We start from the raw sequence: 68,613 nt of genomic DNA on the forward strand, positions 1-68,613 counted from the left end.
GGCCAGCTCAGTCTCCTGACCTCAATATCATTGAGCCACTCTGGGGAGATCTCAAGCGCACAGTTTATGCAAAAAAGCCCAGGAATTGGCTTCTCGCCAAGAGGAATGGGCAGCTTTACCATCTGAGAACATAAAGAGTCTTATCCACAACTACCACAAAGACTCCAAGCTGTCAATGATGTTAGAGGGGGCAATACACCGTATTAACAACTGGGCGATGTAAACTTTTGATCAGGGTCATTTGGATGTTTTCAGTTGTCATTCTGATTTAAACGAGAAAACACAGTAGTGAATAGGGAAAAAAAAGTTTTCGTGTTATCATTCATAGCACAAGAAAGAAAAAATTCTGCTGGTGTATGTAAACTTTTGAGCACCACTCTATATATCTCTATCTGTGGACTGTGCTCCTACCCTGTATGGGTACTATGTAAGTTTGGAGGGATCAGCAGATCAGTGTATACATGACACACTGTGGAGCATCAGCTCCGCTCACACTGCTGCCCATTCTAGCACTGTGCGTCTGTGGAGATCAGCAATGCACACTATGCACAGAGTGTGACAGGCGGCCACGTGACATTGTCGCTACAGTCAGGGCTAAGGGGGCGGGGTCGTCTAAGGTATCAAAACATCTAGTAGAGGAGGGGGCGTGTCCTGGCGGGGCGTGGTTTCCCGCTCTGTATGTTGTTGGAGGAAGCCGAGAACTCCCGGGAGTTAGGAAGCAGGAAAGGCCGCGGCTCCTGGACGAGCTAGGCCGCAGACATGATGAAGACGGAGCGGGTCCTGCACCTGAAGACGCAGCGGGGCCGGACAGTGCGGGCGGTGCGGGAGCATTACCTGAGGGAGGACGTCAGCTGCGGGAGTGCACTGTGCCAAGCCTGTGCCAGGGGTGAGAGCAGCGGGAACGTGGGCACGGTGGCTGTGTGATGCCATGTATAGAAATACAGGGGCTGTGCTCCTCACATCCCCACCATAGACTGTATGGTAGTGTCCCCAACCTGTGCTGTAACTACAACCCCCATCGTGCTATGACAACCAGTGGCTGCCCGGGCAGGATGGGAGTTGTAGTTCTGCCACAGCTGGAGGGCCGCAGGTCGGACATAATCTCCACTATATCTTTCCTATTTGTGTATCAGGGAAAGCTGGCTGACTCATAGTACTGCAGTCATTGTAGCACCCAGCTTTCCTGGTGCCCTGAATAGCAGATCTGTCCCCTGTGCACCTATCACTAGGCAGAACGGCCATCTGAGGGTCCCCCTGTGCACCTATCACTAGGCAGAACGGCCATCTGAGGGTCCCCCTGTGCACGTATCACTAGGCAGAACGGCCATCTGGGGGTCCCCCTGTGCACCTATCACTAGGCAGAACGGCCATCTGAGGGTCCCCCTGTGTAAGTATCACTAGGCAGAACGGCCATCTGAGGGTCCCCCTGTGCACCTATCACTAGGCAGAACGGCCATCTGGGGGTCCCACTGTGTACGTATCACTAGGCAGAACGGCCATCTGAGGGTCCCCCTGTGTAAGTATCACTAGGCAGAACGGCCATCTGGGGGTCCCCCTGTGCAGGTATCACTAGGCAGAACGGCCATCTGAGGGTCCCCCTGTGTACGTATCACTAGGCAGAACGGCCATCTGGGGGTCCCCCTGTGCACGTATCACTAGGCAGAACGGCCATCTGAGGGTCCCCCTGTGCAGGTATCACTAGGCAGAACGGCCATCTGGGGGTCCCCCTGTGCACGTATCACTAGGCAGAACGGCCATCTGAGGGTCCCCCTGTGCACCTATCACTAGGCAGAACGGCCATCTGGGGGTCCCCCTGTGTACGTATCACTAGGCAGAACGGCCATCTGAGGGTCCCCCTGTGCACCTATCACTAGGCAGAACGGCCATCTGGGGGTCCCCCTGTGTACGTATCACTAGGCAGAACGGCCATCTGAGGGTCCCCCTGTGCAGGTATCACTAGGCAGAACGGCCATCTGGGGGTCCCCCTGTGCACGTATCACTAGGCAGAACGGCCATCTGAGGGTCCCCCTGTGCACGTATCACTAGGCAGAACGGCCATCTGAGGGTCCCCCTGTGCACCTATCACTAGGCAGAACGGCCATCTGGGGTTCCCCCTGTGTACGTATCACTAGGCAGAACGGCCATCTGAGGGTCCCCCTGTGCACGTATCACTAGGCAGAACGGCCATCTGGGGGTCCCCCTGTGCACGTATCACTAGGCAGAACGGCCATCTGAGGGTCCCCCTGTGCACCTATCACTATGCAGAACGGCCATCTGGGGGTCCCCCTGTGTACGTATCACTAGGCAGAACGGCCATCTGAGGGTCCCCCTGTGCACGTATCACTAGGTAGAACGGCCATCTGATGGTCCCCCTGTGCACGTATCGTTAGGCAGAACCGCCATCTGAGGGTCCCCCTGTGCACGTATCACTAGGCAGAACGGCCATCGGAGGGTCCCCCTTTGCACGTATCACTAGGCAGAACGGCCATCTGCGGGTCCCCTTGTGCACCTATCACTAGGCAGAACGGCCATCTGGGGGTCCCCCTATGTACGTATCACTATGCAGAACGGACATCAGAGGGTCCCCCTGTGCACGTATCATTAGGCAGAACGGCCATCCGAGGGTCCCCATGTATATGTACCACTAGGCAGAACCGCCTTCAGAGGGTCCCCCTGTGCACGGATCATTAGGCAGAACGGCCATCCGACTGGTCCCCCTGTGCAGGCATCACTAGGAAGAACGGCCATCTGGGGGTCCCAGACCTATGCTGCAAGTCCAGATCACAGACTTGCTAGTCATTGGGGCCCATGTAAGCACAAATGTGATGTGAAAGGTGGAAATTTATCAAGGTCTGCGCCAAGGGGTTACCAGATGTGTGTTTGGCGAACCCCAGAACATAAGCTGATGGTGGGGCCAGCATTACAAGGAATGTTCTTGTGGCGTTACTGATGGCCAGACGATCATTTAGCTGTCAATTATTGAAGTTGTATGGCCGCCTTAAAGGGAATCTGTCAGCACCCGCACCAGACCTGAGGTGCTCACAGTGTAGTATAGGTTTGTGTCTCCTGGTGTGCATGGTCCCTGTCTTCAAAGCCTCTGTGCAGTAGATTTTTTACACTCTTTACAATTGCACCCTATTCAAGTGTCAAAGAGGAGTAGTGGCTTGTCCTCACCACTACTACACGCCTCCCCGTTATTCTACATATTTACCCATTGGCCTGCCTCCTGCTCCCCCATTCTTATCATGTTGTTGCGTGCAATCCTGGTACAATCTTTTTTCCTTCTCCATTAAGAACACATGCACACTCAGCTAAGCATTCATGTGTGTCAGAAGATCACATAAGATAGCTGGGGGTGGATCAGGGAAGTAGCTAGGATTAATGGGGCCCCATAGCAAAAAAACTGCATGGCCCCCCCCCCAACTTCTGGCAGCGCAGAGCGCAAAGAAGAAGCGGCAGCTGAAGCGTGGGCACGGGGGAGTGACTGGGGCAGGGTGGCGGCAGCTGGTGGTGACTGAGGCGGTGTGGCTTCTCCTCCCCTTGCCTCCCTGCTCAGTCTGGATACACACGCTCCTCTCCCGGCCACTTGCTGACGAAGGTCCCCGGTCTCTGGAGAAGGTTGCAGGGACCGCAGGATCGGGTGATGGCGTCGCTTCGGGTTGCTCGCACTGCCTTGTCATTTCACTGTGCTGACGATTCCCTCACACACACGTGTTGAACATTCCAAATAAAGCCAATGCCCTTAGCATGCATGTGACGATCTTCCGCCCTACGACTCATGCACAAATTCCTTTACCAGGAGTACGCTGCCGAGGGAATTGTCAGCACGAGGCCCGAACTATTGAGTTGGCGTGCATGGCCCTTTTTAGCATTGGCACATGCACGCAACAACATGATGACAATGCAGAGAAGGAGGCAGGCCAGTGGGTAAATATGCAGGATAACAGGGAGGCATGAAATAGTGGTGAGGCGTGCTGAGGTGGGGCACAAATGCCAAGCCGAATGATCGACTGTCCATCATTTATGTTTCCCGCCCGCCTCCCCACACAGGAATGTTTGGCACGGCCAACCGCTCCTGTGTTCTCTGTGGGCAGCATTAATGGTTCATAAAGAATAAGGAGGAGGAAGGGGGGGGGGGGGGTGAGGTGTGCCAGAGTGCGGCACAAACGCTGAGCCACAACTCCTCTTTGACCTGAGATTGTGCATAATCCACTCGACAGACAAATTGCCAAGAGGTAACATGCTCTACAGCACACTATCAGCACCTCAGGTAGGACCTAGGAGCTGACAGATTCCCTTTAAATCTTGCATTACCACCTTTATGTTTGTACACTCATTGCATTAAAATCTGGTTAAATTCAGGCATCATACATTTTCTTCTAGATGGGAAACTCTTGTCTGAAGATCTTACACACTATGTTGTGCCCGACTGTCAAGTGCTGCAAGATTATCAGGAGGTGCTGGAGTTTACAGAGTTGAGAGGAATCATCTTTATGCAGACAGCGTGCCAAGCCGTTCAGCATCAGCGAGGACGCAGGTAAATGATAACATCAAATACTTCTTGGTTTTCATGTAAATGGGCAGTATGCATAGGTGGCAGATATAAAGATAGACCAAGTGTCAGCTTTACACTGGGAAGTGTTAGAGAATGGTTATAGGACAGCACCTCAAAACCTTGCCAAGACGAGAGAGGGTGGGTACCATGTCCCGATCATTGTGTGTGGGTGAATTCACACCTACATGTGATGTCCAATCGCTGAACGATGTCACCATAACATCAATAACATTTAGCAGCTGTTGGACATTACATGTAGATGTGGTTTTGTCTGCATGAAATGATTGCTATTTGCTTTATTTTCGAGATGTGCGGAGGGGGAAAGGAAAGCACCAGGAGCAGAACTGGTAGGACCTTTAGGGTACAACCACACAGGGCGGATCCACATTGCCTGTAGTTTCTATACTCGCTGCAGCGCACTGATTGGCTGAGCAGGACGTCTAGACACCAGGAGACCCCGAAGCAAGCCGGAGCGTGGATCAGGTACAGTATGCTTGGGCCGGTGAGGGGTTAACGGGGCGGTCTCCTTATGTACTCCCAGTGGGGATGTTAGAGAGGAGTAATATATTGAAAATAGGGACATATTTTTACTTCAAAATTAGAGTTTTATTTTACGGTTTATGAACCTAGCTTTAATTTTATTGGCAGATTTATTCTTGGATATACAATTGCAGTCACAAGATCAGCTCTCCATACATGTCAAGCAAAAGGCATTTTGGTACTTTTAGGCTCCGTTCACACGGAGCAAAACTGGTGGAATTCTCCTCTGTGTCACAATGACAGTCTATGGAAGGCTCATGCGCCTCCTCTCCGCGTCTCTTCATGCTGAAGAATGGACAGGTCCATTCTTCAGCACGGAGAGAGGAGGCACGCGAGCCTCCCATAAACTGTCATTATGACACAGAGGCTGGCGGGATTCTGCGGAGGAGAATTCCACCAGTCCTCTTAGTCCTCTTACCAAGTGTCCCTTCACCTTGAAATTTTGGGGTATTGCATCGCTATCAGAATCCTTAGGAAAAACACCCTGCTAGTTTCATTTGTGGAAATTAACAAGCGAATCTGATGAAAGCTAAAGGCGCACTAGAGCGTCACAACCCCTTTGTCCTTGCAATTGTCATGCCACGCTACTTTCAGACCTCAATGATAAAATCCTGTAAGGTGTCTCAGTGACATGTCAGAAGAAGTTAAAGGTGCACATAACCTTTATAGGCTTCAGCTTGGATCCTTTTGTTAGTGTGGAATTAAATGCATTCAGTGATTGGTTTCTCTGACTAATTTCTATGTAATAAGCCTAATGCAGTTTATATCTGATGTGGAAGGAAAGTCAGACTGACTTAAATAAAGCACCGATCAATAAAAACATGGACACTTGTTGCACGTTAATGAAGTTTAGAAATAATAGAACATTATTCACATCTTGAATGCCGAGTCCGTGACCCAGATCTTTCTTCCTCACCTTGGACATGCACGTGCAGAGCTTGACTAGAGGTGCCCTTCTTTCCTATATAGAATATCCCATGGCATGAACCCTCATGAGGTCTACAAATAGGCATTACAAGTGATACAGAATCCAATAAGCTATAGTTAGGGCACCCTCTGCATACATGTTCCCACATATGTGTTCCGAGCGCATTCCGCATTTCTTATCCAATAGCAGCGTAATGTTTCTAATGCTAATCCCAGCAACATTACACAGCTATTGGGGAGTAAACGGGGTCATGTTTTCAACATATATAGAAACACCTTAGAAAGTCTGGGCACAGGCATACAAAGGAGTTCAGCCCGTCTGGTTATTCCTCCAATCAATCAGAACAGAAGAAATCAATACTGGAATCAAATGCATGACCATCTGTGTAGGAAACAAGCCACCTCCGAGGAAGGAAGGAGATAAGTAATGGAGGCATTTAACGTGGCTTTAGTGCAGATAAGAGACTGGAGATATTAAAATGAAAGAAAATGAGGGTGACCATTTAGATGTGTGAAATGGATCCTATATCCTCCCAGGGGGCATATCCATTTGTTAGTGGTCTGGGGAGAACCTTAGAGAGAGGAGCAGAATTTCCTTTAAAAAAAAAAAAAAAATCAATTGCTTTTTGTGTTGATAAACGGGAGGTAGTTAAAAGTCAATCAGCGAAGGAACGTTTACCTGGGAACCCAGAAACCATTTATTCCAGAAACCGGTGGAATACAAATGTGGGTGGGTCAGTCTAGTTTTTATTTTTGTTTTGTATAGAACACTAGTAATAAATCATGGTTAGGGCCCTGATTACATCAGATTAATGGCCTCCATATAACGGATATGCCAGGGGACACTTCCCATGTATATGTACATAGTGTCAGTCCCATTGTCCAGCTAGATGGAGGCTAGACAGAACTTTTAGCCTACCGTCTTGCAATAGAAAGCTATGAATGCGTTTAGCGTTTATGCTGGGAACATGGTGTGAACAGAGCTTTTGATCTCTGATGCCTGTACTACTGTGTTTACCATTGTCCTTATGATAACATTGGGGCTTCCTCTAAGGGAGTAGTAGAATTGGACATTTTCAGAACAACTTCTTCCAGTCTTTATTTATTTATTTTTTTTGCAACCAGGATGTAAATTTATGAACATGAATTGCCCTCCTGTAAGGTTCTGGTTTGCTAGAAAATAAAATCCGACATTGACAAATGTGATAAAATATTCCAGTATCCACCTCTCCAGGATTTATCCCAGATTCTGCATGACTCTAAAACAAGGTTATGTATGTCAAGACATAAGCATACACACTCTGTAGTGTTTGCTGCTGTGAAATAGCAAGGGTGAAGAGAGTGCAGGTTTGGTATCGATAATCTTGTCTATGTCGGCCTATATAAGTATAATTGTAAGCAGCCTCCTTCCCAATAGACCTTAGACGGCTAGATTTCTGCCTGACCATCTTATGTTTATGATGTTCTGTTCTTATGTATATATGCCAATGTTCATTCTGTGTATGTTTAGGTAGAAAAATGCTCAAGCTGAGCGTTCATGTGTATGAAGAGTTCCTGAAGTATAACTATCAGCCTATACTTGCAGGGTTTAGAGCTGTCAGTGAGGACATGGCAGTAGACACAAATGTGGGCGATTTATACAAAATAAGTTATGGTCTGTGTAAAATTGGCAGCGATAAGCCAGGGAGGGAAAATTGCTCATATAGAATTACATTGTTACTTATCCTGTAGGTTGTATCCACATTTTTCCCTTACGTAACAGTGGAAGCCAAAAAGGCACTCTCATGATGTATACAGTCAGTATGTGCAGCAGAAGATTTTGTCTGTGTATATGCCGAATGTAAGCAAAGGGCAAAATATGACCACAGCCTAAGGTTATGTTCACACGTCGTAAGAGATGGCCGTTCCATCACCCGGACGGGTCACGGAACGGCAGGTCTCTGAAAAGATCATCTCAGCCGATACAGCAGTACCGGCCAGATGATCTTTAGGGCCACAGATTTCTTATGTGTGCACACCCGCATCAGAACTCCCCATTGCACACTATGGAGTGAGCGGCCGGAGCCAAGATGACATGTCAGTTGTTTGCGGCGCCGCTAGGGATCCCATAGACAGCAATGCAACGTATATTCTTGCAATAATCACGGCCCTTGTACAACGGCTGTGATTTTACGAAAGTATACGTTGTGTGAACATAGCCTAAAGGCCCATTTACACAGGGTGAGTATAGTCAAGATAACCCCATTTATGCCTATTGCAAAAGGCATGGCAGTCAGCCTACAAATTAGCTCTTGCTGAACGCATCAGTTGTGCAGACCTGAAAATCCTCATTTGTCTGTAGCACGTCTAATTGTGTAAACGGGATGGACTGCCGACAGTAATTAAAGGGCAATCCAGCGATTGTCCTCATGGTTATTCACTCCAAATAATTGGCCGGTCCAAATGATCCTTTCGGTGAGTGCCGATCGATTTGTACATATATCAGTAGATGTTTGTATCAGGCCATTATTTGCCAATATAAAAGGACCCCGAGATTATGGTGAACCTGAGTGTGGTGCCATGTGCTGTTTGCCATAGGTTCACTTTCTAGTGCAAGGCAAATGAGTTTCTCCAGCATTGCACCCACTTAAAAATTCCCCCTGCCGGGCCAGAAACGTAGAAAGGCAATTAACATCCATTATATATTCCTCCGACAGGGTTTTATCCAGAGTGGCCATAGAAATGATAAATCTGCACTTTATCTCGGCACCAAATTTGATTTGTGTAACGATTTCCGTCCTGATCCGGCTATCAGTGAACCTCACAGCTATCCCATTTTATGAAGTTTAATGGACAGCATCCAGTGTGAGAGACGTGCTTGGAGAAACTTAACTGCTTAGCGGGTATTGAGCTGTGGTTCCTCTTACCCATTTTTAATATTTTTAGCGCATTTTTAATTGATTTAAAACCAAGTAAAACACTTTTTACACAGGCGATAATATCAGATTATGAGGAAGGTGAAACCTCATTGACTTCCATGTTTTCAGTTTTCTTGGAGAATTCAGATGCTGTTGCATAAAGACGGGGCAGCCTTTCCTTACAAGATGAGTAGTAAGACGGGCTTTAGCAATGTTACTTCTTGGTAGCCATACAAATGTAATGTGCAGTGCAGATTTAAAGGGGTTTACCCATCTGGACCTGGGGACAGAGCATAACTAAAAGATCATAGGGTTTCTGACTATTGCCATATATTCTCTATGGAGCCACTGGAGACAAACAACTGCAGCTTGCAGCTACCTTTGGCGGCTCTCTTCAGAATGAATAGAGTGATGTTGCGCATACGCGGCCCATTGATTGGTCCCCATTCTCAATATAATGGAGCCTTAGCGATCAGGCCCCCCTGCGATGTCCTAGCTATGCCCAGTCCCATGGATACTTTGGATAGGGTATCACTTGTAAAGATGGAAGTCTTCATCCTGTATCAGATGAGTACATGTTAAGATACAATAAATGCAATATTGTACCATCTTGTGTTTTCAGGCAGTATAAGAAGCTGCGTTCCATGCTGCGTGATGCTCGACATGACTGCATCTTTTTCCCAAATGAGTTTCAGCATTACGCCTATCTTCCTCGGGAAATGGGCGAGTCTATTGAAGACTGGCAGACAAGGTACTGTGCCTCTGATGTCATCTTGTTTTTTTTTGTACTGTATTACATGTAGTTTATTTTCTTTGTATATCTTTATAAACAAATAAAAAAAGTTTTAATAAAAATAAAAAAATTGACTCAGGTGCAGTCTAGTAGTCAGTCTAGTATGGACGGCTTGATTGTTAAATTACCCCTTTAACCCTTTTTTTTTCTCTCTTGTATCTTCTGCAGATGTATTTACAACTCATGTGTTTGGTACTATCAGCACTTCCATGCTGCGGTTCCTGTCATCATGGTGACAGAGAGGAAAGAAGTCATCAAGAAATACAGCAATGAAACCGAGGGGGTTTATGTCTTATCATTTAAGGTCAGTGCACGCGGCACAAAAAATGTAGAGAGCAATGTGTAGACCACAATGTCCGCAAAGGGCAGGATACACATAGGTTCTCAAGACTGCTGTGATGTAGCCATGAAGGCTATACTTGTGTTAGGTTCATGTTGTTTTACATGAACCTTCCAATTTTGTCTGTATATTGTGGCTCTAGATTTAAATAATATATTAAACATGTATACTTTTTTTTTCTATGTTTTATGTAACTAACTTATTTTGTATGGGAAATAAAATTATATTTTATTATTTGTGGGGGGGGGGGGAAGATAAAGGGATTTTTATTGCACTCCACCCCCCTAATTTTACACTAGTGTATATTTACTAGTATTCTTCTGATCACTGATACAGTAGACTGCGCTACCAGTGTAGCCCAGTGTATTGTATATGGCTGTGGCGAGTCATATCCATGGCAGGCCCTGGGGCCTTCAGAAGACCCCCAGGACTGCCAAGGAAACAGATCAAAAGCCAGACCTCTGCACTGGACTTCTGATCGGTAACTGTAACATGCCACTGTTATTATTTGACAGTGGCATGTAACTGGTTAAACTACTGTAGGTAGTTACAGTTGGAGATCAGCTGTCAGACCGACAGCTGACAACCCGCATGCCAGCACAGAAGCGCGGCATATAAGGCCCATTAGTGATCCCCAGTACACTTCAGTATATCAGCCAAATGAACTATTAGAAGATGTCCAGTTTCAATTTGATGCCCAGTTATTTCATATCATCTCTATTTTAATATTTTTGCTTTGCTATTTGAATGTCCCAACGTTATCATTTGACATTTTCATACGGCTCCAGTTTATAAAAATTTGGGCTGATACTTATGTAATCTGGCATGCAATGGATATGCCATGTTTTTCTTCTGGCAGATTTATATTCAAATAACCATATAAAATTGAAGATAACAGAGGTACATACAGTAGGGCCCTCTAAACGTATGGAGCTGTAATATGTGCGCATGAGTACATAGTCTGTCAGTTCCTGACCTTTATACACAGTGTGCCCGAATACATCTGTATTACTAATATGTCTCTTGTATTGGACAAAGGTCACCTCAATAAAACTACTGACCATCGTCTTTTATTTGCTTGAATGGTCCCCCCCCTCACACACCCACACATTACATAGCAGACAAAATATGCAGTACATTGGGTATGTCTTTCAAAAGTTCAAGCCTACAGAATTGAGGGACAAGGCTGTGGGGAGGTGCCTGGGCAAAAAAAATATATATACACACACACACACACAATTATAGGCCAATCAGTGTTATTGCTGAAGTTCACCACTCAAATATTTTGCCTCCAACACAATTTTACTATTTTAAACATCATGCAACCAGTGGTTTTGCTTGCATGCAGTGATTGCGACTGGCACCCATCCCCTCTTGTTTCGGAAGGTATGGCCTTCTCTGTTTCCCAGCGAAAATCTTTTTCTTTCAAATCAACTGGTGTCAGAAAGTTATATAGATTTGTAATTTACTTCTATTAAAAAAATCTCAAGTCTTTCCATACTTATTAGCTACTGTATGTCCTGCAGAAAATGTTGTTTTACTTCCAGTCTGACACAGTGCTCTCTGCTGACATCTCTGGCCGAGACAGGAACTGTCCAGAGCAGGAGAGGTTTTCTATGGGGATTTATAGAAAACCAAGATAGAGTTCCTGTCTCGGCCAGAGATGTCAGCAGAGAGCACTGTGTCAGACTGATAATAAAACATTTCCTGCATGACATACAACAGCTAATAAGTATGTGAAAACTAAAGTTGTTTTTTTTAATCTCCCTTTCAATGTAATTTAAATATAATTACCCAGAGTAGCTGAGCCTTCAAGGTGACCTGTTGCCCCCACAGGAATTTCCCACCCAGTCAATCACAGACACAACATGACAGGAAATAGAAAGCGACTGGGAGTTCTTGGAATGGCAGTATTTGGGGGATCAGGGTAGTTGAGTATAGTGTTTTGCCAAAGTACACCTTTTCAGTCTGTCCCTTACAACAAATATTTTACTACTTTCTGACTTACATAACAGGATTACTTGGAAACCTTCTGGCCAGATCTGAAAGCAGCCCAGGAACTCCATGAGTCTCTTCGGCAGGCCCTCAATGAACGTGACATTGATAGTCGGGACAGTAATGGTAAGGAGTACCAGGAACATCTCCCTCTGGAAGTTCTGGAAGCAGGCATTAAGTCTGGAAGATATAAGCAGGTGAGTTAGACCCCTCTGGTCAGAGAGGGCAGTATAAGCTGCTGATACATTACAGTGAGCTTACTTACTTCTCTCTGCAGGGTGTGCTCAGTGTGAACAAGCATCGCTCCCAGCTGGAAGCATTTGTACGACTTCAAAGCTTGGCTGGAAAGGATACAGGTAGCTGTTATAGGAGACTGAAACGTAGCGTGTAGCAGCCCAGTGTATTGATCCAACATCACAATATAACTGTATTGTCACAGACTCGCAGAGTGATGTTCTGATCCATGGTAATAAGGCCCGAAACAGAGCAATCCATGGAGATGTGGTGGCTGTGGAAATTCTTCCTAAATCTGACTGGAAGGGGAGAATTGGAGCGTTGTGTGAGAACGAGGCAGATGAGAAAGCTGTAGATACACCAAGCGAGGTTATGATGACTGGTGAGTATTTGGGTAGAACAGCACTAAGCCTATGCATTTTTTGTACACAGAGTATTAGCCATTGATCTTTGCTCAGAGCACATGATGGTACACGTTTGTCTCATGTTTTTTAGGTCGTGTTGTAGGAGTTCTGCAGAGGAATTGGAGGGATTACGTGGTTACTTTTCCCTCTAAGGAAGAAACACAGACTCAAGGCAAAAATGCCCAGAAGGTTCTTGTGACTCCTTGGGACTACAGAATCCCCAAAATCAGGATTAGCACCCAGCAAGCAGAAGCTTTGCAGGTACATTAAACAGACATTGAATAATTTCATCCCTTTGTCCACATTATAATTGGTTTTTGTAATTGTTGTGTGTGTTCTTTTCATTTTGATCAGGATTATAGGGTTGTGGTGAGGATAGATTCCTGGGAATCCTCCTCTCTTTATCCTAATGGACATTTTGTGCGAGTTCTAGGACGTATTGGTGACCTGGAAGCAGAGATCGCAACTATTTTAGTGGAAAACAGTATAAGCATGAACCCTTTCTCAGAAGCACAGGTCAGTTTTGCCTTTTATTGCACTATACGGCTCTGTTAATATTAATATTGTATGAAAATATGTCATTTGCATTGTCTTATTGAGAATGGGCTTATCATTGTTGTTTATTAGCTAGCAGAAATGCCAACTAACAGTCCAGAGAACCCATGGCGGGTAGCCACAGATGAAAATGATCGACGGGACTTGCGAGAGACTCACTTAGTATTTAGCATTGACCCAAAGGGCTGTGAGGATGTGGATGATACCCTGTCAATTCGTGCTCTAAAGAGTGGGCATTTAGAGCTTGGTGTTCACATTGCGGATGTCACACACTTTGTAAAGCCAAACTCTTACACTGACATGGAAGCAAAAGCCAGGTTAGTGAGATCCTAGTATTGTATAGTATATCCCAGCACATAAGGTAACGCCATTTGATCTGCTAACAAATGTCATACATGTGAGGGCATCATACAGCAATAACATATTGTTACATATCAGTAATGTGTAGAGGTTAATTAAACTCCTTTTTCTCTAGTTTTGCAGTTTTTGTGAATGGACTAATAGATGAATTTTTATGTAAGTATTGTATTGCCCCCCAAAAGTTATACAAATCACCAATATACACTTACTACGGGAAATGCACATAAAGTGCTTTTTTCTCTTCACTTACTACTGCATCAAGGCTTCACTTCCTGGATAACATGGTGATGTAACTTCCTGGATAACATGGTGATGTCACGACCCGACCCCCAGAGCTGTGCGGGCTGTGGCTGCTGGAGAGGATGATGGCAGGGGGACACTGAGGGACACAGGGCACTGGAGGGACACTGAGCATCCCCCTGCCATCATCCACTCCAGCAGCTACAGCCCGCACAGCTCTGGGAGTCGGATCGTGACATCACCATGTTATCCAGAAAGTGAAGCCTTAATGCCGTAGTAGGTTCAGGGAAAAAGCACTTTATAAGCAGTTCCCGTAATAAGTGTATATTGGGGATTTGTATAACTTTTTGGGGGCAATACAATACTTAAATAAAAATGTTCGCCGGACCCAAAGAGGCTGTCCGAGTGGATATCTAACACTTATGTGTCTATGTGTCTAACACTTATGTACGTCTAAAAGGGAACCTATAAACATATTCATTGTGCCCTTACCACGGGCAGCTTAAAATACCAACAGACTACTAAGAGTTGTCACAGTTCCAGAACATGAATTTCAATACCAATACTTAGTGTAGTATGACGTTTCTTGACACCTAAATGATACTTTGCCAAAAGTAAAAGCCTGTTTATGGCATAGCCGTAGTACCTTCTTTTCCGGGGTTAAGCTGAAAAGAAACAGCATAGTAAATGACAGGAGCGAGGTAATGTATGTGCCAGGTTTTCTGTAATGAAAAGTAACTGCTTCTTAGCTGTTTGACAGTGCAGCTTAACATACAGTATCAAAATCCTGCTTTCGGACCATTTGCCCCGACACAGTAGTAATAGCTTAATGAGGTATTAGTGCATTGCGAAACCCCCCTTCCCTACAATATATAGAATATAATTTTGTCCCAAACCCCTTTCTGCAATGCTGTATTTATTATTATGTAACAAATCAAACTCCTATCATTCCTAACAACCCATTACCTACCACTTTTATCCTTTTCTATGTGTATTTTAACTTTTTCCCTATTTCCTTACACAGGGCTACCACTTACTACCTTGCCGACCGTCGCTTTGATATGCTGCCTCATATCCTCAGTGCAGATTTGTGCTCATTGCTTGGTAGTGTTGACAGGTAACATGTCTAGTCCTTGGCTTTGTGGAAGAAAGTGCTACAAATATTTTTCAGTACCTCTTTGAATGTTATGTTCTTATATTGGTTTATTTGCAGAGGCACACAAATTGTTCATGCACTTAATGAAATATTGTCAGTTTTCCTGTAAAAAAAAAAATCCCAACTACATGACACAACGTTTGAATTTTCCAGGTGATTACAAATAAGGGAACAGTAGAAATTACAATGTGTATAGCGTAGCCATAACCATAATCTGCCGAGAGAAAATGTTAGCACAAGCATTCCCATTGTTAGGTATGTAGGATAGACGCTAAGCGTAGTCACAAATGCTTGTCATCAGTCATTTTGTCCAAATTATATATATGATTGTAGCAAGCTATAAACCCATGCATCGTCTTTGTTAGTTTACATTTATGGCTATGATAATGGAGCAGTAATTTCATTTCTTTCGCTATTATGCAGGACAGTGCTTGTTCCTTGCAATATCCACAGCACCACCTAAAGTCCTGAATGTGAACTGTGACCTGTATAGAATATAATAAGACAATAACCATATTCTTGCTGCAGTCTCTCGACAATCAATACGTTAATTATGTTGGCTGCGCCTTTGATGTCTGCATGTTTATTAGACCGGCAAAAAGCGTTCTATCTACTCTATCTAATACTACAGTGCATAATATACCATTGGGCATATTAATAAAGCCTATTGACATCTAGATTTTTACTGGTTGCTGATAGTGAAATGTGACGTTTTTGTACTCTTTTTCTAAAATGTGTTGAATATGTGGTTTCATAATAACCTTCTATATTAAGTGAACTCTACATTTGCACCCACCCAGGTATGCTGTAAGTGTAATGTGGGAGCTGGACAGTGCAACATATGAAATCCACAGAGTGTGGTACGGACGGACCATCATCCGCTCTTCCTACAAGCTAAGTTATGAGGTGGCTCAGCAGCTGCTGGATGGTGATCTTGAGCCACTTAGCACTGAGGCTGAGCTTAAGCCACTCTCACAGGACTCTGTTCAGCGGGATCGTCTCCTGTGGGCAATACGTAAACTGACTGAGGTTGCTCAAGCTGTCCGGTCACGGAGGGATATGCATGGCGCACTGGAGTTGGAAGGAGTAGAAATTCGAGTCCAATTGGGGGACGAACATAACATTGATGACCTGGTCCCTAAACAGCCATTACAGGTTCACGAAACTATAGCAGAATGCATGATCCTGGCTAATCATTGGGTGGCCAAAAAGATTTGGGAGAGCTACCCACAGCAGGCATTACTTCGACTTCACCCACCACCACGACAAGAGTTCTTCAAGGAGCTGAAAGAGTGTGCTCGGGCAAAAGGATTTACCATTGATACACGGTGAGTACTTTGCTAGATAGAATACTGATAAGTGGTGTTAGTCCTAAGCTAAAGATCACCGGCATGAAGCCACCCCCAAACTGAATTGTGTAGGTCTTTATGGTGTGTCTGGTTTGGGGGTTGGCCTTACTCCTGGTGCCAGTATTTTGCAGCGCGATGGGGAGTCATTGTGGAGCATTCGTTCCCTAGGCCTGCAGTGCCTCTCTCCCCTCCTCTCTTTATTTTCAGCACGCCCCTGGGCTGAATGGAGCCAGGGAGAGAGGTGCTGAATACCTGAGGCACTGATGCTTTAGGCCACGCCACATTGACTCTCCACCTTGCCGTGCAAATAAAACAACTTTTTCTCCAAAATACCAGCATCGGGAGAAAGGCCAACCCTCGAATGGCATGATGACCTGTACAATGCGGTATGGGGGTGGCTACATGCCGGTACAGATTTGCTTTAACACTTTTTCGTGTATAGAGAAGATATAATGACTACAAATTGTAGTTCTGAGTGCCTCCTACTATGTGAACATCCATACATCTAATGTTCAGTCCACAATCCTCCAGAAAAACACTGGCTTTATTGGGCAGTAAGATTTGTCATGTATGTTTTTGTAAATAGGCCCGGTTTATCACATTTATATCTTTTTGTTAACTTTTCCAGCACAAACAAGACTTTGGCTGATTCTTTGGATAAAGCAAATGACCCATCCGACCCTTTGGTGAATCGGCTATTGCGATCAATGGCAACACAGGCGATGTCCAATGCTCAGTATTTTTCTACGGGTTCCTACTCAGAGGATGAATTCTATCACTATGGTGAGTGCTGTGGTCTGATGAATGCTTGTATGTTAATCTAAGCAACACATATCAGAAGATATACATGTAGTTCTTTACTGTGGCGTATTCTTGCACAAGAATTCTGCTATGTTTTTTGCGCATAGTGTCACATTTTAAGCCACTTCCCTGTTGCTGAGGCCTTTTCCCCGTTGCTGGTTGCCAGCAAGTCGTCCATACGTCTTTCTGTGTAAATGAGAATATGTGAGCAACTACAATTAGTTTAATAGGCCGCAGGATTGGAGTGCTGTGTTGGCATGTGTAAAAGGACATTGTAAGTTAAAGCCTACCTGTCATTAGATAAAAACCTTTGATACGTCACAGAGAAGTTTGCATCAGTCGGAGTCTCAGTGTTCAGACCGCAGATGACCAGGAAAATGAGTTGGGAGTCGGCGTGCATTCACTCTCTGCTCTGTGTTATGTGCCTGGACAGCTGTAATGCAAGTCTATGGGGCCATCCAGGTTGGACGGACACCGAGCAAGGATGACAGCATGGTCGTCTCCCCACTGGTTCTCATAATCAGTTGATCTGAGTGTTTGACAAAAGTTTTTTTTCTAATGACAGGTATTTTTATGTACATGATAAGTAAAGTGAATATAAATCTAAGGCTTACTATTCTCCTTATTTCAGTGACAGTTTAGGCTTTTAGTAAAATGAAAAGGAATGCACAATCTGCATGGGATACATAGAATGCTACTAGAAGCGAAATAGTTAAAAAAAAATGCTAGCAACACTCACTACACTAGGTCCTCCTCTTCCTTGCTCCTCCTCTGTCTTATAACGCAGTCCTTAGAATGAGAAATGTGAATCCTTACGTGTGTCCTCTCCCACCCATCTAATCATGGATGGGATCAGGAGATGGGCCTCTGCGTTCTCCACCAAATTATTACAAGATTCAGTATTTCAGGAATTTGCAGATAAGAGTTGTATTCTTTCTAATAGGAAGTTTACTTTTCCCCAGCTTTCCCCCCTTCCTCTAATATCTAGGTTCAGCAGGTTAGGCTATTGATTAATACATAAAGGGGAAATCTAGATGGCTAGCCAAATTGATTTTAGATGCAAACATTTAAGATTATTTATGTGTTCTTGTAAATGTATTAAACATTCTACAGAAGGTTAATGCTAATGGAGATCTTAGCCTATAGTACACTATACTGTAACACTAGATAGTGTAATCCTGACTAGTAAATGTGGAGATAGAAGAGAAAGACTATTAATAGTGGTGTAGTATAATGGCCATAGACCTGACCTTAGAAGTCTCTGCATTCGTCTTTCAGGATTGGCTCTCGATAAGTACACGCACTTTACTTCCCCGATCCGCCGCTATGCTGATGTAATAGTGCATCGGCTTCTTCTGGCTGCAATCAACAATGGTCCAAGAGAACATCTTCTTGGAAACAAAGACTTGGAGGAGCTGTGCCGTCATATCAATAATCGCAACCGGGTAAGACGTTTGTGCATTCCGGCTACATGTTGTACTCTGTTTTGCTGCTGTTACAAAAAAATCGGTTCTTTTTGTTTTATTGGATGTCAGCAGCTGAACATGCTATTCCTTCACATTGCAGGCTGCACAGCATTGCCAGAAACAGTCTACAGAGCTCTTCCAGTGCATGTTCTTCCGAGATAAAGACCCAGATAGTGACCAGCGCTGCATTTGTGATGCTTTAATATACTCCATCCGCACCAATGGAGTCTTACTGTTCATACCCAGGTATATGTGTTACCAGCTTACAGTGTAATACTGTACTTATATTTCCACCTTGGAAAGTCCCATTTGATTAGAAGGCTCCCCCACCAAATACCAGGGACCCTGCCTAGTAATTTCTAAGCACTGTGCTTCCTCTTACTACACCAAATGCTTTCTCATTGTCCTCTTTTATTGTTTACAACTTTTCTTATAAAGAAAGCTTAGATAAGTCGCCCCGCTTTGCATGTATGTTTTTTTTTAGTACACTCTTGAAAAAAGTTTGAACTCTAAAATTCCTCATGTCAGTGATCAACAGCAGGGAGTTTACGGAAGACCAGCATGCGATAAACCAGTCTTAATAAATTCCACCTACTTTTTATACTACATATGGTATACCTGAATAGCAAGCCTAGCATATTGGCCACTTAGAACTAAAAAAAAAGCTAGTGTAGCAGACTGAGGGTTAGTCCCATCTCGGCTAATATAGTTATGCTTGTAGGGTTCGCTAAGTTGAATAGTTTCGCAGATACATTCATTTAGCAAACTTTTCTTCTCCTGATATTCCAATCTTTCCCACCCATTGATGACAGCTCATTTTCAAGGTTACTAACTACCGCTCTGCTTTAAAAGCAGTGATCTGGTTGGTGTGTATATGTATAGATGTGTGTGTGTGTGTGTGTGTACTGTATGTAATATATATATATATATATATATATATATATATATATATATATATAGAGCTTTGTCAGTTCAGTAGTGTAGCACTCTGGCCATTCAGGATCCTGCTGCATCATAAAGAACCATAATGCAGAGAGTCCTATTACAGATAGGTGTTCAGTCCGTTATATGCAGCTAGTACATGGGTCCTGTATCATGGGCTGCACCCAGGTGTTTGTTAAGCCAAGAGCTGTACAGATCACTTTTCAGCAGCCTTCTACTTATCACAGACATTACTGGAAGTCTCAGCTTAGTTTTAAGCCTATTGGCCAAAATTAAAACTGCAAGATTTCAAGATTATTTTATAGTATAGATTGTAATATGGAAAATTGGAAAAAATGTCACCAAAAATTCTTAAACAATGTTTAACTGAAAAACTAAAACAATAGTTCACTTTCTGAAGACACAATACATATTAAGCTGCTGGCATCTAGCCAGGTGATCTCATTAGGGGATCTACAGGGATAAGATTCAGTCCCCTCTCTCTGCAAAATCAGAGCATTCACTGGAAATGTAGGCAACATTAGTAAACCGTTTCAGTGGGGAAATCAGTAAGGCTGAAAACCAGTGCCTGCCACTTCAATAGGTAAGCACAAGGCATATACAGGAACCACTTCTATAATAGGCTATGCTGTACTATATAAGCAAGCAAAATATCCTGGAGTGGCACTTTAACAGAAGTATATGAAGATAAATCAATGCCGTAGATGTTCATTGTTTTCTCTTTATTCTAATAGTATAGGACTAATGAAAATCCGATTTTATCTTTCTCCTCTGGACACACGCTTGGCACATGACACATTAATTTACTCTGCGTCTTTGTGTGTTAACACAGGTATGGCATTAAAGGACCAGCATATCTGAAGAATACCGAAGGCCTTGTTTTATCTTTTGTTGACGATTCTTGTAAATGGACGAATGGCTCTTTGCAGCGCCTTCCTGACCGAATCACAGTAATAACAGAGGGAGCAAAGGAAACCTCATTCTGTTTATTCGACCATGTGACTGTAAGTAAATCTTCTGTTTGATTACTGTATCCCATCCCTTATCATTATTACTACAGCCTCTTGTTATGTATCACGCTATATTAAAATGACTTTCCAGTTTATCTTTCATTGTGGGTGAAGAGTATGTCAGTGAAAACTGCCTTAAAATACTACATCCGCGTTGGTTTAGTAGGGAGCGGTTTGCTCTGTTCTTTTAGTGTATATGTCAAATGTGTCTATATGCCCCCTTTCACCTGACAGGCTAAGTGCTGTATTAGACAGTCCAACCCCGCTCTGTCGGCAAGTGCTGATCTGCTAGATCGGCGCTCGCTTACTGAGCCTATACACTGCAGGGCTGTAAAGACATCATTCGTGACATTTGTGCAGAAAATAAAGATTTAGTTATGCTTCCCTGGTATTGTCCTGCTTGTTCCCTGCAGACCCTTCTGAACCTGTCTCTCTGCAGTGACAGCCCACGCATACAATCACTGACCTAGACTGTACAGCTGTCACTGCAGAGATGTTTTCAGAAGTGTCAGCAGGGAAAAAGGCAAGGAGGACACTGGGAAGCATTGAGAGGTAAGTATTATCTTATTTTATACACCCTTTTATCAGCTGTCAGCTGTGTGTCACATATTGCACAGAGCGTTGTACAGCCGATGGTTTTCAAACTTGTTTAAAGACAACTATTAGCTGACAAGTGAATGATTGCCTGTATTACATTGATTTTGGATGGTAATGGGGCCCTAAGAGAGTATGTGATCAAACTAATCTGATCAGCCAGAATGGTCTTGGGTGAGAGAGTGCATGTTGTATATCTTCATTCTCCCAAAAGCATTTGATACAGTTCCAAATGAAAGGTTGGCATATAAGTGACATTAACAATAATAAAAATTATCCAGTTAGAATTGGCAATGTGCCACAGAAACCTTGGCTGCCTCCTGAGATTCTTTAAACAGAAGCACAGATCCAGAGCTCAAGTTCCTGACCCTTTGTTATTGAATAGGATACTGGGGTAAACTGATGTGCAGTGGTCACCACCTACCATATTTTACCATACATACACAATCAGTTTTATATCTAATTGATTCTATTCTTTATTAGGTAAGAGTTCGGATACAAGCGTCCCGCATTCACACAGACAGCATTCGCTTGGAGATAGTCAGCAACAAACCCCATGTAACTCAAGAAGAACAGCCTTCGATGTCTAGCAGTACCCATGCCAGAAATGATCTAGTCAGAGAAGTCACTCGTACAGCAATAGAGGCTCAGCTGGCAAAGGAGGAAGAGGCTGCGGAGAACAGATCTGGCAAGCAGCACCAGGAGTACCAGCAAACACAGGGAGACAGCCTGTACACACTGCTGCAGGAAGTTCACGAGTTGGCACTTCTTGATGTGTCTGAACAATAATCTGTCATCCTGTTACATGAAGGGATGTCACTGCCCTTTATACATTCACTGCCTGACTGAGAACGAATGTACATAAAGCATTTTATCATAATATTCAAATACTTTTAGAATCTAGATTGGTGAAGTCTTAAGCTGCCCATGCACTTTCAATAACTAACAGCTGAATGATCATTCAGGCGTTGGTTATCTCTCCTGTCCGCCCCATGCACAGGAACTTTTGTCATGGCCTAGCGATCCTGTGTTCTCTATGGGAAGGCGAGGGTTAAGCCGCAGCCAGAAAGCACTGTGCCTTCTTTCTCCCAGAACAAATGGGTAAGGCGGTGATTTTCCATCATGCCTGAACCTTCTCTCCACCAACATCATCTGCCAGCGGTCCGTCAGGAGAGCCCTCTACACCTGATACTGATGGCCATTCCCACCGTTGGCAAAAACATAAGATGTATGGGGACCTTTTAGTGTGGCAGATTTCATGGTTGAAGAGTTTTTATTATATAAAACAGGACTGTTTATAACTTGCGTATCCTCAGGACTTGAATTTCTCTCTCATACGGGTTTTTTTGATCTGTTCTTTTAGCTCTGAAACGTATTACACAAACCGAATAGAACTTTTAGCACATTTTGCTTTGTACATTGTTTTATCATTTCTTTTAAAAAAAAAAATATTTTTGTATAAAACAAAATTGTTAATAAACAATTTTCTTTCCACCCTGCGAATGTTTGTATCATGAATAATATCTTAAAAGACTGGATTTTTTGTGAAAAAATGCCTGAAATTCATCCCTTTAACAACAGTGTGGAAGTATACCGATAGTTCCTACAGCATCCCTATTCAAAGCAGTGGCTGCATTGAAGAATGTCAGTGTGACCCATCCAGCTTAGCGATCATATCAGAAACTGTACCTTGCTTTGGTGCTCTTTATCTTCTATTATGAGAATAGCTTGCTTTTTTAGTCAAGGATAAATACACTGCATTTCCACTGTGGAGAAAACTGAGAAAATCATGTGTACAAGTCAAATTGAACAAATAAATATCTAACTGACCTCAAAAAAAGTAATACAAGGAGGGGGCAGCTTAACGTTGTTATAACTTTCAAAATCTTTTTAATTTTTTTTTTTAGTTATTATGGAAAACACTTGTTTTCTTACTTTTTTTTTTTTTTTTTTTCTCAAAAAACAGGGGACTGTCAGAAAATGGGAAGTCCTGTGTAGGGCTGGGCAATCAATCGAATTTGATTAATTCGCCCAGGATTTTAGAATCGATTTAGATTTTTTGGTGAAAATCGTAAATTTAATTTTCACAAAAAATCATTGTGGGAGGGCAAGCTGTTCCGGCGGTGCAGTGTGGGAGCGGGCGAGCGGTTCCAGCGGTGTTGTGTGGAGCTCCGCTCCCGGGCACACATGCGGGTCCCAGGTCTCTGGAGGAGGCCGCAGGGATTGCAGAATAGGGTAATCGCATTGCTGCGGGTGCTGGAGCTGTACAGCGGGATCGGGGGTGCAGGGCAGACCCCCGATCCCGCTGTACAGCTCCAGTAATGGCAGCGATGCGATCACCCTCTTCTGCAGTCCCTGCGGCCTCCTCCAGAGACCGGGGAGCTCCATGTGCGGCAGGGAGAGGAGCTTGTGCACCGGTGTGAGAGGAGGAGGGCTAGGTGCCCAGTCACCCTAGTCTGCCCCAGTCCCCCTCAGTCATCCCAAGCTCCCTCAGTCTGCCCCAGTCACCCCCAGCTGCCTCACTCATCCCTCATATATACCTGTACTACTACACCCCTTATCCACGAAACCTCCTCCACTACTCCACCCTACCTAGATGGAGGCACAAAGAAAATCTCCTATACTATATGGGGGCACAGAGTGGCACATATCTTGCTAACCTTCTTATTTAGGGCACAGAGGGGCTTGTATACTATATGGGGCACAGAGCACAGAGGGGCTTGTATACTATATGGGGCACAGAGAAGTTCTGTATATTATATGGGGTGCAGAGGGGGCTTGTCTACTACATGGGGGCACCAGGGGAGCACTGTTACACTGGGAAGCAATACAGTTGTCTCAAATGTCATTAAAATAGTATCTGATGCTGCAAGGAGAAAAATGTTCTGTTTATTTAGCAAAAAAAGAAAATCAAGATTTAAATCGAGAATCCTTCAAAATTTGTGTATCCCAGGCCATCTGAGAGCTCACAGAGAGAAGGCAGTCATGTGACGGATGGACACATGGAGCCGTGACTCTCGGTAGTGGGCGGAATTCCTGTGTCGGAGTCGGAGCTAGCTTTGGTTGGAGTCGGAAAAAAATGTACCGACTCCGACTCCAGCTTTAAAAACTTAAAAAAATGTAGAATTGAATTTTGATATGAATTTTACAAGTTTAGCTCATGAATATATATTATGAGCAACATTCTAATAGGACACTGGCACTATTACATAAGGGGGGGGAGGGTCATGGAAAAGTTGTCACTATTTGGCAGTTTGTTTCTGAGCTGGAAGAGTCCATTGTGTGTGGGGAGATCTGTGCTGTTCTCTTCCTGGATGACTGTATATGAGCAGCAGTGTAATATGAAGATATCCTGTGTAATATAGAGGAGAAGAAGACATAAGTAGTGTAGCAGTAACCTCAGTCCTTAGTGTGGTATTTTCTCTCTGGGAGAAGATTGTGTGTTCTTCAGTGTTCAATGGCTGCAGGTGTGTGTGTGTGTGTGTGTGTGTGTGTGTGTGTGTGTGCGCGCTATGGCTGCAGTAGGCTGTGTATGTGCTATGACTACAGCAGGCTGTGTGTGTGTTTGGTGTGCGCTATGGCTGCAGCAGGCTGTGTGTGTGCGTGCCCCCACAGTGACCTTCTATATCACTGTGTGACCCCCTGTATATCACTATGGCTGACCTCTATATCACAGAGATCTGGCATTGTTAGCAGTGTTTCTTTAAGTATGGTGAATATTTAGTTAGAAACATAGAAGATTGTCAGCAGGAAAAGATCTGCTCCATCTAGTCTAGTTGTGAGTAGTTCAGGACATGGAGGATGGAGACTGGCTACATCCACTGCACAACAGGAGAAGCTGCTTTATATACAGTATTCCTTTATTCACTCAGAAGTCGCCCGAGGATCATGTAGGACATTAGGGAGAAGCTGCTGAGCCCGTGTGATAAATAACTCCCCTGGTATATGACCGGCCATTTATAAAGGAGTCGGAGCTTCGGCTTACAGACTCTACAGCCCTGATAGAGTGGAAGTTTACAGGACACAGTCCAAACAGACACAACGTCAGCCACAATGGACTTCCTCGGGGGTTAGAAGTCTGGTGCGGCAGACAAAGTGTGGGGCCTTTTTGGACTGCCTCCTGTGAACCTCCCCTCTATCCCTTGTTTTACCATTACAGCCTTGTGTGGCCTTGTTGTTGTCCTGGTTTGTGTATGTATATTACAAATACAATAACATTGTGAATTTTTGCACTGTAGGCTCTGCATTTATATCACTATGATTGCCACCTTAGTATACATATATACATAGGGGAACATTTATGAAGACTGGTGTATGAGTATGCTGGCCTTATATAAAGTCTGGCTCCTTTTTTTCCAGGTGGATTTACTATGAGGCACATTCCTCTTAGTACCTAAACATAAATGCCCAAATAATAAGTCCAAAACGCACAGAAGAATATAAATCAAAACAAAAGATCCACAAGGATCATACAAAATGCAGGACAATCATAGAAAATTATAATTAGATTCTTTATTCAAACAGTTACATTTAAAATACACAACAATAATGAAATGAAAGCAATAAAAGACAGGGAAAAATGAAACTGAACCAAATACATAAATTGGCGAGGGGACATAAAAATGTGTTCTTATGAAATCATATATTGCACTTGCATACCAATTGATCAGGATTGCAATGACCGTGGCAATGCAGGCAGCCTCCAATACGCATTAAATATTGTACATATAGGTAATTAGCAACAAAAAATGGGTTTGTAAACCAACAGAGTCCTATTTGAAGCTACAGTTACTCAGTAAGGTAAATACACTGGTGAAAATCACCAACAAATAAAGTAGTATAAGATCTAGGAGGAAGCATGCATTGCAACAGGTCCCACTCACCCTACGCACGTTTCGCGTGGCTCGCTTTGTCAAGGGATCCCTTGACAAAGCGAGCCACGCGAAACGTGCGTAGGGTGAGTGGGTGAGTGGGACCTGTTGCAATGCATGCTTCCTCCTAGATCTTATACTACTTTATTTGTTGGTGATTTTCACCAGTGTATTTACCTTACTGAGTAACTGTAGCTTCAAATAGGACTCTGTTGGTTTACAAACCCATTTTTTGTTGCTAATTACCTATATGTACAATATTTAATGCGTATTGGAGGCTGCCTGCATTGCCACGGTCATTGCAATCCTGATCAATTGGTATGCAAGTGCAATATATGATTTCATAAGAACACATTTTTATGTCCCCTCGCCAATTTATGTATTTGGTTCAGTTTCATTTTTCCCTGTCTTTTATTGCTTTCATTTCATTATTGTTGTGTATTTTAAATGTAACTGTTTGAATAAAGAATCTAATTATAATTTTCTATGATTGTCCTGCATTTTGTATGATCCTTGTGGATCTTTTGTTTTGATTTACATTCCTCTTAGTATAGACAGCCGGTCCTGCACAACATTTCTGCATCTGCTTCCTGAGTGGGTGTAAATCATGATAAATTAGATGCAGATCCCTGTGCTCCCCCTGCCTACCCATCAGATGAATGGGGATATGGCAGGCGTGCACCAGAAGGGGTGAATCTGCACCTTCTCACCGGCATATGCCAGGGGAGCAGTGATAGTAAATACCCCCCCATAACATTCCTGCATTGCACTTTAAGGTTCTGATTTATTACCTCTTTACTGGCTGTTATTTATGCTCTGTTACTCATGGGGGAGAATCTGATATTTACAGTACATAGCTGGGAGCAGTCCTGGGATTTGCCATACTGGGCAATTCCCTTGATATCTGGTTTTGTGTTTTTATTTGTGTTTGTGTAATTATACTGATTTCTAAAAGTATTTATATTTACTTAATCTGTTATGGCCATTGTGCATATCGTCCTCTTCGGTTATATGTAGACATTGTATGGTATTACAACTCGTCTGTTCACTTTAATAGAACTAAGCTGCAATATGTATCGATGTATATATTTGTGCCCTGGAACCTTAACCAGGTTGTCCTAAATGGGCATATACTGTAGATATCACACACACACACCCATCCATAGGGGCACCCTCTAGTAGCCACAGCAGTTAACCTTTTTGTGGACTCAACCAAGTCATCTATAACCTCACTTCAATTCAGTAGCTGGGCCTGCAGTAAACAACTCTACATTGCATTCATATAGTTGTATACAGCCAAGAATAATACATCATATTAAAACTAACCCTGACAAGTCGAAAAGTTGTTTGAAAATGTTCTGATATGGTAAAGTTTCCCTGCTTTATCCCAGGTGTTACTTCCCCCCCCCCACCACCACCAGCTGTTTATGTAGTCTTTGACAATCCCTTTTCTCTACAGATCACAGCAGTTAGGGCCAGTTCACACTGAGCAAGTTTGTTGGAATTCCGTGGCAGAGATTTCCGCTGTGGAATCCCGCCGTGCTCAGTATGCTGCTGTAAGTGAATGGAGAGGGCGCCCGCTCATCCGCTGCTGCCGCCGCTCTCCGCTCGATGAACTAACATGTTCATTCTTTGAGCGGAGAGGGAGTGGACGAGCACGCACTCTCCCATTTGCTCAAAGCATGACAGAGCGCGGCGGGATTCCGCTGCGGAAAGCTCCGCTGCGTAATTGCGCCATGTTTGCTCAGTGTGAACTGGCCCTTAAGGTGGACATGATTGCTGCTGTCAGTCATTAACGGTGAGCATCACCTGATAGCAGCTGGTCTCAGAAGGGTTAAACAAATTGTGTTTTCTGTAGTAAATTACATTGTACCACTTCATCTTGTTGATAAAATAGAAAACTTTAATACAAACACACAATAAAATATTTTAATAGAAAACATAAATAGGCATTAGTCTCCCGCCTCATTCGAGTCTTCTAGTTTTTCAGTGAAGAGCTCACTGTGCTCTGTAGAACGTTCTTCTTTAGGGCTACATAAAGGCTCTTGTGGCTGGGTGTTGCTCTCAACTACTTTATCCACCACCTCCAACAAATCTGCATCAAAATCCTCAGGAATATCATCTGGATCTGTAGACTGAGATGGTGTAGCAGCCAGAGCTAAAATAGAAAAGAGAAAGTAAAGATTTGGTTTATATACATTGTTGCAGAACCCCCAACAAGGCAGAATCTGGCTGCCTACAATGCTGGCACAGTAATGTGGTGAAGACATCTTGTCAATGGTAGTGAAGTGGCAGCAAAGCACTACACCAGATTCTGAAGCAGAAGTTCTGTATATCACACCTATCTAAAAATATAACCCAGTAAAAGGTGATTTATGTGAAAATTATTATGTTAATTTGTTTTCTCTAAGACCCATTGGCATCACAACATATGGGGTATTATTGCCCCTGCGAGCCCCTGGGACGAAGGAATATTTAATGAAGCAATCAAAATAAATTTTATTCCCCTCCTCCAGGAAGTATAAATAGGCCCCGCCTCCCTGGATCATCAGTCAATTATAAAGAATAGTAACAACAGGGAGGGAGTCTTGTGATGCCAATGAGTCTTAGGGAAAACAAATTAACATAATTTTCACTTCCCTTACGTCCCATTGGCATCACAACATATGGGGAATTAGCAAGTACTGTCCCCATCGGGTGGGTTACTGATCACAGCAACATTAAGTACTGATTTTGCAAACATTGTTCTCGTAGAACAAATGGACTCCAACCTATAATGTTTTACAAATGTAGAGAGAGAAGACCAGGTGGCAGCCTGACAAATATCCTCAAGAGGCACAGAAGATCTTTCAGCCCAGCTGGAAGCCACCGCCCTGGTAGAATGTGCTTTAGTAAACTCAGGTGGAGTTAGATTGGCGGTAGTGTAACACAGAGAGATGGCATCGCAGATCCATCTGGATAAAGAGGGCTTAGACGCCTTCTTTCCTTAATTTTTTCGTCCTGTTTGCTGGGAAGAATAATCTTTTCGGAATACATCTACCCTGTCTAAATATATCCTGATAGATCTTACAACGTCTAGCAGAGAGAGGTCCAATTCTTCTTCAGAAGATGCTGCAGGTGAAAACACAGGTAAGACCACTGTTTGGTTTACATTAGCAAAAGAAGCCACTTTCGGCAGGAACCCCAGAAGAAATCTCAAAATGACCTTATCTTGAGAAAAGGTTACGTACGGTGGAGAAGATCCAAGGGCTTGGAGTTCTCCTACTCTTTTGGCGGAGGTGATAGCTAAAAGAAAGGCGACTTTAAGAGTAAGAAATTTGAGATCCGTTTCTTCCAGTGGTTCAAATGGAGGAAGACACAATTGTCTTAACACAAAGGATAGATCCCAAGTGTCTACTGATGATCCAGGGAGGCGGGCCTATTTATACTTCCTGGAGGAGGGGAATAAAATTTATTTTGATTGCTTCATTAAATATTCCTTCGTCCGAGGGGCTCGCAGGGGCAATAATACCCCATATGTTGTGATGCCAATGGGACGTAAGGGAAATGCTCATGCTGAAGACTATGCTCTATTGGTGGGCAGGATATTACAGAGCAGGACAAGTATACACTGGGAGGTAGAAAGCATCCATAAAGGCCTATGTGCTGGTCTTGTGATCTTTCCTACGTTACTGTTACCTGTCCATACTATATCTTCTACAGACCAGGCTTATCCCATGTCTGACAGCAATATGTGACTGTGCAGTGTTACCATCAACCATAACAATTCATGAAGCAGTTTGTGTGTAAGTTGTACCTTGACTGTCCGCTTGAGCCTGCATTTTCTGCATTCTCTTCTCCATAGCCAAGCGCCTGTTTCTTTCTATCCTCTGAAGCGTCTCCTCACTCAGTTCAACTACACTGGCTTGAGAAAGAGATGGAGGAGACGACTCTGGGAGCACAGAAAGTTCTTCAGAGGCAAAGTCCAGGCCATCCTCCTCCTTCTGTATAACAACTATAGAATAAAAAAAATATATATATCTTCTTGGTTAAATACGTAGTCACTAGCAAGACTAAAGCAACTCATGTACATGGGGAATATTATGGCTCTGTACAATCTACATGTTGTATGGAGCTTTAATGCGGCACCCAAAGGAGTCTATTGGCCCATATTTCTCTGTGTGCATAAAGTTAAAAGGGAAGCAGGTTAGAAGCATTTAATCTGCCGATATGTCCATATAATGCACAGGGTGCTGAGGATGAAGGCAGATTTCCTCTGCACTGTTTTGGTTTACTCTTTAGTTTAATCCATATGCTAATGAGGCAGTCTGCCTCACTGGGGGTGGGAACAACCACACAAAGCACCGATCCGCCCCTTCTAATAAATATTCATGCAGTGCTCTGCAGTGATGAGCGTCGGAGTGACTTCACTGCAGAGCGCTGCCCCAACATTCATCAGAAAAGGAGGGTTTACCGCCCGGGGGCAGATCAGTGCATCAGGGGTGGTAGTCCCATCCCCAGTGCGCCAAACCACCTAATTAGCATATGGATTAATCTACAAAATTGTGTCGAGGATTAAGGTAAAAAAAAAAAAAATTACTTTCATTCTCAGCACCCCATGCACAAAAGGGACATATCAGCAGGTGAGATGCTTTGGCAGGATAGCACCAGTACCAAGCAGCCTCAATGAAAATGACGTATTACTACAATTAACTTTTGGTGAAGTTACCCTGAAAAATTTCTTAGAGAGCTTACAGCTGCATAATTAACAAAAAAAATAAATAATGTGAACTTATATGAAAAAAAAAAAAAAACATTTAACATTTATTAAAAAAGTGACATTTTAAAGGAGAAGTCTGGTGAAAATTTTTATTAAAGTATTGTATTGCCCCCCAAAAGTTATACAAACCATCAATGTAAACTTATTACGGGAAATGCTTATAAAGTGCTTTTTTCCCTGCACTTACTACTGCATCAAGGCTTCACTTCCTGGATATAATGGTGATGTCACGACCCGACTCCCAGAGCTGTGCGGGCTGTGGCTGCTGGAGAGGATGATGGCAGGGGGATGCTCAGTGTCCCGCCAGTGCCCTGTGTCCCTCAGTGTCATCCTGCCATCATCCTCTCCAGCAGCCACAGCCAGCACAGCTCTGGGAGTCGGGTCGTGACATCACCATCTTATCCAGGAAGTAATATCACCATGTTATCCAGGAAGTGAAGCCTTGATGCAGAAGTGCAGGGAAAAAAGCATTTTATAAACATTTCCCATAATAAGTGTATATTGGTTATTTGTATAACTTTTGGGGTGCTATACAATACTTTAATAAAAAAATTTGCCAGACTTCTCCTTTAACTTTGAGGGTACGTACACACATACTGCAGTAAATTAAATACATAAGAATGTACCCTGACAAAGGGATTCAAAGAATAAGGGGCCTTCAGGTGTTCTGTGCACTGTCCAAAAATATTAATGGAAATCTGTATTTCCCACTGTTTCAGTACAGTAGTACGAAGATTAAGAAGATAAATTGTCCTTATTTACTGTGCATGGAACATGTGAATGCCCCCTAACCTGACAATCGCCATCCCTTTATGTGCACTGCAGTTCTGCCATGAGTGCTCCTGTGGTGTCACTGTAAACCAAATGTTTTCTACCTTTTAGTTATAAAAAAAACCTAAATCCTGTAATGAAGATATGGTTAAATTAGAATGCCAAAATGTATGGAGCCATCGCACAGGAAGCCTCACATCTTTATAAGTCCTGTCGGCAGGAACCATTATATTCTATGTGGCAGTCTGAAGTCACATTAAACTACTCATTAATGTAACACCGGGGTATCTGCCACATACAGTAAAAGATTTGACCAGTTTTAGAAACTACTATATTACTAAGTAAGTTGCAAACATAAAAAGTATCACAGTTATTAACCAAACATGGAAAATACCTTCTTCACTCAAAAAGTCTTCATGCACAATAGGGAGATCCATGCGTATTCTTTTTAAGCAAGTCTAGGGAAGGAAAAAAAAAAAGTTTGCGTTTTATACATTAAAGAGTCACTGTCGTATTTTTTTTTTTTTTGCAGAAATCAATAGTCCAGGCGATTTTAAGAAACTTTGTAATTGGGTTTATTAGCCAAATCTGCCATTATCTGCATGTAAAAAGCCTTTTCCCAGGTCCCCCCCCTCCTTCCTCTTTTTCATCCACTCTGAAAAATCTGAAAATTGTGACTTGTTGCAGGAGACGTCCCCTGTCTGTTCTAGGGAGAGGGGAGGGGGGAGGAGGAAGGAGGGAGTTAGCCGGCAGCAGAAAGCAGATAACAGAGGATTACAGGCACGGAGCTGGGTGACAGCTGTAATCTGAGCTCAGACAGGTCACTGGTGACTGTCACAGAAGAGATAAGGTGAGGGATTTGTAGATTAACTCTTTGTTGTCCTGTTTTGGTCTTTTCTTTAGCTCTCTCCATAGGAGAACAATGAAGACAGGGGGGAGAGCTTCAAACTGCTTTTTCATGATAAAAATGCATTTTTCGGATAATAAACCCAATTACAAAGTTTCTTAAAATCGCCTGGACTATTGATTTCTGCAAAAAAAAAATTCACGACAGTGACACTTTAAGAAATAAAAGTGCCACACAACATTTTAAAATGGTGTAACATAAAAGGGCCATCAAGGTTAACATTTAACTAATCTTTTGTTTTAGTAAATCATTTTTTTTAGGTAATTTAAGGGAATCTGTCACCACGTTCACCCTGCCTGGTCCACAAGTTATTATGGCGATCAGTGGTGGCTTCTGTCTCGCCTATCCACCTTGACCAATACCCAAGAAATGGAGAGATCTATGAATAAAGAGCAGATGGGGACCACCCTGATCATTTGTGGTACAGGGAGTGACGACAAGTTCCATTTAAAAAGTGTGCAACATATATACTGATCCAGAATTATTGAGCTGTCAAAGACAAAAATGTGTGCGATTTTGTCTCAGCAATTAATTACAGATCAAATTTTATTTTTCAAAATGGACTGTGATTGGTGGTTTTTAATCCAACTTTTGCAGATTGATAAATCTGGGCCACTGCGTTCAGTTTCTGGAACTTTCTAATTCACGTGAATGAGATTTGTCAAAATCAATGCATAACAATGTGCAAAAGCAATGCTCTTCAGATGTATGGAATGAGTTTTTTGTTAAAGAAGTTTCTGCAAAGAATCTGCTGTGTGCGCATACTCCTTTCAAAAAAGTGTCTGGGACCCACACCTATCTTTAGAAAGGGGGCCACATGGCCTGTCTGCGTCTGAAAACCACCAAGAAGGTAGTTCACACAGGCTCCATAACTCCCACAGACGTTAACAGGTCAATGACCATGGTCATTGCTGATCACTCTAAGTGCTGATCAGTCAAAGTGTCTAGATGAATTAAGCCAAAAAGAATTAATTAATTATGCAATATCACCATCTCCTGACCTGATCTTCTTCCATTCACAGGTATGAATTGGCTCCAACTATCAACTCCTACCCCCATTATCCATTGCATTGTTTAAATTTCATGGTATGAATTGGCTCCAACTATCAACTCCTACCCCCATTATCCATTGCATTGTTTAAATTTCATGGTATGAATTGGCTCCAACTATCAACTCCTACCCCCATTATCCATTGCATTGTTTAAATTTCATGGTATAAATTGGCTCCAACTATCAACTCCTACCCCCATTATCCATTGCATTGTTTAAATTTCATGGTATGAATTGGCTCCAACTATCAACTCCTACCCCCATTATCCATTGCATTGTTTAAATTTCATGGTATAAATTGGCTCCAACTATCAACTCCTACCCCCATTATCCATTGCATTGTTTAAATATCATGGTATGAATTGGCTCCAACTATCTACTCCTACCCCCATTATCCATTGCATTGTTTAAATTTCATGGTATGATATCTGGCTCTACTCTTCTCAGCATTGACTTTTATTGCCCTCTTTTCTAAGCAGTGAACCCAAACTGTTTGTTTACAATCTTCTCTCTATCAGTTACCCCTGCCCTCTTCCATCTCTTCCCCACCCACCCCATGTTTCACACCTGGTAGTACTTCTCAGCTAGTTATCTAACTATATAGTGAACTGCTCTGGTCATTCCTGACCATGGTCATTGCTGATCAGTCAAAGTGTCTAGATGAATTAAGCCAGAATTGGAACTGAAGGTAACTGCATTCCATATACTCCTCTGCTCTACAAAAATGTTCACCTTTGCTATCACTTTTGCTTCCCTAATACTCAAACTCTGCTCCAAACCCCCAACTCCTATATCAAGCAATAGTATATTTATCTCTTCTTCCCTTCTACCTGCTGATCTAACCCCCCCTGCTGTCTTTTTCCCATACAATAAACCATTTCTTCCCATTCCCTCCAAACATCCTCCCTCCCTCTCTTACTCACACCTGCTATCTCTATCTCTGCTCCTGCTTACTGCTGGAGACATTTCTCCTAACCCTGGTCCTCCAACCTTTACTAACAGCTTCTCTTCATCGGCCACCTACAGAAACCCTTTTAACCTGATTAAGATTCCCTGCATGCCAGACCCCATCTCCATTAACTGTGCTCTATGGAATTCTAGATCTGTCTGCAACAAACTCACTGAAACCCATGACTTATTCCTCAATAAATCGCTCAACCTGCTGGCTCTCACAGAAACATGGCTACAAGAGTCAGACACAGCCTCACCTGCTGCTCTGACCCATGGAGGTCTTCAATTTTCCCATACTCCTAGACCTGATAACAGACATGGTGGAGGAGTGGGTGTACTTCTCTCTCAGGACTGCACTTACCAGGTCATTCCCCCTGAGCCCTCCCTCTCATTCTCCTCTTTTGAGGTGCACACCATTAGACTCTTCCGGCCCTTTTCCCTGAGAGTCACAGTCATATATCGCCCCCCTGGTTCACAACGACGCTTTCTTGACCATTTTTCTACCTGGCTTCCTTACTTTCTATCTTCTGACATTCCCGCCCTCATCATGGGCGATTTTAATATCCCTATTGACAAACCACTTTCCCCATCGGCCTCTCAGTTTCTTTCCCTAACCTCCTCCCTTGGCCTCTCCCAGCATTCTGACTCTCCAACCCACAAGGGTGGGAATACCCTGGACCTTGTCTTCTCCAGACTTTGCCCAGTTTCTCGCCTTAATAACACTCATACCGGGCTCTCGGACCACAATCTTCTCTCCTTTTCAATCACTAATACTCATTCTCCTCCTGACACCCCAACCTTGGTCATGTACAGAAACTTACGTGCCATCAACAACCAACAACTTACAGACTCTGTACAGTCATCACTGCCTCCTATCTCTTCGCTCTCCTGTCCCAATCTGGCTGCCAAATGCTATCACGACACCCTCAAAACAACCCTTGACAAAATGGCACCCCTCACACCTCAATCAGCAAAACGCAGACGACCACAACCTTGGCACACACCTTCAACTCGTTTTCTTAGACGGTGTTCTAGGTGTGCTGAACGTTCGTGGAGGAAGTCTAAAACTGATGCAAACCTCCTACATTACAAATTTGTGCTTAGAAGCTACTACTCCGCTCTTCATTCTGCTAAACAATCTTACTTTACCTCTCTCATTTCTTCTCTATCCCATAACCCAAAACGTCTCTTTGATACCCTCAACTCCATCCTCAAACCCAAAGTTCAGACACCCGTAACTAACCTCGGTGCTGAAGACCTAGCATCCTACTTCAAGGAAAAGATAGATACCATCCGTCAGGAGATCACCTCCCAGTCCCAAAGAAGTGTTGATCCCATTCCCTCTTGTATTTCCTCCTCTTCCCTCTCAGTATTTGAACCTGTAACAGAGGAGGAAGTCTCCAGACTCCTCTCCTTCTCTCGTCCCACCACCTGCCCTAGTGACCCTATTCCCTCACACCTTGTCCAGTCTCTCTCTCCTGTTGTCACTACTTACCTTACTAAAATCTTCAACCTCTCCCTCTCCTCTGGCATCTTCCCCTCGGCTTTCAAACACTCCATTATCACTCCCTTACTGAAAAAACCCTCCCTAGACCCCTCCTGTGCAGCCAACTATCGACCTGTCTCTAATCTTCCTTTTATCTCCAAACTGTTAGAACGTCTGGTCTATTCCCGCCTAACCCGCTACCTCTCTGACAACTCTCTCCTTGACCCCCTTCAGTCCGGTTTCCGTCCTCACCACTCTACAGAAACTGCCCTTACTAAGGTCTCTAACGATCTCCTCACCGCCAAATCTAAAGGTGACCATTCACTTCTCATCCTCCTGGACCTATCTGCAGCTTTTGACACTGTAGACCACCAGCTCCTCCTCTCCACGCTCCGCTCTATCGGCCTCAAGGACTCTGCTCTTTCCTGGTTCTCCTCCTATCTCTCCGACCGCTCCTTTAGTGTATCACTTTCTGGCTCCACGTCATCTTCTCTCCCCCTTATAGTTGGGGTTCCTCAGGGATCAGTCCTGGGCCCTCTCCTTTTCTCACTTTACACTTTACCCATCGGACAAATCATCAGCAAGTTTGGTTTTCAGTACCATCTCTATGCTGATGATACCCAGCTATATACCTCCTCCCGTGATATCACCCCCGCACTTCTACAGAACACCAGTAACTGTCTGTCTGCCGTCTCCAACGCTATGTCCTCCCTATTCCTAAAACTAAACCTTTCTAAGACTGAGCTTCTTGTCTTCCCTCCCTCTGCTAAACACCCTCCACCTGACATTTCCATCTCTGTCTGTGGTGCGACCATAACCCCTACACAGCAAGCCCGCTGCCTTGGGGTTATGTTTGACTCAGATCTTTCCTTCACTCCTCACATTAAATCTCTTTCACGTTCCTGTAATCTGCATCTAAAAAACATCTCTAAAATCCGTCCCTTCCTTCCTGTCGAATCTGCTAAAACTCTCATTGTCGCTCTGATTCATTCCCGTCTTGACTACTGCAATTCCTTACTAATCGGCCTTCCTTCCTCTAAACTCTCCTCTCTCCAGTCCATTCTCAATACAGCGGCCAGGCTCATCCCCATGTCCAGCCGTTATACTGATGCCTCCCCCCTGTGCCAGTCACTACACTGGCTCCCTGTTAAACACAGGATACAATATAAAGTCCTCCTGCTCACCCACAAGGCTCTCCACAGTGCTGCACCTCCATACATCTCCTCCCTCATCTCTGTCTACCGCCCTACCCGTGCCCTACGCTCCTCTAATGACTTAAGATTAACATCCACCTTGATCCGCACCTCTCACTCCCGTCTCCAGGACTTCACCCGAGCTGCACCAGTTCTATGGAATGCATTACCTAAGACTGTCAGACTCACCACCAATACACAAAGCTTCAAACGTGCCCTCAAAACACATCTGTTCAAACAGGCTTACCAGGTTCCCTAATTTTGACTCAACCCTCCACCCCCCCTCCACACACACACACACACACACACACACACACACACACACACACACACCAAGCATTTAAGCACTTAGACCTGTGCATGCAGGCATTGGCTGGTGACAGGTTCACCCCCCCTTACCCGTACTGCCTTATTTATAAAGATGGCTGGACCATAAGAACAACGATGCACTTTGCCCCTCTGCCATTTTGTCTCGCACCCCCTCCTGATAGTATGTAAGCTCATGCATGCGAGCAGGGACCTCACTCCTCATGTATGGATAATTATATGTATCTCTGTAATGTCGATTTTTTGTCTATGTATGTACCTCCAGAATTGTAAAGTGCTGCGGAATCTGTTGGCACTATATAAATAAAAAATTATTATTATTATTATATGTAAACTGCGTAACAGGAAGTTTTGCTTTCTTTATGCTGCATCTATGACTTTTTAAAATAAAAAGTGTGAGGACCCACTGCATTTGTAATAATATTTTATGTGACTGTTGACTCTTAATAAATGTGGCAAAGCTGACACACAGATTTTTACATAAGAGCAGTGTAGTCAATCTACCTCACGGTGGAGCTTGCGGTCCCATTAACATCTATAGAACTAAACATTGTAAACCAGGACACGCACTTATCAAACATGTCCTGTGGCTTTGCCATTAGTGCTGGAAATGGGGGTCCCTCTTTAGGATCCATGAGAGTATACTGTGCTCCATCTTCACTCACCTGCACTTCCTTCTTATTCCCTAATGTTTCCAATCGATTGAGAAAGTCCTCAAACTGCAGCTTTGGAAAAAGCCTATGTGCCCAATTCTCCATCTGCCTGATGAGAACCTTCAGATCCTCTGCCTGTGGGACACAATTGAACAAACAAAATTATTTTTCTCAGCTGAAGTCCCATCCATCTCATTGCCCAAGCTGTGCAGCTGCTATGCTGCACAACATACTTTCTCATTAAAGCGACACTGTCCACACAAATCTGCCTCCCCAAACCACTTGTACTTCGGATAGCTGCTTTTAATTCATGATCTGTCCTGGGGTCCATTCGGCAGGTGATGCAGTTATTGTCCTAAAAACAATTTTTAAACTGGCAGCCCCGTGCCCAACGTCCGGGGCTTAGAATGTGTATGCATTAGGCTGGCACAACCTCTCTGTCCCTCCTCATCATTAGGAATGCTCCAGGCAGATTGTCTTCTATTCATCAGCTGTGTGAATACCGAACATGGGCTGGATTGTTAAGGTACCTGTGCAATGTTCAGACAGGAGAAAATGTTCTAGGGGCACTCCTAATGATGAAGAGGTTGGGGAGAAGGGACGGAGGGGTGGTGCAAAGTTAGGGCACAGATACTCTAAGCCCCGGCCATTGGGCATGGGGCTGCAAGTTTAAAAGTTGTTTTTTTAGGACAATAACTGCATCCCCTGCCGATTGGACCCCAGGACAGATCTTGGATTCAAAGCAGCTATCCGAAGGTACAAGTGGTTTGGGGGGCAGATTGTGGGTACAGAGTCACTTTAAAGTCACCCAGGGAAATCCTTTAAACCCTGAGGAAAAATAAAAATTGTATACTCACCTGCCCCTATCTGTTCTGACAATGCATGGTTTAGCTGCACAGCACATCCTGGTCGAAGTAAGAATGGCCATGTAAGGAATGTACATAAGTAGTGCTCGCAATTCTCAGACTACTACAAAGAAGACAGTGGTCCGTGCCGCAAATGCAAATCCGCACTATGACCCTTTTTTCCTTTCTTTTTTGGCACAGATCATGGCCCGTACACATGTATGGACATGTGCACAGGGCCATTGAAATACGTTGGTCCTATGTTCTGTCCACAATTGCAGACAGAATTAGACATAAGAAGGCGGCCTTAGGCCCAGATCAATGTATGGGTGTAAAACAAACTGGTGTAATAGCTACAAAGGAAGAAGAGTCTGACTGCGTTTAGTATGGACTGGAGACGGGAGTTTAGAGAAGGGAAGGCGCTTGTTTGCAGTGTCTTTACACGGTATAACTAATCAAGCAGCCATGTAAATACATTGCCTTCAATCCCACATCCCCTGTTTACACAGAGAGATGTGTGGCAGATAAAGAATGATTTATAGGGCTGCTCAAAAGATCAGCTGACAAGCTCCTTTTCCTTCACTGATCACCGACAGTTTTACACTGGCTGATTAGGTCGATTTGGTTCTCTGGAGCACTGTATGAATCTGCTGTGCAGCTCGTGGCACATATCAGCCACAGGAAAATCGGTACTGGAGAAAATTAAGTTGAATCCCCCCCATGTCTAGTCACCGTGCTCGGCGGGGATAACCAATACCAGGCCTCCCTGGTTGTCACTCTTCCCTGCCGAGCGCATTGACAGAGAGAGAGTGGTGACTAGACATGGGCAGGGAGCCGCCCAGATGACTACCTGCAGGGGGATTAAACTTAATTTTCTCCGGTATAAAGCTGCTGCTGCAGCTGCTGTCGTTACGTGCCGCGAGCTACACAGGAGCTTTATACAGCGCTCCAGGGACCTTTAATGAGGGCAGAGAAAACAGGAGCGGACCCAGGACTGATCCCTGAAGTACCCAACAGAAAGGGGCACAGCAGGAGAAATGGAGGCAGTAAATGATACACTAAAGAAGTGGTCTGAGGTTAGAGGAAAACCAGAAGAGAAAAGAATCCTTGAGACCAATAGAATGGAGCATACGGAAGAGGTGATCTATAGTACTGAACCCTGCAGAGTTATCCAAGAGGATCAGCAATGAGTAGCCGCCTTGAGATTTAAGATTGAGCTGGAAATTCACTGCAGATCCTGTATGTGTGAATGGACCCTAAATAAAATAATTGAGATTTTTTGTGAAGATGAATTGTGTAAAAAAACAATTTACCCTTAGGCCACATGTTGGGAGCAATTTCTGAACCCTATAAGGACCCCACCGTTCTAAAAGTAGTATACACAAATCACTTCCTCTCACTGGCATTTTTGGAGTAAAGAACATTTAGGTTACAAAATACATTACAGACTCACAAAATGTCACTGGGAGTCCCCAGACCACAGCTTACCTCATGCCCCTTGCCTTTGAATTTTGTGCCATCAAACAGAGTCCTTAAAGCAGGTAAGCCACGCTGTGATGTGAGCCTAGCCAGAGACATCAGAAGACACATTACTGGGTGTAGAGACAGAATTTTTTAAGCCATTTCAACTATTTTATCAAACAGCAACAGAGAAAATATATATATTAGTATTGGGATTTCTAGAGAACTGTCCTGTGTGCCCCTGACATTATGGTAGGACTGTGGCTGTAATACACAGTTGTAATCCTACAGGGATATGGGGAACTGCAGGTCCTGGTAGTTTAAAGGGGCACTCTGGCCAGGACCCCTTTTTACCTCCCCGACTCCAGTGCTGCCATCCGTCCCCCACCCCCTCCCCAGACATTGCTGAAAAAGGGGTTCCAGCCAGAGTATCCCTTTAATATCTAAAGGTAACCATACACCTTCAATAAATATGGGACAATCTCTTCTGATTTCCCGATATACATGATTATTCAGCATGGCATCAAATATGCTAATGAGGGCCTGGATCATGGGTCTCCAAACTGCAGCCCTCCAGCTGTTGCAAAACTACATTTCCTATCATGCCGGGACAGCCAATTGCAAAGCTTTAGCTGTCCAGGCATGATGGGAGTTGTGGTTTCGCAGCAGCTGGAGGGCCGTAGTTTGGAGACCTAAGGCCTGGATTGTAAAGCACAGCAGGTGTTATGCTTTATTAACCCTAATCCTATGGGCTGTCAAGAGGGGGGGGGGGGTGTCACCGCTTCTCAATTTTCAATGGGTTCACATTTTAATCTAGAACAGTCAATGTAACAGGTACAGTCAGAGGGAAACTGAACACCAACTAGGGGTTAGAAGACGACAAACAAGTGGAATCTGGGTGTAGCAGATGAAGCCCGCCTGTGTGACTACACACTTATTATAAATAACAGTAGGAAAGTGAAAATGATCTGTGTATTCAGCACATACCGCTGAGCATCTAGTTTAGGCTGTGGTCTCTTTACTGCCCGTCTGGCAGGCTTTGGCGCTTCTTCGGACTGTGTTTGTCCCATGTTCTTAGTCCAGTCATCTAGCAGGGAATAAATAAATAAAACGTTTTTTGCAAAAAAGCTAAAGCAAAATCTTATAAAATCGAACACAAACTAATCTGACACCAGTGTTTTCTTTAAAAAAAAAAAAAAAAGAAAAAAAAAGACAAAGCACATAAAATTAAAAGGCTATTTTTCAGAGCATAAATAGGGTAAGTGGAGGTGGGTCTTTTTTTTTTTTTTTTTTAATTTAAACAAACGCAATGGCAGAGTGTGTAAGATTTAAACTGGTCCACCAAACCCAATGTGAACCTAGACCAAGATGGATTCTGTAGCCCGGCTGGTGCAAAAAACAAACGTTCACTAATACAGGGTTATCTTTGCCATCTAGCAAATCAGTTACCACCCCATCTTTAGACTACAGCATTCATCTGCTTGATTTAGATAGCCGATACTGTTTTGTACTGGGAGAGTAAAGGGCCTTTTACATGGGTGGATTATCGTCCAGGAGCATTGCAAGAAACACCCCTGTGGCCGATAATAGGCCTGTGTAAAAGCACCAGCGATCAGCTGAGGACAGGCCATACAGGGACCTATCCTTGGCTGATCATGTCTTTGGAGCAGGGTTCAAAATTTGTCGTTGTTGGCCGACACATCTTCCTTGTAAACAGGGGATGTGTGGCTGATATGAATAAGGGGAAACTGACAGCACAGATATGTATATATTGTTGCTGTCATTTTCCAGATCACAAGCAGCAGTGTATACTTACCAGCCACACTGCTTGTGACCAGACACTCCAGTCCAGCTCCTGCCACTGCCTTCTCCGGAGTGATTGGCAGCCGGAGGAGGCAGGGGCTGTAGATACAGACGGTGGCAGGAGGACTGGAGAGCAGGATCCTGGATCACAATCAGTGCAGATGATAAGTATACACTGCTTGTTATCTGAACACGGACAGCAAGGATACATACATATCTGTGGTGTCAGGTCCCCTGGCAGCACGAAAGGATAGTTTGTGCAGCCCGGCCACTTGATTTGTTGTGCCATGTAGAGGCAACGCAAACAAGCGTCCGTTGCTGACTGTCATTCCTTTGTGGCCGACAAATCTTCTAATGTAAAAGGACCGTAAGAACAGTAGTGTATTATAGGTTTTCACCAGCTACCTCCATTAGCCAAGTCCTCGTTGTCACTTCCTCCTGCCCCAGGAGAGCGTGGTGGTGGTAAGGGAGGGAAACGTTCATCCTCTGTGTGGTCATAATCTGGCAGGTCAAAAAGGTCATTTGCCAGCGGATCCATCATCTTTGCAACAAATTCTACAATAGAAGAGACAATAAAGCTTTAAACATATTTAATTACACTAAAAAGTGCAGTTTACATGGGAACTAAATGGTCTCTATGCGCCCACACAGTCTGACCTTTCAGCACAAAGTTGAAAAAAAGATTGTGGACACAGCATGAGGACTCATATGACAGGGAAAGTGGGTCAGTCCGAGCTGGGTGGGAAGGAATATTGAGCCAGGGCTGTATCCTAGAAAAGCTGCTTCATGTGCAATATAAGTATATACATTGTCAGGGGAGTAAGAACACCGGCCATGCTCACTGTCACGATAAATAGTTTTAAGAAGAAGCAGACAAAACCAAGTGTTACTAGGGTTCCAGATCACCTGCTACTGCCATTTTACCCCTCATAGAAAGGCTTATCTTATGGTGCGTTTACAGAGAGATTTATCTGACAGATCTTTGAAGCCAAAGCCAGGAACAGACTTAACAGGGAGCAGGTCATAAAGGAAAGACTAAGGCCTTATTCACACGTTCAGTAATATTTTCTAGTCCTGAAACAACCCGCTAAAAATTACGGATTGGACATCCGTAGTATATTCGTTATTACGCAAGTCCGTTTTTACTACTGACTGCTTTATACAAGTTAATAAAGTTGAGTTGGTTAAAATTAATTGATTGATTTTCATCCGTTTCATTTACTGATAGTGTGAATAGCCCAAAAGACATGAATGTGCACTAACTCGGATACGGAAATACGGATCCGTAAATTACAGGACGTGTGAATAAGGCCTAAGATTTCTCCTTTTTTCAAATCCATTCCCAGCTTTGGCTTAAAAAAAAAAATCTGTCAGATAATTCTCTGTGTAAACGCATCATTGCCTGACCGTGCGTCAGGTATAACAGGATACATTTTTCTTAAAAAGTTGTAAACCAAGTTAAAAAATTAAGTAAAAAATAAGCATTATTCAGCACCCACATCCTCCACTACTCACTGGGCCCCCAATGATTTCCAATTCCTGGCCCCCCATTTAGACACAAAAGTAAAGAAAGGGCAGGCGCCCTATCATATCATTGGCTGCAGTGGTGACTGGCTGGGTGGGCCGGGCCTCCTCCTCTACATCTCCTGCGACAAGACATCGGAGATCATTGTTTATTTTTTTCCTTAGTCTGCCACTTTTTAATAAAAAAAATTTTTTGTGCAGGTACAAGATCATATAAGACACCTCTATGTCCTTAGACAACTGATGTAAGACACCGAAGGCAAACATTGCAATTCAATCCCATGGCAGCAGACAGATTTAGGTCTTGCGGGATCTCTAGAAAAGCCTTTAGGACTTATCACACACATCCCTTCTTATTTTAGCTATCTAAAGAGGCCACAGCGCTCCTGCCTTAGATGGTCTCATTTCAGTTTTGGACTGAATTGCAGCATGAAACTAGTAATAGATTTTCCTTATAACATGTCTAAATAAAGCCAAATAGTTTTAATAGATCATTTAGGATTCCTGATCGAGCCTGGTGTATATTTGTCCACCATAAAGCCTGGATCTCATTACCCTTATGTTACATGAGAAATTCAGCAATGAGCAGATGACGAATGTGCAGAACACCACAGTGCATGATGTTCCCAATACTGCAGAAACAGGAGGATTACACAGCTCAGCCAGAACAGGATTATTCACCATAGATAATGGTGCACAAAGTAACAAGCTTCTTACCATGTGCTAGAACCTATACTGACAATGTGTCTACCTATGTATTGCATCTAACACCCTCATAAGTGCTACAGACTCACAATGCAGTATGCCCTATCCCTGGCACTTCACCATGCCTTCCCACTGTCAATATAGTTTTAGGCACATTTGGGGGGGGGGGGGGGGGCGGGGGAAATACACAAACTATAACACATTGAGGAAAAAATATGAGAAATGGGTATGTGAACACTGTGTAAACACTACAGATATTCACTCTATTCTTTAAATCATTAGACACAACATCAAATCCACAGTGCTGGGTGCAGATTTTACAAACTGTAGATATCCTTATGTGAAACCTAAAGCAGATATGTGTGTGAACGCCCCCTCATCACTGACCATCCTGCACTCCACAGAACTCTATATTATATGGATGCGGAGCCTTCTTCTGATCTCAGTACCATTCTAGTCTATGGGACAAAAATGTCATAATATACATTCAAGGGGTATTACCATCTGAAGAGTAATGGCTCATTGCTGGGGGGGTTTGAGTCTGACTACCAGGATTATCACTGATACAGAGAACAGACACAGCGCTACCCTAGTAATGAATGGTGTGCACTGATGTCCTGCACACAATTCATTCTCTACGGAGCTGACTACCTTTGCTAAGCACTTACAAATGGCCTCCTGGAGTAATGTACAGCAGGTCTACAACGAAAATAACAGATACCTGCAGATTTTAGAGGGTGTCCTGATGTAGTAAAGACAATTTTAATTGAGTTTAAAGTGTGTGTGTGTGTGTGTCTGCATCCAACTTCTCCAGCCGTGAGGAATCATATGCTGAGGGCTCGGGTTGAGAGAACACTGCTGAAGCCAAACAGTGTGACAGGTCCGATCATATCTAGTAAGCGCCCAAGTCCCCCTGACACTCCTATCCACCAATGCATGGCAGCTTTGTGTCTATGCACAATACTAATACAAAGCAGTCGGTGACTGGTGGGGGGTGGGTAATGCTCCAATGAACCCTACTGACTGGCGCCAACCCACAACGTATCGAAGTGCAAAACTGCATCGGGGTCCTGGATTTCTGTGGCAGGTTTGCAGTTAGCTACATCATGGAGTCTCTTATCAGAATGAGTGATGTGAATGATTCCCAGCTGTAGGGATCAGGGTCTGGGGTTTGTAATGTGGAGGTGTGATTGTAATAGGGCCAAATGAAAGCTGTGTCTAATGGTGCCTTTACACAGAGATTTAACTGACAGATTTTTGAAGCCAAAGCCTATAAACAGGGAACAAGTCAAGGAAAGACAGATTTCTCCTCTTTTCAAATCCATCCCTGGCTTTGGCTCCAAAAACCTCTCAGATAAATCTCTCTGGGTAAAAGCAGCCTTACAATGCAAAAACTCCCCCTATACAGGCAGCACAGCATGGTACTGGGATGTATACACCAGTGCAACCCCCCCATAGGTCTCCAGCTGTTCAGTACTACGACCCCCACTATGTCCTGACAGCTGAGGACTGGAGATCACTGGTGGAAGCCTTCAGGGATCCAGAGCAGGACTAATAGAGAGGGAGGACATATACTGTGCACCCACCACTAGTACACATCACTACTATGTATTCTATGTAGCCTAAGCATGCTGGGATCCATAGTTCTACAGCTGTAGATAGTAACACTGCATTGACCTGTAACCAGTGCTGCTGTACAACAACACAGCCTATGTACTATGTATAACTACAACATCTAGCAAGCATATATAGCGGCCTCCCCCACACACCGGGCACCGCCGCCCGCCTATATACCTGTAATAACCGTGCCCGACAGTACAGCCTCCCCGGCATCGGCAGCACCGTACAATAAAGCGCGCCTTCCGGGTAAGTGACGTCACGGCAAGTGGGAGGAGCTACTGTGGACTGCCTCGTCTGTTACCAAGCAACGGGCTCCAGGTTGCATTCTAAAAGGAGCAGGGATTGTAATACAGAAAACTTTATTGTTCATGGACAAATAGCATTTACCACATCGTGTACAGTGTATGCGGTCTGTGCCCTTACATTATAATGGGAGCATAGAAGAGGCATAGTTATGCTTGTTAGTGAAATCTCTAAAAGTGACCAAAAATGCTCTTCCTCCAACCACCCTCAGAGCATTGTCAGTTTCGCGCCATATGAGGTCGCTAGCCAAACAATCACCTTGAGGGTGGGTTCACACAGAGGAATTCCGACGCCTGTACGCGCGCATGGCCTTTCCGCCGGCCCCATAGACACCATTCTATGGGCCAGCTGATTCCGCATTCCGCCAAAAGAATTGACACATGAGTTGGATCCAAATAATACAATAAATGTATGTAAGGGGTAATCCTTTGCATAGCCCTCAAACTGATAAAAAGTGCTCCCCATTGAAGCAGCCATGGCTTCATTCATTCTCCATGAGGGTTCTGAACATTGTCAAATTTTAGTTGACAGATAGTGTTGATGTCATAGTAGAGGCCGATGAAGAGGAGTGGCTTAGTGTGTTTCAAGGGGTTATCCAGCGAAAATCTTTTTCTTTTAAATCAACTGGTTTCAGAAAGTTTTATAGATTTGTTATTGACTTCTATTTAAAAAGCTCGAGTCTTTCAGTACTTATCGTCTGCTGTATGTCCTGCAGGAAGTAGTGTATTCTTTTCAGTCTGACACAGTGCTCTCTGCTGACATCTCTGTCATAGGCAGGAATTGTCCAGAGCAGCAACAAATCACTATAGAAAATCTCTTCTATTCTGGAGGGATACTACCTACTAAAGGGGGTAGGGGATGACTACCTACTTGGGGAGCGGTAGGGGGGGGCTACCTGCACCTTGGGGAGTCCTAACCTCTATATGGGAGGCACAGAGGAGTCCAACTTCTCTATGGATGCACTGAGGGGGCCTAGTTACTATATGAAGGCGCAGAAGGGTATAATTAAGGGGACACAGAGGGATCATAGATGTACAGAGAAAACCTAACTACTAATCAGAGGCACTGAGGGGCCTAACTACTATGTGGTGGCACTGAGGTGCCTAATGACTATATGGTAGCCCAGAGGGGGCCTAAATACTATATGAATGCACAGACAGGGCCTATCTTTCAATATGAAGGCACAAGGGACCTGAATACTACAGATTCTGCAGAGACAAGTTGTCACCAGAAGAAAGCTTTATGATGGCCAGGCCAGATGTAAAAAAAAAAATAGGAAATGTGAACAACTCCAATTAGAGAAGACATGTCCTGTGAGTCACTGGATATAACTGCAGTGTAATGACTTATAGAATGAGCAGAGCCTGTGTACGATTGGTAACTACCTCAATATGGGTCAGTGTATAGAGAAATACTGGTGTTATAGACAGTGAGTGTGGACCCGCTCTGCTACTCAACCAGTCTGGCTTTGGCCCACACCAGGGAGCAGAATCTAATTGCCCTCTAAGTCTTCACCCTTTATCATGGTCCAGAATGCAGAAGCTGGACTTCTGCAGCTAGACGACACCAGATAGCTCTACCGTTGTGGTCCCAGTGAGAACAGCAGCAAACACCTTTGCTTGGAATGCACAAATGCAACAACGCTTAAGCAGTGACGTGTAGGTGAAGTTAGTTTACATAGGAGCAGTAGGCTCCAGATTGGCAGAAGGTACCAGCAGGCAGAGACAAGCTGCTTTGGTAAATCCAGAGTAGGGATAGTCCGAACCAAGTTCGGTTTGGGTTCGTACGAACCCGAACTCTCGGTAATGATTCCCGCTGTCTGCCCGCTCCGTGCAGCGGGCGGATCCAGCGGGAGGACCGCCTAGAAAACTGGGATACAGCCATAGCCATAGGCTGTATCCCAATTTTCCAAGCGGTCCTCCTGCTCTATCCGCCTGCTCCACGGAGCGGGCAGACAGCGGGAATCTGATGCCGAGCGTTTGGGTTCGGACCATCCCTAATCCAGAGCATGTGGCCACATGTACACCCTAGTGGCAAAAGGTGTCACTGCAGCAGGGACTAGAAGGTGGAAGATGCCGAAACACACAAAAGGGAGTAGGCCCAGTATCAGCACAGAGCTGATGGTAAGTAACAGATAGCTGCCAGTTGATACTACAACAGGTCTTTGTATAGTGTTTTTTTTTTTAGTAATGTTATGGTGGTAGTATGATAAGTTTCTAATATGCTGGTATTATTGGTTATATTGGTCTTTGTTTACTGCATTTGGTCAGTAACAGTGTGAAGGTATGGTGATAATATGATAGCTATATGTATGTTTTTTTCTTATATACCCTATTAGTGCTGTGCTGGGGTCACTACCACACAGTAAGCCTTCATAGACTATGTATTCTGATCTTCCCCAAAGCATACCGTGTATAATGCACCTATGACCCTCCAACTACAACTACATCTATAGCTGCAGATCTTCACTACAAGCTAGGAGTTGAAGCTGCAGTATTCAGAATATGCTGGGATCTGAACTTCTTTGATAGTCTTCAACACTGCAGAAAGATTTATTGATGGACCTTTAGGGCTGATAGTTATAAACCACAGATTGCAGCCACCAGAAACCTCTACACAACCATCATTTCACCTTTTTTATGTTATTGCCATTTATTAAAGGATTGTTCTTTAAGAAACTACAACTCTCCGTATAACCTAAGGGCCCTATTCCACCGGACGATTATCGTTCAGATTATCGTTAAATCGTTCGACTCTAAACGCTAATCGTCCGATTGAAATGCAGTTAAATATTAACTACCGAACGAGAAATCGTTGATCGCTTTTAGAGATGAGCGAACCTGGAGCATGCTCGAGTCGATCCGAACCCGAACTTTCGGCATTTGATTAGCGGTGGCTGCTGAACTTGGATAAAGCCCTAAGGCTATGTGGAAAACATGGATATAGTCATTGGCTGTATCCATGTTTTCCAGACAACCTTAGAGCTTTATCCAAGTTCAGCAGCCCCAGCTAATCAAATACCGAATGTTCGGGTTCGGATCGCCTCGAACCTGAACCCGGTTCTCTCATCTCTAATCGCTTTATAAAGGCCCTATTCCACAGAACGATTATCGTTCATAAACTTGCTCCAACGACCGCTCGTTAACAATCACTAAACAATTTTTTTTAGCGAACGATATCACATAACACGTGGGAAAGTGAACGATATATGTAGTGTAACGATTATTTTGTGGTTGTTACATGGTCGTTTAAAACGTTCGCCAGGGTGATCATGGCCATACGACACACCTATGTACTTTTTTTAAACTTTTTTACGAATGACTGAAAGATTTCTAATTTTACGAACCAATTAGCGAATTATCTTTCAAAGACCAACAATTTTTTTTCGACATGCTGAAAAACAATTTTGAACGACAATATAACGATTTCACCTTTGTCGTTCGCTCGTTTACACCTCTTCCACGAAGCGATTATTGTTAACGAGCGGTTGTTGGAGCGAGTTTCTGAACGATAATCGTTCCGTGGAATAGGGCCTTAAGACCTGAAGCTATTTTTATTGTTGCTCGTTCGCAAAACGTTCGCATTGAATAAAACGTTGTTCGCAGTAGATACGAACGCAATAGCGAAGAAAAAACGATCGCAAATACGATCATAAGTAACGATTATCGTTCCATGCAAATGAGTAAACGTTTTCAGGTCTTTCACAATAGCGGTCGTTTGAGATCGTTAATCAGGAACGATTATGCGAACGATAATCGTCCGGTGGAATAGGGCCTTAAGAGTTGTAATTTGACTAAAAGATTGTTATTCACAATTGAGTCATGGACCCAGATACTGTACAGTTGAAACCAGGATGGGACCGGGTCATTGTGTTTTTTTACTGGTCCTTTATTAATGGACCCCAAGGATCATTTTTACAGGTCGGACCCTAGTACCCCAGTCTAACACTGATTACATGTGGACACTATAGACAGATACCATATTACCTTAGAATATTGCCATGAATTGATCAATTTGACTTGGTTGGATTTGAACAATTGGATAGTAAACTATGCTTAGGCCTCATTTTTCAAATTTCCTTCTAAAATACAATTCCTTGTTGTAATCGGTATCTACCCATTCTCTTCTTGTAGCCTAGTTATTGTTGCTTAGTTGCCTGATAATACCATGTCTTTTCTTATATAATAACAACTAAAATGAGAAAACACCAGAAAAATTGTCAAAAAAACAGGAAAACTGCTGTGCAAAATTTGTGTCCCAGGGATGCCTACTGATTAGTGATGTCACCATACCAGAATTTTGAGTTCGATACCGATACTAACTTTTTTATTTCGATACTCAATACCAGTTCGATACTTAGTAAAGTATAAAAAAACAAAACAAAATACAGTGGTAGAAATATAATACCCCTGCACTATTACAGTGATACCAATTTTTGGACTATTTTTATTTTATTGTTTTAAAAATAAAGTTAGTGATATCTGTCTAAGGCAGCTCTGCTGCATCAGCTATCACGAAGACAGCTCTGCTGCATCAGCTATCACTAAGACAGCTCTGCTACTTCCGATATCACTAAGACAGCTCTGCTACATCAGCTATCACTAAGACAGCTCTGCTGCATCCGCTATCACAAAGACAGCTCTGCTGCATCCACTATCACTAAGACAGCTCTGCTACATCCGATATCACTAAGACAGCTCTGCTACATCAGCTATCACTAAGACAGCTCTGCTGCATCAGCTATCACTAAGACAGCTCTGCTGCATCAGCTATCACTAAGACAGCTCTGCTACATCAGCTATCACTAAGACAGCTCTGCTGCATCAGCTATCACTAAGACAGCTCTGCTACATCAGATAACACTAAGACAGCTCTGCTACATCAGATAACACTAAGACAGCTCTGCTACATCAGATACCTTGACTGCCCACACAGCTGCTATCTGCACCAATCACCAAAATTGCTGAGGAAGAGGAGGTCACACAGGATCGCACACAGACTATAGCCAGAGCAAGGCCGACCCCCCCCCCCCCCCCTTGTCACCCCCCACATCACTGATGTCTGCTCCTCACAGCCCCGTCCCCTCCCCCACCTGCCAGCCGGCTCTATCCTCACATGTGCTGCACATCCACCCGCCTCCTCCGTCCTCCTCTCTGGGACCTCCTGATCTCAGTCTTGTCTCCCCACCCGCCTCCTCCGTCCTCCTCTCCAGGACCTCCTGCTCTCAGTCTTGTCTCCCCACCCGCCTCCTCCGTCCTCCTCTCCGGGACCTCCTGCTCTCAGTCTTCTCTCCCCACCCGCCTCCTCCGTCCTCCTCTCCGGGACCTCCTGCTCTCAGTCTTGTCTCCCCACCCGCCTCCTCCGTCCTCCTCTCCGGGACCTCCTGCTCTCAGTCTTGTCTCCCCAGCCGCCTCCTCCGTCCTCCTCTCCGGGACCTCCCGCTCTCAGTCTTGTCTCCCCACCCGCCTCCTCCGTCCTCCTCTCCGGGACCTCCTGCTCTCAGTCTTGTCTCCCCAGCCGCCTCCTCCGTCCTCCTCTCCGGGACCTCCTGCTCTCAGTCTTCTCTCCCCAGCCGCCTCCTCCGTCCTCCTCTCCGGGACCTCCCGGTCTCAGTCTTCTCTCCCCAGCCGCCCAGACCTCTGTGCAGCTCCGGCTCCGCTGCATAAATCATTTCCCTGATAACAGAGTCTGGCCGAGCCGGACTCTATTATCAGAGAGACAACGGCAGCGGGGGTCTGCTACACACAGTAGCCACCCCTGCTGCATACGGAGTGGTTAGATGCCGTTGTCAGTGTGACAGCCGCATCTACACAAGTGCCGGCTATTTGAAAATGGCGCCGCTGGGAGCGGAGGGAGAGCTGCGCAGCGGAGGAGACCGCAGGGGGCAGGGAGAGGCATACAGAGAACACGGCCGGCGCTCAGATAGCCGCCGGCCGTGTTCTCTGCACTGTACTTTATGCACTGCACTATTATGCAGTGTAACATGAAGTATCGATACCAGGAAATCCTGGTATTGAATCGTTTTTATGCCCGAAATATCGATAGTAGTATCGATATTTCGGTTCATCGTGCATCCCTACTACTGATCTGAGTCTTCTCTGGGCCAGACGGTCTGTTGGAAGCACTTTTGCACCCTCTAGTGGCATAGAAAGAGAAGTGGCACAGAATATTTTAACATAAAAATCCAGAATGTAAAAGGTTATTCAAACCAAGACCAGTAAGGGCTGTAAATTATATGATTTATCTAATCTTTTGTTGTACTTAATCCATCTCCAGGTGTGACAAATATACTGTTAGGCTGTGTTCACTTGTTGCTGAATTTTCTGGAGTAATGTGAATGGTGTTCGCGATTGTGAATTTTATGAATCAAACAAATGCTTGGTTGAACTAGTTTCTCTTGGTTGAACTTATATATTCCATCCAACATTAGAAACATAATGTTTTAATCTAAATTACTAAAATAACATTCTAGTTGTCAGAAATCTAGCTGCCACTTCAATGATTCTTCCTGTTTTTTTCTTTTCTTCTGGTCCCTTTTATCAGTAATCCATTCCATAAGTACCAGAGCCCAATATGCTAATGAGGTCCTAGATCAGGGGTGGGGAACCTCCGGCCCGCGGGCCGCATCCGGCCCCTGAGACCTCCCGATGCGGCCCGCGGCCCGCAGCTCCCCTGTGATGCTCGCCGCTCTGCTGGGGAAGAAGCCGGCATACACCGCATTCTCCGGTGTCTGTGACAGCTGGCGGACACCGGAGGATGCTGTCTGTGCCGGCTCCTTCCCCAGCAGAGCGGCGCGTGTCTTTAGTCTCTTGCGGGCCGCGCGCGATGACGTCATTTCATCGCGCGCCGCCTGCAGGAGAAGACCGGCACAGAGGACCTGGGAGAGAAGAGGACCTGGACTGCGTGGGAGCGGAGGTAAGGTGAGTGGGATGTTTATTTTTTTATTTGGGTGTTAACTAGGATCCCAGGGACATGACTGATGGGGGGGGACAACTAGGCTACCAGGGACATGACTGATGGGGGGGGGACAACGAGGCTACCAGGGACATGACTGATGGGGGGGACAACTAGGCTACCAGGGACATGACTGATGGGGGGGGACAACTAGGCTACCAGGGACATGACTGATGGGGGGGGACAACTAGGCTACCAGGGACATGACTGATGGGGGGACAACTAGGCTACCAGGGACATGACTGATGGGGGGACAACTAGGCTACCAGGGACATGACTGATGGGGGGACAACTAGGCTACCAGGGACATGACTGATGGGGGGGGCAACTAGGCTACCAGGGACATGACTGATGGGGGGGGACAACTAGGCTACCAGGGACATGACTGATGGGGGGGGACAACTAGGCTACCAGGGACATGACTGATGGGGGGGGACAACTAGGCTACCAGGGACATGACTGATGGGGGGGGACAACTAGGCTACCAGGGACATGACTGATGGGGGGGGACAACTAGGCTACTAGGGACATGACTGATGGGGGGGACAACTAGGCTACCAGGGACATGACTGATGGGGGGGGACAACTAGGCTACCAGGGACATGACTGATGGGGGGGGACAACTAGGCTACCAGGGACATGACTGATGGGGGGGACAACTAGGCTACCAGGGACATGCCTGATGGGGGGGGGGATAACTAGGCTACCAGAGACATGACTGATGGGGGGGGGAATAACTAGGCTACCAGGGACATGCCTGATGGGGGGGGGAATAACTAGGCTACCAGAGACATGACTGATGGGGGGGGGGGAATAACTAGGCTACCAGAGACATGCCTGATGGGGGGGGGACAACTAGGCTACCAGGGACATGCCTGATGGGGGTTAACTAGGCTACCAGGGACATGCCTGATGGGGGGGGGGAATAACTAGGCTACCAGGGACATGCCTGATGGGGGGGGGGGACAACTAGGCCACCAGGGACATGACTGATGGGGGGGACAACTAGGCTACCAGGGACATGACTGATGGGGGGGGGACAACTAGGCTACCAGGGACATGACTGATGGGGGGGACAACTAGGCTACCAGGGACATGACTGATGGGGGGATAACTAGGCCACCAGGGACATGACTGATGGGGGAGACAACTAGGCTACCAGAGACATGACTGATGGGGGGGAATAACTAGGCTACCAGGGACATGACTGATGGGGGGGACAACTAGGCTACCAGGGACATGACTGATGGGGGGATAACTAGGCCACCAGGGACATGACTGATGGGGGAGACAACTAGGCTACCAGAGACATGACTGATGGGGGGGGAATAACTAGGCTACCAGGGACATGACTGATGGGGGGGGGGGGACAACTAGGCTACCAGGGACATGACTGATGGGGGGGACAACTAGGCTACCAGAGACATGACTGATGGGGGGGGGAATAACTAGGCTACCAGGGACATGCCTGATGGGGGTTAACTAGGCTACCAGGGACATGACTTGGGGGTTAACTAGACTACAAGGGGCATCACTGGGGGTTAACTACAATAGCAGGGGCACTAGGGGAACAATACTATGCCTTGTCCTGGGTGCTGCAAACCCCCGCTACTAACTGCCGCGCACGGTATGCTGCCCTCGAATGATTTTATTAATGCCCGACCGGCCCTCGACATGGAAAACGTTCCCCACCCCTGTCCTAGATGGTCAGCAGAGTGCTTTATGCATAGCTCCCAACCATACCGGATACCACTGGAGCTGCGCTCCGATGCTGAGTTAACTCTATAAATGATGCAGTCAGGATGACCGCAGCATCTATAGGGTTACAGAGAGAGAATACTCCAGTACAGAGGGAGAATTTTCCCTCTGCTCACTAAAGGGATGTGCTCGCAGAATCCCAATGGTAGCCATGGACACTGGGGGCCCGAGGCCTCCAGTGTCCTGGCTGCTTACAGAGCCCGCAGCAGGATGACCGCAGCATCTATAGGGTTACAGAGAGAGAATACTCCAGTACAGAGGAAAAATTTTCCCTCTGCTCACTAAAGGGATGTAATCACAAAATCCCAATGGTAGCCATGGACACTGGGGGCCTAAGGCCTCCAGTCTCCTGGCTGCTGACGGAGCCCAACAGGGAGAGAGGAGAGGGCTGGCAGAGTGCACTGCCGCAATTTGTGACCCCTCCCCCCTCTTCCCTGCCACTGACAGCTGAAATCAGTGATGTAATAGAATGGTGTATAGAGTTCCTGATACCAACGTAATAGAATGGCATATACATCCCACTGCAAGAAAATCAGTGTGTCGCTGCCTTATGATTATGTGTGTTTGGGTGTGTGTTTGGGTGTGATTTATCAAATGGCGACGACCCTATAGCCTGCAGCAATTGATAGGCTTCGGTTTGTGGTTTGGGCGTGTCTGCAGCAACCAGGAGCAATTTACTTCGATTGTTAGGGTGTCAGGGATAGGGAACTGGTAGACACAAGACAGGTGATGCCCCAGCTCTAGCACCTGCCCTGCTGTCCCTGCCTAATTACCTCAACTGCCCTAGATGGCAGCAGATAACTGGTTGACAGTCCCTGGACTGCACAGGTGTAATATAAAATGTAGACAAACACAAACTCGTAAACAGGAAAGCAAGGTCAGCAACACACGGTCAGTGAAGTATAAAATCGTAGTCAAGAGAATAGTCCAAAGCCAGAAGTCAGAAAACCAGGAATACTTATCAGGATACAATGCTAGGTCAAGATAACACTCAGGTACTGAGGCTGTATTGGAGACGAGGAAGCACACACGGGCCATCAGCGCGTTCCTCGCAACTCGCCGTATGCTCCGGCGTATGTTTCGGGTGGTTGGTTGTATGTTCCGGCTGTGCTGGGAGCCGAGCGTGACAGCCGAAGTAATGTGTTGTTTTTTAACCCTTATGGCTTAAAGTGACACTGTCACCTCCTTTTTGCATTCTGACATCTCTACACAGGTGTAAAGGGTAAATTTAGCGCTTTTCATACCTTTTTTTATATCATACGTCATGGTCTTTGTTCAAGTAAAAAGTCATCTTTTATCAACTGCAGATTGTGTTTAGTGGGCGGGGCCTCACGGCATTAGCGCCACTTAGCCCCCCCACAACACCACAGTTAGCCCCGCCCCCTTGCCGACCATTGGAACGGGCTGGCCGAAAGGTCTAGACTCCACCCCTTTACGTTGGCCAACCAATGGGCGTCAAGGGGGCAGGGCCAACGCTAAATTTACCCTTTACACCTGTGTAGAGATGTCAGGATGCACAAAGGGGTGACAGTGTCACTTTAAGCATCTAACTGAAAACATGGCAGAAGCCGATGTAACAAATTGGACCAACCCGATTGGGAGCTATAAGGAGGTCTATTCACCATAAAGTAGCATTACGTCTATATATACTGTGTATTATATCATAGTGTTATGATCTGACCTGACATAATGATGTCGTCTCCCACTTTAATTGAAATAGAAATGAAAAAAGTCAAGTAAAGTCTCAAGAAATGTCCAAAAATATGGCAGATCTGAAGTTCTGGTGCTGTCTCTCCAACCGCCTTCCAAGCATTGGCAGGTTAGCTCCGTGGCGATGATTATGAGGTCACTAGCACAACATTCTATCACCTCAAAGGGGAAGAGCAGCCAGTAGGCACATGCAATCATGTACTGGGAGTTACATGTAAAGGGTATTTGATAACTTTTAATTTACTATGTGAAGGAAATGGAGCAATTACAAAATACATGAAAGTCTATGAAGCCATCTATAGAAAATGGCTGACCTAAATGACATTGAATGTATGTGGACAGGTTTACTCTATTTATGTTTCGAACAAATGCTCATTTGTCGTCCGATTTTTCGGTAGAAGAAATTATTTTTAGCTGATCGCACATTTCCCTGTATAAATGGGATGTGTCACAATGATGAAAATTAATGGGCTCATGAATCATCCAGGGATCATTCATGCAGCCCTGTACTCAGGGCTGGATTAAGGTTGGTAAAAGCTCAGGGTAACAATTCTGGTGGAGGCCCCCTGCTATATTACAATCGCTTTTGTTTAATGTAGACATGAGTGCAAGCAGCCACAGTTTATCCTCTTATTTAAAGTGTACCTGTCATCATAAGAAAAAACAGATCATAGAGTGTTCAGACCTGTACTGATCAGGAGAACGAGCAGGGAGAGGACGCGCTACAGCATGGTCCGCTCCCACTCTGTGTTAGAAAAAAAGAGTCGGGATCATAATGGAGCTCTATGGAGCCCGACTCTTCTTTTCTTACACAGGGGACGCACTGCAGCGCAGTCCACTCCCACTCGTTCTTCTGATCTGTACAGGTCAGAACACTCAGACCCGGACCGATCAGAACTTTTGCCATGTCTCTATGACATCTCAAAAGTTTTTTATGATGACAAGTACACTGTAACAACTGTAGAAGCTAAAACAGGAAAAAATGGTGCACAGCACAGATAATAATGATGATGATGGTGCAAAAAATGAACCTTCACAAAGCTTTGTAGTTGAAAAAATAAACAATTTGCAGCTGTCAGAATAAGGCGATTATAAGCTTAAAATGATCATGATCATAATTAGCGGCTGTCTATGTTACAAGATGGCCACCTTCCCCGATATATTCCTGAAGTGGCAGGGGCAGGCTGGCAAACATTAGCCTGGGGGGCAAGCACACAGCAGTGGCCCATATGTAGCAGATATTTGCCAGGGCACATATACTTAACCCCTTAAGGACAGAGCCTGAAATGGCCTTAATGACAGAGACAAATTTTATAAATATGACCTGTGTCACTTTAGTCATTAATAACTTCGGCATGCTTTTACCTATCCGGCTGATTCTGAGATTGTTTTCTCGTGACATATTGTACTTTACATTTCTGGTAAAATGGAGTCGATATTTATAACGAATATTTATGAAAAAAAACCAAATAACGTGAAAAATTGTGAAAAAATGCATTTTTCCAACTTTGAAACTTTTTTGCTTATACAGAAAGTGGTTATACCACATAAATTATATATTAAATAGCATTAGCAACATCTCTACTTTATGTTGGCGGCATTTATTAAACGATCTTTCATTTTTTTAGACAATAGAAAGCTTAAAACATAAGCAGCAAATTTCAAAATTTTCAGTAAAATTTCAAAATCAGATATTTTTAGGGACCTGTTCAGGTTGAAAGTGTATTTGAGGGGCCTGTATGTTAGAAAGCCCCACAAAGCACCCCATTTCAGAAACTGCACCCCCCAAACTCTGCAAAAGCACATCCAGAAAGTGTTTTAACCCTTTAGGGGAGTCATAGAAATAAAAGCTAAGTGTGTAAGAAATTTGAAAATTTTAATTTTCTGTGCAGAGATTTTATTGTAATCCAATATTTTTCATATTTATAAACTTATTACTAGAGAAATTCACCCCAATATTGATTGCCCCGTTTCTGCAGTTTATAGAAATACCCCATATGTGGCCCTAATGCATTGTTTGACGGAACCACAAGCCTCAGATACAAAGGAGCGCCTAGTGCATTTCAATGGCTCCGTTATATTTGGTCATTTCTGACTGTACCACTTTAGGTTGGCAGAGGCTCTGGGGTGCCAAAACCTAAAAAACACCCCTAAAGGGACACCATTTAGAAAACTAGACCCCTCAAGGAATGTAACAAGGGGTGCGGTGAGCATCTGGACCCCACAGGTGCTTCACAGATTTTCAGAACAATGTGGCGTGAAAAAAGAAAAATGTATTTTTTACACTATAACGTTGTTCTAGCCTTCAATTTTTCATTTTCACAATGGGATAAAAGGGAAAAAAAAAAACACAAAGCGTGTAGCGCAGTTTCTCCCAAGTACAGAAATACCCCACATGTGGACATAAAGTGCCAAGCGGGCAGAGCACGAGCGTCCAAAGGGAAGGAGCACCAATTGGCTTTTGGAAGCTGGATTTTACTGGAATGGATTTCAAGGGTCATGTCGCATTTACAGAGCCCTCGTGCTGCCAAAACACTGGAAACCCCCCACAAGTGACCCCATTCTGGAAACTACACCCCTCAAGGAATCTAACAAGGGGTGTAGTGAGCATATGGACCCCACTGGTGACGGGCACAAATGTGGAACAATGTGACGTGAAATGGAAAATTTTAATTTTTTCACTTTCACGGCACAAATGTGGCCATCATCAATGGGTCCATATCCTCACTGCACCCCTTGTTAGATTCCTTGAGGGGTGTAGTTTCCAGAATGGGGGTCAATTGTGGGGGGTTTCCAGTGTTTTGGCAGCACGAGGGCTCTGTAAATGCGACATGGCGTTCATCATCCATTCTGGCCACATCCAGCCTCCAAAATCCAAATGGCGCTCCTTCCCTTCGGAGGCTTGCTCTGCGCCCACATGGCGCTTTATGTCCACATGTGGGGTATTTACGGACTCAGGGGGAATTGCTCTACACATTTTGTGTGTTTTTTTCTCTTTTAACCTCTTGTGAAAATTAAACATTTAAGGCTAAACCAACATTATAGTGTAAAAAATGTAATATTTCATTTTCCATATTGTTCCACATTTGTGCCCGTCACCAGTGGGGTCCATATGCTCACTACACCCCTTGTTACATTCCCTGAGGGGTGTAGTTTCCATAATGGGGTCACTTGTGGGGGGGTTCAACTGTCTTGGCAACACAGGGGCCTTTTAAATGCAACATGGCCCCTCGAAATCCATTCCAGCCAAATCCAGCCTCCAAAAACCAAATGGCGCTCCTTCCCTTTGGAGGCTTACCCTGCACCCGCATGGTGCTTTATGTCCACATGTGGGGTATTTCCATACTCAGGGGAAATTGCTCTACACATTTAGTGTTTTTTTTAATCTTTTAACCCCTTGTGAAAATGAAAAAATCAAGACAAGATCAATGACTTAGTGTAAAAATTAAACATTTTTTACACTAAATGTTGGTCTAGCCTTGATTTTTTCCTTTTCCACAAGGGGTTAAAAAAGAAAGTGAACACAAAACGTGTAGGGTAATTTCCCCTGAGTACGAAAATACCCCACATGTGGATATAATGTGCCATATGGGCACAGGGCAAGCCACCAAAGGGACAGAGCGCCATTTAGAGGCTGGAATGGAGGATGGAGACCATGTCGCAATTAAAAAGCTCCTGTGCTGCCAAGGCAGTAGAAACCCCCCACAAGTGACCCCATTCTGGAAACTACACCGCATAAGGAATCTAACAAGGGGTGCAGTGAGGATATGGACCCCACTGGTGACGGACACATATGTGGAACATGTGCCGTGAAAATAAAAAATACTATATTTTCATTTTCACGGCCCAAATGTGGCCGTCACCAGGGGGCCATATCCCCACTGCTCCCCTCGTTAAATTCCTTATGGGGTGTAGTTTCCAGAATGGGGTCACTTGTGGGGGGTTTCTACTGCCCTGGCAGCACAGAAGCTTTGTAATTGCATCATGGCACCCTCTAATGGGAATGGCGGCCATACCTATTTAGCTGGGGAAAAGGAACAATTCTAATTTATTTGGGGGTATTAGGCCAATTATTAGTTTATAAGGTTGAAAATGACAGGTGTCCATCAAATTCAACCTGTGTTGATCCAGAGGAAGGCAAAAAACCCTCGTGAGGCAGACGACAGTAGCTTTATCACAGGGGAAAAATTCCTTCCCGACTCCTTAATGGCGATTAGAACAATCCCCAGATCAGCGTGACCCCTAAAATAGGAATAAGGGACAGAATTTAGAAAATGTGGAACCCCAATGACCTGTGGTACGCCTTGAAGCGATCTAGTATGCAGAGGCCGGGGTGATCAGGACAGGTGTCACACTGGAAAATGGTGTCCTTCCTGATCCCCCTGTTACGCCACACTCTGCACTTCTTCTGGGGTCTCCTGTTTTCCAGTGTGGGGGACGTCACCTGGAAAATGTTGTCCTGGTGCAATACGGGGTCCTTCATATCCAGAAGCGCTGGGTCCGCTCCATGGCTGCTAAATACTAGGGCTCTATTACTGCTTCTGATATGTTCGGATCATGGCGCAAGCTACAGTAGCTCGGGCAGCGAGGGACCGGAAGAGAGGGTGCTGGTATAAAAGTTATCCCCATACAGGTGGTAACCTCTATCCAGCAGTGGGAAGATCAGTTCCTGAATGATCTCCCCACTAACTCCGAGGATGGGGGGGGGTATGCAGGATTTGGGTGTTCCTTCCTTCATACACTGTAATGGTACGTGCACACTGTGGAATGGAGAAGGATAACCCTTTGTGCATTCCGCAGCTGGCACCCACCAGCGGACTGATGCGGGCGCGCGTCTCCGTCCGTGTCATAGACTCCATTCTATGCACGGGTGGATTCTGCCCTCTGTCCAAAGAATGAACGTGTTCATTCTTTGGACGGACAACGGAATCCGCTCATGCATAAAATGGAGTCTATGACACGGGTGGAGACGCGCGCCTGCATCAGTCCGCCGGTGGGTGCCAGCTGCGGAATGCACAAAGGGTTATCCTTCGCCATTCCGCAGTGTGCACGTACCCTAAATCTGTAAGTGTACCCTGAGGTACTCTCACAGAGTTTGGAGAATTTCACGCCATACCATCATCTCTTATTGGGACGGTACTGGCGGAAAAGACGTGTCTGGGGGGCAGCTACGCTACCCCCAGACACGTCACTGGATGATGAGGATGATGAGGATGAATGGAGGAAAGAAGGATCCCCCAATTCATCCTCACTGGCTGTTTCGGTGTCGAAGGCAATAATAACGTATGCGTCCGACACCGAAAACACCCTGGGGGCCATCTTTACACGGGGACTAGTATATGGGGTATGTAAATGTGTAGTGGTGTAGTGTAAAACTTTATTCCATGTAGTGTGGTGTAGTGTAGTGTTTTTTACGTGTTTTTTTGACAGTAAGAAAAAATATCCCTACGCCAAGAAAGAAGCTGCTGATAAATGCCGCACTTATGTGCGTCACTTATCATCAGACAGTGGCGGTAGGATATAGGGGGGAAAAAACACCCCTACGCCAAAAAGGAGGAGTTGCTGATCAGCGGCGCACTTACATGCGATGCTGATCAGCACTCAGCGGCGTTAGGGCGCAAAAAAGAAGAAAAAAAAAATTCTTTTTAACCCAAAGCAACTGATCAGTGAATGATATTCACTGATCAGCCACTAGGGGGCAGTAGAGCGACGCTGCTGGAGATTGCCGAGGCCTGCCGAACCCGAGGACCCGAGCGATTACAAAGATTTCCGACGCTGGACGACCGAACCCGGAAGTGACCCGAAGAAGACGCGAGGACGGCGCGGACCGCAGATCTTCGCTCCGGACGCCCAGATCAGGTGAGTATGGTACACCTGCACCACACACACCTGTTCTGCACCCCTCAGCTACCTAGCTGGGGGGTGCAGAACCCGGCAAAACTGTTTTTTTACAGTTTGATCGCCATGATGGGCCGGCCGGTACTGGTTGGCCTATCACGGCGATCGTGGGGGTGGCATCGGCGCCATCTTTACACAGTACACTAATGGCGATTGGTGCTATGTCGGACAGCACCAATCGCCATTGCTTTCCGGGTCACCGGGTCACCGATGACCCGGAAAGCTGTTTTCAGCTGCTATATGCTGATCTGTATTGATCAGCATATAGCAGCGATCGTCGGCACGGAAGGGGTTAATCACCCCCCCGTGCCGACGAGCAGAGATGGCCTGCTATACATTATAGCAGGCCATCTTCCCCGACCGCTGTGTGTGAACACACAGCGATCGGGGAAACATTGAGCGTAAGTATAGGCCCGTTTGCATTAAAGCCCACCCTGCGGGGGCGTATACTTACGCCCGATGTCGTTAAGGGGTTAAGGAAAAACTCCTGCCAAACCTAAACATCCCAAGGCGGCACGGGGCGAGAGAAACATAATAAAGAATCCATACTTACCTGTCCCTATGCCCACGCAGTGCTGCGTCACTGCTCACAGACTGGCCTCCTGCAGCTCCTGGTCCTGCAACGTCATGTACTGGGGCGAGTGGGTACTTCCCGCCGGGACATGACAATGCAGGAACGGGATGAGCAGGATAACAGTAGCTGTCAGAGAGGTGGTGAACCTGTACCACTGTCCCCTCTAATGTACTGTACCACTGTCCTCTGTAATGTGCTGTACCACTGTCCTTTCTAATGTACTGTACCACTGTCCTCTGTAATGTACTGTACCACTGCCCTCTAATGTACTGTACCACTGTCATCTAGTGTACTGTACCACTGTCCCCTCTAATGTACTGTAACACTGTCCTCTAATGTACTGTGCCACTGTCCCATCTAATGTACTGTAACACTGTCCTCTGTAATGTACTGTACCACTGTCCCATCTAATGTACTGTAACACTGTCCCCTCTAATGTACTGTACCACTGTCCTCTAGTGTACTGTACCACTGTCCCCTCTAATGTACTGTAACACTGTCCTCTAATGCACTGTGCCACTGTCCCCTCTAATGTACTGTAACACTGTCCTCTGTAATGTACTGTACCACTGTCCTCTGTAATGTACTGTAACACTGTCCCCTCTAATGAACTGTACCACTGCTCCCCACTAATGTACTGTAACACTGTCCTCTAATGTACTGTACCACTGTCCTCTCTAATGTACTGTAGCACTGTCCCCCAATGTACTGTACCACTGTCCTCTAATGTACTGTACCACTGTCCTCTCTAATGTACTGTACCACTGTCCCCTCTAATATACTGTACCACTGTCCCCTCTAATATACTGTAACACTGTCTTCTATTGTACTGTACCACTGTCCTCTAATGTACTGTAACACTGTCCCCTCTAATGCACTGTACCACTGTCCTCTGTAATGTACTGTACCACTGTCCTCTCTGATGTACTGTACCACTTCCCCCTCTAATGTACTGTACCACTGCCCCCTCTAATGTACTGTACCACTGTCCCCTCTAATGTACTGTACCACTGTCCCCTCTAATGTACTGTACCACTGTCCTCTCTAATGTACTGTACCACTGTCCTCTCATGTACTGTAACACTGTCCCCTCTAATGTACTGTACCACTGTCCTCTGTAATGTACTGTACCACTGTCCTCTGTGATGTACTGTACCACTTCCCCCTCTAATGTACTGTACCATTGCCCCCTCTAATGTACTGTACCACTGTCCCCTCTAATGTACTGTACCACTGTCCTCTCTAATGTACTGTACCACTGTCCTCTAATGTACTGTACCACTGTCCTCTCTAATGTACTGTACCACTGTCCTCTCTAATGTACTGTACCACTGCCCCCTCTAATGTACTTTACCACTGCCCTCTAATGTACCGTATCACTGTCCTCTGTGATGTACTGTACCACTGTCCTCTCTAATGTACTTTACCACTGCCCTCTAATGTACTGTATCACTGTCCTCTGTAATGTACTGTACCACTGTCCTCTCTGATGTACTGTACCACTTCCCCCTCTAATGTACTGTACCACTTCCCCCTCTAATGTACTGTACCACTGCCCCCTCTAATGTTCTGTACCACTGTCCCCTCTAATGTACTGTACCACTGTCCCCTCTAATGTACTGTACCACTTTCCTCTCTAATGTACTGTACCACTGTCCTCTCTAATGTACTGTACCACTGTCCTCTAATGTACTGTACCACTGTCCTCTCTAATGTACTGTACCACTGTCCTCTCTAATGTACTGTACCACTGCCCCCTCTAATGTACTTTACCACTGCCCTCTAATGTACCGTATCACTGTCCTCTGTGATGTACTGTACCACTGTCCTCTCTAATGTACTTTACCACTGCCCTCTAATGTACTGTATCACTGTCCTTTGTGATGTACTGTACCACTGTCCTCTAATGTACTGTACCACTGTCCTCTCTAATGTACTGTACCACTGTCCTCTCTAATGTACTGTGCCACTATCCTCTAATGTACTGTGCCACTGTCCTCTAATGTACTGTGCCACTGTCCTCTAATGTACTGTACCACTGTCCCCTCTAATGTACTGTACCACTGACCCCCTAATGTAACGTACCACTGACCCCCTAATGTAATGTACTACTGCCCCCCCCCCCTAAATCATTGTTTCCCAACCAGAGGCTCCTCAGCTATTTATAAACTATGTGACCCTCCTGCTGTTCCTAAACTGCCATCCCCATTATCTCTTGCGAAAAGGGCATGATGGGAGTTGTAGTGTTTCACTAACTGAGCAGTCACAGGTTGGAGAACACAGCAAAAAAAAACTCTACCTAAATGATTGCTTTCTAACCAGTGACTCCTCAGCTGTTGCCAAACTACTACTCCTAGCATGTCCTGCACCAGGGTATAATGGGAGTTGTAGTTATGCAAGAACTGAAGAGTCACATGTTACAGAACAAAATACAATGCCCCCTACCTCCTCCCAATATACTCACTAGCTGGCCCGTGCTGCTCTGCTGCTCTGGCCTCTTCTTGTCAGGTCTGGCCAGAGCAGAGCAGAGAGGAGCAATTAGCACTGAATCACGGAGGGGAAGCTGGCTGGCCGGACAGGGAGGTGAGTGTCCCCTGCTCCAGCCAGTCCTAGGCTACTGTATTGTATTGGTGTCTTACAGACACCAGTACTATACAGTAACCCCCAAGACCCCCTCCCCAGTCAGCAGTCAGGGTGGTGGGCGGCTCCTCTCCCGGCAGGCGTCCTCTTCTCCCTCCTCCATGTGCGTGCACTGTTCTTTGCTCACTGATGGAACAGGCTGCCTGCTCCACCAATGAGCAAAGTGAAGTTTGAGGCAGAGTCAGGGCGGCGTTCTGTCACCGCTGCTGACTGCTAGACAGCAAGTGCAGCGGCCGCTACTGCACTGACTGAAAGCATTAAAGTGGCAGAGCGGCCTCAGCAACATCCGGCCGCCGCGGCCCTTAAAGCGTAACTATAATTTCTGTAGCCAAAAAATGAAATTCCTCAAATAAAAAGCCCATGTGTTACCCTTTAAAAAGAGCCCTAAGGCTAGGTTCACACTGCGTTTTCAGCATCCGTTTAACGCATCCGTTTTTTGCAAAAAACGCATGAAAAACGGATTGCAAAAAACGGATTCATTTGTGTGCATCCGTTTTTACATTGACTTCCATTATAAAAAAAAACGGATCCGTTTTTTTTGACGGACCAAAACGGACAAAAAAACGTTGCTGACCCTATTTTTCTGGACGTTAAAAAAAACGGATCCGTTAAACGGATGCTGAAAACGCAGTGTGAACCTAGCCTAAACTGCGTTGATAGCATGTACGCTCGCTGAGATATCCCCAGTTGTTTGGCTCAGAAGAATAAATGAATTTTTCTTCTGGCTGAGAGAAAGTGGGCGTGGCCTATCCCTCATCTCCCTGGCTGCGTCTCTCTATCCACTGAGCAGCACCTTAGCAGATGTTTCACACACAGTGGGATCAGATAGAGCCCCAGCATACAGTATCACAATGTAAAATTAGATACAGAGCCCCAGCCGATGGTATCACACACAGTGCGATTAGATACAGTCATCTGCTCTCATTACACTGTAGGATATTGTCAGCCATGGAGGTGGGGGCACCTGCTGCAGACATCTGATAGTGAATGTTATATGTACTATGGAAGGACTACAACTGTGTTGTGCTGGGACTTGTAGTCCTCCCTTCAGTGACTCACCCACTCTCGCTCATGCAGTACATTGGAGTCATGGCTGGGATGTCCCTCCTTGTTGAAGCACTGGGTACTTGTCTCTCCATCCATCTCCTCCCCTGCGCTGCTCCTCACACACAACACCCTCAGCTCTGCTATGTGACCTCTGTGACGGGAGGGGGGAGAACGTGCTGCTAGGAGGGGGGGAGAAGGGTTTGTTTGTGTCTGTGTCAGGGCTGTTATCTGATCCTCCTGTCAGAGTCCGTACACTCAGGACGGATCTGCAGGGAGGGGGCGTGTCCAGCAGGAATGCAGAAATAACTCAGAGCCAGACAGAGCTGTAAGGGCATAATCAGCCTTATGTATTTTTAAAAAACTGTTCATTTTAGGTTATTAATGTATATTGCAAAAATTGTTATCATGCCCTAAGCTAACTAAAACGGAATGGTCAAAATATTTTATAGTTACGCTTTAAGTGTACTGGGGGGACCGGCCCAGCCCGCTTAGGGGCCTATTCTACGGAGCGATAATCGGCCGAATCAGCCGATTATCGTGTCATCGGCTGGTCGTTCGTTTATGTTCAAACCTAAAATCATCAGTCGCCACGTAGAACAGCGGTGAGCGGCGGGCGACCCAGGATTTGAAAATATCATACTTTACCTCACCAGGCTGAAGGGCTTCTCCTGGTTCCGGGGTCACAGGGTCGGGGGGAGGGCTGATGGAGGCCCCTATATGGTGGAGGCCCCGGGGCATGTGCCCTGGGGGCCCCCCTTTAATTAAAGCCCTGCCTTCACTGACAGTTATTAAGATATCCAGCATTTATACTAGGTAACAGTCTGTCAATCTAAAAGGAGTCTAAGAGCCCTATAATGGTGCGTTTACACGTAACGATTATCGTGCGAATTTGCGCAATAACGATCGAATTCGAACGATAATCGTACGTGTAAACGCAGCGAACGATCAAACGACGAATGATACATTGCTCATTTTGATCTTTCAACATGTTATCAAATCGTCGTTTGTTGTTCGCAAAAAATTAGCAAATCGTTCCGTGTGAACAGTCGTTCACCGATTTAACCAATGTGTGAGATAGGCTTAAGCGTTCGCAAAACAATCGCAAAACGAATTTTCCGTACGATATATCGTACCGTATAAACGCTGATCGTTATGAAAAAAAAAATCGTTACTCCGACATCGTTGATCGTACGATCGGGCCAATTATCGTTTCGTGTAAACGCACCATTACACAGGATGATTATCGTGTGAAAAATCATTAAATCGTTCGAATTTAAACGATAGTCGTTCTGTGTAATTGCAGGCAACGATCGAAAAATCGTTCGTATGTCGTTGATTTAGATCTGAACCTAAAATTATCGTTAATAGTTCGCTAATTGTTCGCTGTAATTCCACATTCGTTCGCTCAAGTTCCGTATTTTTTTACTAATTGTTCAGTGTAATGCTGCGTTTACACGTAACGATTATCGTGCGAATTTGCGCGATAACGATCGAATTCGAATGATAATCGTACGTGTAAACACAGCGAATGATCAAACGACGAACAAGAAATTGTTCGTTTTGATCTTTCAACATGTCATCAAATCGTCGTTCGCCAAAAATTCGCCGATCGTTCCGTGTAAACAGTCGTCGCCCGGGCCCCCG

At 44.9% G+C, this 68,613-nt stretch overlaps 2 protein-coding genes and 1 non-coding gene across 3 annotated transcripts; 1 reads left to right on the forward strand and 2 right to left on the reverse strand.

The window, feature by feature from the left end:
* The first annotated feature begins 648 nt into the window (after positions 1 to 648).
* Positions 649 to 22,646, forward strand: DIS3L (DIS3 like exosome 3'-5' exoribonuclease). Its single transcript, XM_069985886.1, has 17 exons — positions 649 to 886; positions 4,384 to 4,537; positions 9,542 to 9,670; positions 9,881 to 10,016; positions 12,068 to 12,244; positions 12,325 to 12,403; positions 12,487 to 12,663; positions 12,777 to 12,946; positions 13,040 to 13,201; positions 13,313 to 13,557; positions 14,865 to 14,957; positions 15,797 to 16,324; positions 16,974 to 17,128; positions 18,425 to 18,591; positions 18,713 to 18,858; positions 20,387 to 20,558; positions 21,642 to 22,646. The coding sequence occupies exons 1-17, from the start codon at positions 760 to 762 to the stop codon at positions 21,945 to 21,947; spliced, it is 3,123 nt and encodes a 1,040-aa protein (XP_069841987.1). The 5' UTR covers positions 649 to 759; the 3' UTR covers positions 21,948 to 22,646.
* A 5,263-nt stretch (positions 22,647 to 27,909) lies between these two features.
* TIPIN (TIMELESS interacting protein) lies at positions 27,910 to 46,363 on the reverse strand. Its single transcript, XM_069985874.1, has 8 exons — positions 46,260 to 46,363; positions 42,642 to 42,791; positions 41,421 to 41,520; positions 40,461 to 40,536; positions 38,140 to 38,262; positions 31,954 to 32,017; positions 29,826 to 30,023; positions 27,910 to 28,187 (listed from the first exon to the last, which is right to left on the reverse strand). The coding sequence occupies exons 2-8, from the start codon at positions 42,775 to 42,777 to the stop codon at positions 27,982 to 27,984; spliced, it is 903 nt and encodes a 300-aa protein (XP_069841975.1). The 5' UTR covers positions 42,778 to 42,791; positions 46,260 to 46,363; the 3' UTR covers positions 27,910 to 27,981.
* Positions 31,725 to 31,854, reverse strand: LOC138781844 (small Cajal body-specific RNA 14). Its single transcript, XR_011361562.1, has one exon. It is a non-coding gene; the product is annotated as a small Cajal body-specific RNA 14 (non-coding RNA).
* Positions 46,364 to 68,613: the final 22,250 nt, after the last annotated feature.

The sequence above is a fragment of the Dendropsophus ebraccatus genome, chromosome 1 (assembly GCF_027789765.1).
Source record: "Dendropsophus ebraccatus isolate aDenEbr1 chromosome 1, aDenEbr1.pat, whole genome shotgun sequence".
Lineage (NCBI taxonomy): Eukaryota > Metazoa > Chordata > Amphibia > Anura > Hylidae > Dendropsophus > Dendropsophus ebraccatus.

What these genes read in the sequence shown, in the direction of transcription:
- DIS3L (XM_069985886.1), top strand. Translation starts at nt 760, where the DNA reads ATGATGAAGACGGAGCGGGTCCTGCACCTGAAGACGCAGCGGGGCCGG. An exon ending in GGATTTACCATTGATACACG is followed by an intron (nt 16,325 to 16,973) that starts GTGAGTACTTTG and finishes TAACTTTTCCAG; the next exon opens with CACAAACAAGACTTTGGCTG. An exon ending in GGATGAATTCTATCACTATG is followed by an intron (nt 17,129 to 18,424) that starts GTGAGTGCTGTG and finishes TTCGTCTTTCAG; the next exon opens with GATTGGCTCTCGATAAGTAC.
- TIPIN (XM_069985874.1), bottom strand. Translation starts at nt 42,777, where the DNA reads ATGATGGATCCGCTGGCAAATGACCTTTTTGACCTGCCAGATTATGAC. An exon ending in CCTAAACTAGATGCTCAGCG is followed by an intron (nt 40,537 to 41,420) that starts GTATGTGCTGAA and finishes GTCTCTGGCTAG; the next exon opens with GCTCACATCACAGCGTGGCT. An exon ending in AGACTTTTTGAGTGAAGAAG is followed by an intron (nt 30,024 to 31,953) that starts GTATTTTCCATG and finishes TTTATTCTATAG; the next exon opens with TTGTTATACAGAAGGAGGAG.